This window comes from Lolium perenne, chromosome 7, assembly GCF_019359855.2.
Source record: "Lolium perenne isolate Kyuss_39 chromosome 7, Kyuss_2.0, whole genome shotgun sequence".
In the NCBI taxonomy this organism is placed as follows: Eukaryota; Viridiplantae; Streptophyta; class Magnoliopsida; order Poales; family Poaceae; genus Lolium; species Lolium perenne.
In genome coordinates this window covers 135,080,920-135,153,008 of record NC_067250.2, presented here as the reverse complement: position 1 = coordinate 135,153,008, position 72,089 = coordinate 135,080,920, and the positions used below count along the sequence as shown (strand labels likewise).

The window sequence follows — 72,089 nt, the reverse complement described above, 5'->3', positions numbered from 1 at the left end:
TGGATCATGGCTTTAGTTAGCGGCCCAATGTTCTTCTCTAACAATATGCATGCTCAAACCATTCAACTCATGATAAATCACCCTTACTTCAGACAAGACGAACATGCATAGCAACTCACATGATATTCAACAAAGCGTTGATGGTGTCCCCAGGAACATGGTTATCGCTCAACAAGCAACTTAATAAGAAATAAGATACATAAGTACATATTCAATACCACAATAGTTTTTAAGCTATTTTTCCCATGAGCTATATATTGCAAAGACAAATAATGGAATTTTAAAGGTAGCACTCAAGCAATTTACTTTGTAATGGCAAAGAAATACCATGTAGTAGGTAGGTATGGTGGACACAAATGGCATAGTTTTTGGCTCAAGGATTTTGGATGCATGAGAAGTAATCCCTCTCAATACAAGGCTTAGGCTAGCAAGGTTGTTTGAAGTAAACACAAGTATGAACCGGTACAGCAAAACTCACATAAGAACATATTGCAAGCATTATAAGACTCTACACTGTCCTCCTTGTTGTTCAAACCCTTACCAGAAAATATCTAGACTTTAGAGAGACCAATCATGCAAACCAAATTTTAGCAAGCTCTATGTATTTCTTCACTAATAGGTGCAAAGTATATGATGCAAGAGCTTAAACATGATCTATATGAGCACAATAATTGCCAAGTATCAAATTATTCAAGACATTATACCAATTACCACATGTAGCATTTTCTGTTTCCAACCATATAACAATTAACGAAGCAGTTTCAACCTTCGCCATGAACATTAAGAATAAAGCTAAGAACACATGTGTTCATATGAACAAGTGGAGCGTGTCTCTCTCCCACACAAGCATGAATTTAATCAAACAAAACAAAAATAAAAACAAACAGACGCTCCAAGTAAAGTACATAAGATGTGATGGAATAAAAATATAGTTTCAATAGAAGAAACCTGATAAATTGTTGATGAAGAAGGGGATGCCTTGGGCATCCCCAAGCTTAGACGCTTGAGTCTTCTTGAAATATGCAGGGATGAACCACGGGGGCATCCCCAAGCTTAGACTTTTCACTCTTCTTAATCATATATCATCCTCCTCTCTTGACCCTTGAAAACTTCCTCCACACCAAACTCAAAACAAACTCATTAGAGGGTTAGTGCATAATCAAAAATTCTCATGTTCAGAGGTGATACAATCATTCTTAACACTTCTGGACATTTCCCAAAGTTTCTGAAAGTTAATGGAACAAAGAAATCCATCCAACATAGCAAAAGAGGCAATGCGAAATAAAAGACAGAATCTGTCAAAACAGAACAGTCTGTAAAGACGAATTTTTTAGAGGCACTGGACTTGCTCAGATGAAAATGCTCAAATTGAATGAAAGTTGCGTACATATCTGAGGATCATGCACGTAAATTTGCAGATTTTTCTGAGTTACCTACAGAGAACCCTGCCCAAATTCGTGTCAGACAGAAATCTGTTTCTGCGCAGTAATCCAAATCTAGTATCAACCTTACTATCAAAGACTTTACTTGGCACAACAATGCAATAAAACAAAGATAAGGAGAGGTTTCTACAGTAGTAACAACTTCCAATACTCAAATATAAAACAAAATTACTGTAGTAAAATAAACACATGGGTTATCTCCCAAGAAGTGCTTTCTTTATAGTCATTAAGATGGGCTCAGTAATTTTAATGATGCACTCGCAAGAAATAAGAGTTGAAGCAAAAGAGAGCATCAAGAAGCAAATTAAAAACACATTTAAGTCTAACCCACTTCCTATGAAAAGGAATCTTGTAAATAAACAAATTCATGAAGCATAATGCAACAAGTATAGAAAGGCTAGACAAGCGCAACTTCAAGATTTTAAGCATATAGAGAGGTGTTTTAGTAACATGAAAATTTCTACAACCATATTTTCCTCTCTCATAATAATATCCAGTAGCATCATGAGCAAACTCAACAATATAACTACTCCCTCTGTTCCTTTATATAGTGCCTATAGATTTTCGGCATTTGTTTCATAATATAAGGTTTTAGCTTAGCTTTTTTTCAATTACCCCTCCCCGTTCAGCTCCCAAATCGTTCAGCTCCCAAAAATTGTTATGGTAAGTTATAAAGATATGGATTTACCAAATTTTACGTTGATCTCAAATCGTTCAGCAAGGGGTCTTGTGTAAAAAATACTCTTGCGCTAATTTCCGTGTCAAAAAACAATAGGCACTATAGAATGGAACAGAGGGAGTATCACATAAAGCATTCTTATCATGAGTCTCATGCATAAAATTATTACTCTCCACATAAGAATAATCAATTTTATTAGTAATAGTGGGAGCAAATTCATCAAAGTAGCTATCATTATTATTCTCATCAAGTGTAGGAGGCATAGTATAATCATAACAAAATTTACTCTCCATAGTAGGTGGAACCAAAAGACTACTATCATTATAATCATCATAAATAGGAGGCAAAGTATCATCAAAGAAAATTTTCTCCTCAATGCTTGGAGGACTAAAAATATCAAGCTCATCAAAACCAGCTTCCCCAAACTTAGAATTTTCTATATCATTAGCAGCAATGGTGTTCAAAGCATTCATACTAATATGTTCCATAGGTTTTTTAATTTTCGCATCAAACCATCCGTGTCTTAACTCAGGAAATAGATTAAAAAGCTCCATGTTGCTTTCCATTATGTCTAACTAGTGAAATAAAAACAAGAAACAAAAAGATGCAATTGCAGGATCTAAAGGAAATAGCTTCGAGCACTTACAACGGTACCAGAAAATAACTTAGTTACCTGGGACCGAAGTGTGAATGCCTTTTACCTTTCCTCCCCGGCAACGGCGCCAGAAAATAGCTTGATGTCTACTCACACTTCTTTTCCTGTAGACAGTGTTGGGCCTCCAAGAGCAGAGGTTTGTAGAACAGCAGCAAGTTTCCCTTAAGTGAATCACCCAAGGTTTATCAAACTCAGGGAGGAAGAGGTCAAAGATATCCCTCTCAAGCAACCCTGCAATCACGATACAAGAAGTCTCTTGTGTCCCCAACACACCTAATACACTTGTCAGATGTATAGGTGCACTAGTTCGGCGAAGAGATAGTGAAATAAAAGTAATATGGATGTATATGAGTGGTAATAGCAATCTGAATAAAATATGGCAGCGAGTAAACATGAAACAGAACAGTAAGTAAACGGAGATTCTATGTGTGGAAACAAGGCCTAGGGATCCTACTTTCACTAATGGACACTCTCAACAATGATCACATAATAAAACCACTCTACATTCTCTTGTTGGATGACAAACACCATTAATTGTGTAGGGCTACAAGAGCACCTCAATGCCGGAGTTAACAAGCTCCACAACATTCGATGTTCATATTTAAATAACCTTAGAGTGCATGATAGACCAACGCAATTATACCGAGTACTAACATAGCATGCGCACTGTCACTGTCAGGCTATGAAAGGGGGAATAGATCGCATAAATACTTATCATAGTAATAGTTAACTTCATAATCTACAAGAGATCACAATCATAGCTTATACCAAGTACTACATGATGCACACACTGTCAACAATACATCATGGAGGAGGAATAGACTACTTTAATAACATCACTAGAGTAGCACATAGATGATATTCAACTAGATCACAAAGAGAGAGATGAACCACATAGCTACGGTAGACCCCTCAGCCTCGGGGGAGAATTACTCCCTCCTCATCATGGGAGCAGCGATGGCGGTGAACAAGATGGCAGTGATGACGATGGAGATGACTCCGGGGGCGATTCCCCGTCCCGGAAGGGTGCCAGAACAGAGACTTCTGTCCCCCGAATTGGAGTTTCGCGATGGCGGCGGCTCTGGAAGGTTTTCTGGAGTTTCGTCAATCCATGTCGATGTTTTAGGTCAGGGAGCTTTAAATACGCGATAAGGCGGAGTCGGAGGGGCCACGGCCTCCTCACACTAGGGGGCGCCCCCCTTGGGCCGCACTGCCACCTTGTGTGGGGCCCCCAGGGCTCCCCTCTGGTCCCTCTCTGACTCTCTGGAAGCTTCCGGGAAAAATAAGGTTCTGGGCATTGATTTCGTCCGATTCCGAGAATATTTCCTTTGTAGGATATCTGAAACCAAAAACAACAGAAAACAGCAACTGGCACTTCGGCATCTCGTCAATAGGTTAGTTCCGGAAAACGCATAAAATCATCATAAAGTGTGAACAAAACATGTAGGTATTGTCATAAAACAAGCATGGAACATCAGAAATTATAGATACGTTGGAGACGTATCAGCTACTTAAACAACAGGTGAACTTGTTCCTAAACGATACTTTGATTGATCAGAACTTTATACTACCTAAGTCCCATTACTTATGTATCATCAGGTATGAAGAGGAGACAAGCATCACACGAGGAGGAGAAGAGCAGCTGGACGTGAAGATGGACGTGGAGCTGGACAAGGAGCTGGACATGAAGAAATCTCATGGACGCGCGAGGGAGGAGCGGGAGGCATGCGCGAGAGGAGAAGACGAAGTCCAGGCCGGCCCAGTACCCGGTCAGACCGGCCGCCACGCCGGCGTGCCCGGTCCCTGGCCCGGTCTGACCGGGCGGCAGGCTGTTTCCACCCCGCCGCCGACCGGGCGCCACGCTGATGCCAACCGGAGGGATTACTGTGCCACAATTCCCGAGCCCGGTTGGAACCCGGTCCCTGGCCCGGTTTGAACCGGCCAGCCCGATCCCAGGCCTGGTCGACTGGCCCCCAGACCGGCCGTGTCCGAGTCTGTCTCGACCAGATCTATTCTGGGTCGGTTATTCTTGTATCTTTTCGACCAGAAGTCGTCCCGGACGCCTATATAAGTGCCCAGGACGCCCCTAGCTGATTTAGACCACGTTTAAGATAAACCCTAGTTCTTAGTTGTTTGCTTTATCAAAACTATTGAATCCCTACACCATATTGCTTGATATTGTGTAGATCTGAAAGTCTTGTGTGATCTGCTGTTCCATTGGGAATTAGAAGGTTGCAACTTACCGCTTCGTGGTCGGCGGCTACGTGCGCAAGTGTGTGGCGTTGCGAATATCTTGCAGGGTTGAGAGCTGTTGCATTGGCGACAAGGACCAATCGAGAGATCTTGTTGCGTCATACAAGTTATCATCCACTACATCATCGTGTTCCTCCGCTGCTATCACCCCGTGATCATCATCACCACTGTTGCTTACTGAGAAGATCGGGCCACCCCATATCAGATTATTTTCTTCGGGTCAACGGATTCATCCTCTATGATATCAGCGGATTCATCCTCAATATATGCCTCATATTTAATGGCGTAATCTTCAATGTGGATTCATCTCAAATACTTCATCTTGGATTCATCTTCACTGCTTTATCTCTCATGACGTAATCTTCAATGGCTTAATATTCAAATGGCTTCAGCTTCAATGGGGTCGACAATTTCATTGAATTATATAGTGGAAGTAAAAAAAATGAGTAGACGATGTCGCAACTTCCATCATAAACCAGGCGTATGTGATCATGATTCTCTAGGCGAAACAAAAAAATAGGTCACAAATCCATGGAGCAAAAATTCGGGGGCTCAACAACGACTTCGCCCCGGGTCACAACTGCGACACTGCGTCTAAGCAACAATCATGATGTCACCCCAGCAACGCTTGGGGGCTCGGTCTTCATCAGCAATTTAGTGCCATCTATTTTCGCTATTTGGTGGTTTGTACTTCGGCTTGACTTTTTCGCTACACTCCGAGGCTTCATCGACTTAGTTGCACGACATATCTCCGTTAACTCCGTCGTACCTAATAAGATAAGTATTTCCTTTAATTTACACAAAGTTGATTATCATTTATTTCGCCGCACCCGACACTCGGGGGCTGCGCTGTATAGATACACTCTACATCTCAGGTTGAAGAAGAAGAACCGCGCCTAGGAAAATCAACATCAACAAAGAAATTTTCCTGAAGGAGGAACCCGACGAAATCTTCTTCAGGGAGGACCCGACGAAATTGTCTTCAAGAGAGAACCCGACGAAATATTCTTCAGGGAGGACCCGACGAAATTGTCTTCAAGAGAGAACCCGAAGAAATTTTCTTCAAGGAGGACTAGACGAAATTTTCTTCAAGAAGGACCCGACAAAATTTTCTTAAGGGAGAACCCGACAAAATTTTTTCAAGGAGGAACCAAAAAATGAAAAAATCTTCGAGTCCATATAATCGTCATTTATTCCAATTACATATTCGAGGAAAAACATACTTCAAGGAAGTCGATAAAGAAAGTTGATCCTACACCCAATTGCAAACACTCGGCTATAGCCTCGGGGGCACCCGAAGAAATAAAATTCAATATAGCAAGGCAATATAGAAGGAGCATCAAGATCCTACTCGACAAAAGATAGCAGCCCGAAAAATGCGTCATTACATCAGCCGAACAAGGCGCTAGACAACATATTCTCGGAGCGCGTCCGCCGTGGTAAAAACTCCGAATGCCGTGACTCGTAAAAAGGTCATGAAGGTAAGACCACAGGATCCATCTTGTGTGGCGTTGCATCGCACCTGAATGCGCTCTGCCACCTTTTCCACATCAATAGATGTGAAGAAAAATCCCGGTGGACGCGCTGTGGACCCGATAATTTTGCTCGAATTCAGTTTCGATAAGTCCTAAAGCGGCACGTTCTGAATTACGCCAGTATCCCGAATTCGTGTCCGGGGTTGCGAGTTTGAAGTAGGTTTATATGGATTTGCCACCAGAGCAATTAACTGGTACTTGATCCGTCAGATGAACCAGCCGCATTTACCAATATCCCTGTGCAATATATTTGACGAAGAAAATATAGTGTCTCTTTGGTTTCGAAGAATTTGAAAAGGAGAAAAAGCACGAAAATTTCATTCGAATTTGTAAATATATAAAGGTTTGTAGACTCAACTAGACTATGCGACTCGAGTGGAGCCTACTCCCATCGGGAACGCTGGGTTTCATTAAGTCCTCCAACAGGAGTCGATAAAAAGAGGGCTGCGCCCAGAAATATAGTCAAGTTCTTCATCGAGTAGTACAACTTGAGTCTATGCCCAAGTGCTTGTACTTGCCCATAGACTCGGGAGCTACTCCCATCGGGAGCGCTGGCCGCGCACCCGATAGAAAAATAATTTCGAGAATCATCGACATCATCTACGCTACACATGATCTACGACATGGACCTCGCCTTGTATTTCTTCGACTTCGGAGATGATTATGCTTAGAGTCTCTACACAAGTCTTTGACTTCCCTAGACACTCGGGGGCTACTGACATGGGCATACCCTTTGGGTACCCATTATTAGTATACCTGGCTCGGCTCGGTCGAATATGGAGAAGGCCCAACAAGGCAACCCGAAGAAGTAGTCGACTAGGACTCTTGTAAAACCCTAGGCTGGTTGCATATATAAAGCTAGCCAGGGCACCCATAGAGGAGGAGGACAACAGATAGACCACATAGCTCCGCCTACGGCGGCACCCTGTAAACATACATATGATCATATACTAGATTGCTAGCAGCACGTAGGGATCCTGCACCGAGGGGACCCGAAGCTGGGTATATCGTATGCCTAATCTCGCTCCCGGAATATCTATCGTCGCTCTCTCCCGAAACCCAATTCTGCAATACGTAGGCATTGACGAGGTGATCCTTCGTCACCTGTGGACCCTCTTCGTCTCTCCTCCGGACTTCGTCTTCTTTACGGAAAAATAAGATCTCCGACTTTTGTTTCGTCCAATTCCGAGAATATTTCCTATACAACTTTTCTGAAATACAAAACATCAGAAAACATGAACTATCACTGTGGCTTCTTGTCAATAGGTTAGCGCCAGAAAATGTATAAAAGTGAAATAAAGTGTAAGAAAAACATATAGAAATTGGTGTAAAACAAGCATGAAGCATCAAAAATTATAGATACGTTTGCAATGTATCAACATCCCCAAGCTTAACTCCTGCTCGTCCTCGAGTAGGTAATTGATAACAAAAATGATTTTTGAGGTGACATGAAGTCAACACAATCTTGATCAAGTTATTGTAAAGCATTGTGAGCTGGGATCAAAGTACTCTAAACATATGCATGCTAGATATAATTGAACAATAGAACTTAGCAACTATGTCATAACATGAGAAGTAACTCAAACAAAGGATCATGAATAATTGTGCATTGAAAGCAATTTTTATTTATGAGCATAGAGAAAACATAGCAAAGTGGTACTCAGCTTGTCCTTTATGGAGTGGCAAAAAAACATAAATGCTAGGACACCCCTTCAAAGTTCAAAGGGTGACAAGATACAAGTAATTTGAGAACAAGCAATAGCATAATCATGAATCAATCAATAATAAATTTTGGGACTATGCACATTATACTCAGAATGACAACTATGCTCTCTTAATTGGTGCATAAAACAAGAAGATGAAGACTCAACATAAAAGTAAAAGAAGGGATCCTTCATAGAAGGAAGCAAGATTAACAAGTTCTATAAACCTTCCAAAGAGTATGGTACTCATTAGCTTTGAACTCTCATTACCCCTATCATAAGCATCTTGAATGGTTAAAGTTAATGTGAGGGCAAATATGAGTTATATGCTTGACAAATCACAAGTTGAAAATCTCGTGCCCCTTGAATACGAGTACCTAAACCTCATGCTACTCAACTTAGATCCAAAATAAGTTCTTGTCATTGTAAGCATACATGTATCATTAAGAACGCCAACGGGTACCTCCTGCCCCATGATATAGGAGCATTCCCATACCAAAATGACAGGACAAACAGACAATGAGCATCTCAGCAATCCGTTTATTTACTATGAGCATAGCTTTTTATTAAAGATGCTCCACAGAATGCTCACTATGGTTCGCTGTAAATTTCCACCATGAATGATGCATGGCTTAAGTTGGCCGCCCAGGTATTTCTCTAACACATATCCAAACTTCATGGACTTACAAGTTTCCATTTTATTTCACACCGCTAGGCATCCATAAACAAAAGAACATGGTATCATCTAAATAGGAATAAGTGCAATGTTGAAAGCGTGTCCCATGAAAGCATGGTTGTGCTAACTCCCAACTCGTATTTTGCAAGCATATAATCTTCATAAGATAGTCACAATGATTCAGGTTTATCAAGTGCAAGAAAGTAAATGTGCCATCAAGTTCGTGAGAGCTTTACTAACTAATTTTATCATGACAAGATTTAATTTGGAAGATAGATAAAAACATGATGAATATACTTGAAATAGCAATGATGCTAGTGGGTATATATGGTGGACACTTTTGGAAAATTTTGGTTTTTGGTGGTTGGATGCACAAGTAGAGCTCATACTTAGTACATGCGAATGCTAGCAAAAGACTGGTAGTGACCAATAATGACCATAATCATGCATAGAGACAAAACATTATTAATCAAACAATAAAATGATATTACAAGTAAAAAACTAAATGATCATAGAGTCTTTAGTTGACTGGTTTGTAGTCATAACATGGTATAAGCATGTGCCAAGTCAACCCAATAAAGCATCAAAGAAGAATACCATAACATGGCCGCCCTGTGGCCCCTCTTCGTCTCTCCTCCGGACTTCGTCTTCATTACGGAAAAATAAGACCGTCGACTTTTGTTTCGTCCAATTCCGAGAATAGTTCCTGTACAACTTTTCTGAAATACAAAACAACATAAAACAAGGAATTGATACTGTGGCATCTTGTCAATAGGTTAGTGCCGGAAAATATATAAAAGTGCAACGAAGTGTAAGTGAAACATATAGAAATTGGTGTAAAACAAGCACAGAGCATCAAAAATTATAGATACGTTTGCAATGTATCAGAGGCATGACGTGTGTACGGATACAACTCGATCTGCCTCCGCTCCTAGGCCTAGGACCCCAACGCTGAAGCATGGGAGGAGTGCGGGGGCTAAGGCTCCGCCGATAGCAACATAGAGTAGCATGCCTATGTAAAATGCCGTGTCGAGAACAAACTCATCCGCTTCAAGACGAGTGCAGCTCCCCGCTATCTGGCGCCGCCCCATAGATATAAGATACCAATGTGATGTCTGGTTTGATTTTTGTTGTTGAGAAAGTAGGTAATTATCGCTGAAAATACCTCTATAGTTTGTTTACATAAAAATGTAAATTTGGAATTTTTGAAATTCTTGTTAAAAGAGTGGATCATTTTTGTTGAAATTTGTTGATTATTGCTGTAATATACATTTTTTGTTGTTCTAAAAGTATGGAATTTATGTTCCAAAGAGATTTTCAGATTGGGTTAATGTTGGATTTGTTTCCAATTTTGTTTAAAATTATTGTTTTTAGTGAAAAACAACATTAGACGAAAAACGATGGTAATCGTAAATAAAGGTCATGTCCGAATGACGGCGCAACTGAGCGTCGGAAACTGAGACTGTGAGATGCAATATTGTTTGTTAACCAAGTTCAATTAGGGGAGAAGTCTAGTCCTATTGAGCATACTGAAAGAACATATCTTCGTTATATGTTGTTTTGGTGTTGATGACAATGATTTTATATGAGCATTTCGTTTTATAAGATTTGTAGGTTGTTGCATACCTGAAATGCCCAAAAGTTGAAGAGTGTGCAAGATATCATTTGATGAGTTGTGTGGGGTTGTTTGTTGGAAGAAAGTATGAAAGAGGAAAGAAAGAGAAGAAAAGGAAAAGAAAATGGAGGAAGAAAAGTAAAGAGGAAGAAATAAATGAAAGAAGAAAAAGGGGAAGAGAGAAGAGGCCGGAGGCTTGGGCGGTACCGCCAGCCTGGCCACGGCCGGAGGCTCCGGCCTTGGTACCGCCCAAGGTACCGGAGAAGCGCCCGCGCCTCAGTATAGAAGCCAGGGGGGTTTGGAGCCCCGGCGGTACCACGACCGGTACCCCGGCCGGAGGCTCCGGCCTGCCCCCTTCGGCCCGGCTCCTCCTGGCCACGTGGCCGGTCTGCGCGGCTCGACCAGGGCCGGTAGTACCGGCCCAACCTGGCCGGTACTACCGGTCAGTTCTCCAACGACTCCAACGGGCCGTTTCCAACAGGGTATAAATAGGGCTTCTTCTCCAAAGTCTCCTTCAGCTCTTCTTCCCCAGAAATCTGAGACACCATTGTTGAGCTCCATTTTCTCTAGATCGCTCTACTCCTCCAACCAAACTTCACCATACTTGAGGATTTGGTAGAGGTGACCTAGATCTACTCTTCCACCAAAGGGATTTGTGTTTCATCGACATTCTTAGTGGATCTTTGTGAGGTGACCTCGAAGCTACTCTTCGTGTAAAGCTTCGTGGTTACATCTTGGGAGCCTCCAATTTGGTTGTGGATGTGTGCCCCAAGCTTCGTGTAAAGGTGCCGGTTGCGACCTCAAGGCAACCGCTTAGTGGAGCGTGGGCTAGGCCTTTGTGGCGTTGCTCACAGGAGAATAGGGTGAGCCTTCGTGGCGTTGGTTGGACTTCGTGTCGCCACACCCCTCCGAACGTAGACGTACCTTCTTGCAAAGGAAGGGAACTACGGGAATCATATCACCGTCTCTCCGTGTGCTCCACCTCGGTTACCTCTATCCTCTCACCGCCTTCACTACGTGTATCTTGTATTGTTGCTTGCTATCTTGTCATATAGGTGAATTCACTTAGTTGCATATCTAGAGAATTTACCTTTGTGTCATGCCTAATTTGAAAAAGTATTAAAATTTGAGATTACACCTATTCACCCCCCTCTAGGTGTCATACGATCCTTTCAATTGGTATCAGAGCCTCGGCTCTTGTTTCGGGCTTTACCGCCTAAGAGAGTATGGCCGATGAGGGGGAGCCCGCATCCATGGAAGACATCAAGGAATTGAAATCGTCAATCTCCTCGATGAATGACTCTATAAGTGAATTAAGGGAGATGATGATGAGCTTTATGCAAGCCAATAAACCTCCTATCCCTCCTACCACCACTACCGAGTTTGTCACCCCCGTTGTTGATAAAACATCCCTTGGTGCTTCTACGGAGGCCGAAACCAAGGATGGAGAGGGTAGTAGTGAGACTCTTCCCAAGTTAGATCCTAATGCCACCGGAGTGTACTCGACGGTTCCTCCTCCGCTCGTGTATTCTCCGGATCCTCCCATTCCTCACCCTCGCATTAATCCACGAGGAGATCCACCGTCACTTAATCCTAATGCTTTTTCTTTGTGGCAAACCAAGATGAAATCTTATTTAAATTCCTCATCTATTGAACTATGGAGAATTGTTGTTGAAGGATACAAGCCTCACAATCCTATTGGCTTGTCTCGTAGGGAAGTGGTTGATTGCCAACTCAACGCCACCGCCTTATATATGATACAACAAGCCGTTAGTGAGGATGATAGACCCTACATCGAGAAAGCAACAACCGCCAAGGATGCTTGGGATATTCTCGCCGAAGTATTTCTTGGAAGCTCAAGCATGAGGCAAAACAAGTTCCAAGAGGTTAGCAATAAAGCCGAAGGTTTCTACATGGAAGATGGTGAACATCATCGGGATATGTACCGCCGTCTCAAGGCTCTTGCTATATCCTTTCGAGACCTTGGTGCCACCTATGTTGATGATGATTGGATCAAGAGGAAGTACATCAATGCTCTATTGCCCTTTGAACCGGCCGATCTAAGAATTCTCAAGAACAAGCACTACTTTGAGCAAATGACCTCCAATGATGTCATGCAAGAAATGGATGCTTTCAAAGTTGAGTCAAAGATTGCCGTTGATAGTCGTGCTCGGGCCATTGGGATGAAGAGAAGTGAAAACTTAGCATTGAAGGCACATGTGTGTGTTGAGGATGAAGAAGAATTGAGGGAAACTAAATATGAAGGGCACTCCGAAGAACTCAAACGTGATCTACATGGTCACATTGCTCTTCTCACTAAATCCTTTTGGCGAGACCCGTCCAAGTACAAGTTAAAGTGAAACCAAAGAGGAGATGCTAAGGGCCCAAGAGCTAGAACTTGCTACAATTGTGGCAATCAAGATCACTTCATTGCCGAGTGCCCATATGAGAATAGAGAAGATCATGGTGGAAAACTCATTCTCAAGGACAAATCAAAGGCTCCACGCAAGAAGCCCTTTGTCAAGAAGAGTGGCTATGACATTTGCAAGAAGCCATCGAAGTATGTGTTGATTGCCCGTGAGGAGTATTCTTCCGGAGAAGAAGAAGACGATGACAAAGATGACTCAAGAAGTGAAGTGGCCGCTATTGCTATCACCTCCACACCTTCATCATCTCTCTTTGAATCTCCCAATGAGGACTCCTCCAACAATGCAAGATGCCTCATGGTCAAGACCTCTCATGCTCTCACTTCCGGAGATGAAGAAGATGCTCATGAAGACACATCAAGTGAAAAGGCCTCTAGTGCCTCTACCCCTATGACATATCTCTTCAAATCTCCCAATGAGGACCTCTCATTCAACCTCAACAAGTGCCTCATGGCCAAGACCTCTGAGGTAACTACTTCATCCAAACCCTCCTCCAAGACTATTGTTTCGGAATGTGATCTTGAGAGTCTCAAGATAAAGAGAGAAATTATTGGCTTGGATGAATTTATCTCTAACTTGCAAGGTGAACCCAAAAAGCATGTTCAAGTTATCTTGGATAGGCTTGCACATGCCAATGATCTCCTTGATCTCAAGGAGAGATTTGAGAGGGAAAATGCCGATGAGATTGGTGCGTTATCTCAAGCTCTTGGGGAAGAACAAGAGCTTAGAGAAGCTTTAGAAGAAAAGTTGTCTTCCATTGAGGAAATTCACAATGAAACTTTATCTAACCTCACTAAAGAGCGTGATCATGCTATTGCCTTATCTAATGTGCTTAACAAGGAAAAAGTTGAATTTGGTGTTGGTCATGCTAAACTAACTAAGGAGTTAGAGAAACTTGAAAAGACTCACAAGGCCTTGGAAAGTGAATTCTCTACCCTTACCAAGTCACATGAGCAACTTCAAATTCAATTAACTAAAAATGATATGCCTTGTTCTTCTACTTCTTCTTGTGATCATGTGAATGTTATTAAGGAGAACACTAGGTTGAAGGCCAAGTTTGCTAAGTCCTTTCCTTCCCAAGGTGAGAAAAATTTGGATGATCTTTTGAGCAATCAAAGATCAAACAGTGGGAAGGAGGGGATTGGATATGGGCTAAACACTAACAAGAACAAGAAGGCCAAGCCCGCACAAGCAAAGGAGAAAGATGTTGTGGGTGGTGATGTCACTAGGGACAATACCACTCATAATAATTTTGCGGGAAAATATAACCCTCATTATGTGCTATTCCGTGATTACTATGGAGATGTCTATGCTAAATATGTTGGTCCATATGATGGTTATATTGCATTGTAGAACCCTACCTTTAAATAAAGGCAAGATACCTGTGTATAGTGCTATTCCCGGGATCACTGATAGCACACACATTACAAATTATAGTAATCATTGCAATAGTATCAAATTACTACATCGTTGATCCAGAGGGTACAATAAAACCTTACAAATTGCATAGTCACATGGACTAGCTCAGAATAAATACAGCGGAAAGTAAATCAGCAAGGAGCCTTCATCATCTTCATGTGCCACAGGCAGTCATGTTGGAATGTAGACTCGAGATCCTACCACGTACTTCTCCTCAGAAAATCCTGCACGTTTGAATATGCAGCCCCACGAATGGAGGTTAGTACAATGATGTACTGGCAAATGACACTTATATGGTGGCAGTTTTGGGCATGACTATCTACATGATATTTGGCAAGTGGAGTTTAGGCAAATTTGCATAAAGCCAATTTTATCCTATATTTTATTTAAAACAAATCATTTTGAAAATCTTTGAATGACATTATGAAATCACACCATGGATAAATCCTCCATGGGTTTTAGAATAATCACATGGTTACATCTCCCATGAGTTTTCAAAGGTTGATACAAAATTTTAAATACATTCATAAAAGGTGATGAGATTCCTCCGTACATTCCCTGCCTAGAAGCTCAAATTGTCCATAACCGGGGACACGGCTAAGATCTTAGGTTTAACTCTCGAGAGGTTGTGCACTTTCACCTTACGACCCACCCTTCCCAAGAGAAGAATGAGACAAGATCTTTCAGAAGAAGGTTTCAACCATAACCAGCTAGACCCGTTCCCGTTTGGCCGTCACCACATCATCATGTCTAGCAACAAGTTGGACCTCACAACTTACTTAATCCCGGCAGAGCCCATAATACCATAAGACTGCACTGGAAGCTATCTAAAACATGGACGGCATATTAATCTCTTTAATCCTGGGTGGCCTACCACAAGTGAAACCCACAGGCTTAAAACCATTACAGATAATAAACCCCCGCACGATCCCCTGGTGAAAACCAGAGGTGCAGTCCAGGGCAACCACTATTCAACCGCGCACTCTCAGGCACCCACCCGTCCACTGGTCCATCCCTAGGGATCGGAGCCCTGAGCAGCCGCCCACCACACAATCAATCCACCCAGGTGATTCATTAAGGTTGTTAATTTTAATTCTCAATACTCACAATCCGAAACAATCAAAAATAGCAGTGGCATTTTGTTATTGCTAGGCATACTAAGAGTACTAGCAACGGTTCAAGGGTGGCTACACACTACTAGGATTGATAAGCATAGCATAGTTTTCGAAAACAAAATCCTACCATGCATACTAGTTTATAAAACACTAATGCATAACAAAATAGATAGGTTATTGAGTGTCACTTGCCTTTTTGGTAGTCGAAGTGCGTTCACTTCTCTTAATCAAAATACGTGCCTCTTCGTACCACTATAATATAGAATATAGCACAACATAAACACACCATTCAACAACAACAACAAAAATAAACAAACATTCGATATGAACAATCATAGACATGTATGCATGCATCCTATGCAACAATTTAATTTCACAAAAGAGGTGGTGTGTAAGTGTTGCATTATGTGTTCTCTGATATGAGCAATGTTAATAAAGTATTCTGGACATTTAATTTGATTTAGAAAAACCATTAATCGAGTATTTACTTTACATATACAACCATATTAATTAGCTACAGCAAGCATTATGGGTTGTAAGAATATGAATGTGACCTCCCTGGATAGGTTACAGTAATACAAAAGTAGTGCAATTGGAATTATTCGAAAACGATTTAAAGAATTTGAATTATCTTCGAATTACTGATTCGGATAGATTTTACTAAAAAAAGTTTGTGCATGTATCAAAGTTGTACAATTCTTATTCCATGTTGTAGTACATGATCTGAGGATTCCAGAAAGTACAAAATCATTAGATTTGGCCTAGTAGATTATTTTATAAAAAAATTATAGTGTAATCTGGTCTATTTCTCTATTTGAATTTTGACGCGAAATCTAGCACAGTACATATACTATATTATGGCATAATGGTGTTCTACAGATTGTAAGCTTTCCGAAACTATAAAATTTGTAAAATTTGGCCCAGCGGTTGATTTTATAATGAATTTCTAAGTTGGACACATAATCTGACATATAAGATTTAAATTTAAAACGAGTTTGACCGAGTTTGACTGAGACGCTGACTGTACTGATGACTGTATAGTTGACCGCTGACTGTACTGCTGACCGTTCCGCTAACTGCAGTTTGACTTTGACCAGACTGAGTTGACTATGCTGATGTCATGATGATGTCATAAATGTAGACAGAAAAAGTTGCTCAGATGGAAAAACTTTCTACATCAAAGTTGTATAGAATTAATAGATCTATCTAACGAACAAATTACTTTTCATCTGGATTATACCTTATAAGATCTGAATCTTGTAACACGTTTTTGTCCTTGCTCGGTGAACGAAACAAGGTGAGACTTGCGGCAATGGAAAGATCTTGACGAGAGGAACAACTTCCATGTTGAAGTCATGACGATTCGAGATAGTTTTGAAACTCGATTTGGCTCCGGTTGACTCGAACTAGATCTGTAGATGAGCGATAAATCGGTACTTCAAATAGAAAAACTTCCAACATGAAAGTTGTAGAGGATGATCGGATCTACATACTCACCAAAGGAATTTGGATTTCGTAGAACGAGCACGAACTAATTGAAGATTCCCTTTGTCGGACCTGACGCCTTGCGATACGAAATTATCCGTGTATGGTGGATGAAAAGAGTTGAGATTGGTCGGGATTGAAAGATCTCGACGAGATCTACAACTTTCGTGTAGAGCCCGAAGCGATTTGAAGTGGTTTAGGTGGTTAAAGCAACGAGTTAAGATTTCGTTGATATATGGTTTCGAGAGGAGGAAAGGGAAAACGAAACTGCGGTCTTGTGGTGGCTTTATATAGACCATAGGTCGGTGGAAAAGGTGGGTCTCGAAGTTAGGAACGCGTAGAAACAAACTGATCTGAAATCGGAGTTGCCTAGCTCAAGAAAAATTGATTTGAGTGTAGATAAGTTTTGCAAAACGAAAATCGCTCGTAGTTTATGGTGGACACGACCGACTCGGTCGCCCTTGCCTCGGTCCGGTCGGCCGGGTGGGCTGCTGGCCTGCTGGGCCGGTCGGTCCAGCTGGCCGGCCCGTTTCCTTTTTTTTTCCTTTTCTCTTTACTTATTTCTTTTATAAAATGAGTTTCGTAACTTCGATTTGAGTGAATCAACTTTTTATAAATTTGTAAAATTATTTTGCTCATTTTAGAATAACAAAAACACTTAAACTTTATAAATTATAAATTTTATATTATCTTTATTACAATTTTGCCACTATGGCTATATGAGATGGTTTCAACAAAAGTGTAGCAAACAAGTTTCTAAAAATTTATAAAAATCAAAATAGTGTTTTAGGACAATCAAGAAACCCTTTTAAAATTCATTTTTGAAAATAAAATAATAATCATATACACTTGGCCTATATGGCTATTTGGGCAATATTTTGTAAGAAATTTTTTCCAGGGTTTTGTTTTCTTATAAAGAATTCCATTAAGGATTTGAAAACTTTGAAAGCAAGTCTATGTTTGATTTTAAAAATACTTTAAAATCAAAAGTCTTTAAAAATAATATTTTGGAACTAACTTGTAAATATCTATAAAAAGTTTTATTTCTTTGTGAATTTTCAATCAAGTTCAAACAATCAAGCATTAAATTTATTTTTATTTCACATTCCAAAATTTAGAAAATTTTGGGATGTGACAGACTACCACCCTTAAAAGAAATCTCGTCCTCGAGATTTGTGAAAGGCTAGAAAGTTTTGGGGTTTCAGATGGGCATGGGTGCTACCACCCTTAAAAGAAACTTTTGTAGGTAGTCTTAAGTCTTGGGTTGAGGCTAAGATCATTCGGTATAAGTTGGCTCATCCGAGGATAAGACTTGACAATAGGTCATATTTGGAAAACATCTATGGCTTAGGCTTCTGAGTTAATATCCAATAGGCGAATATCTATTCACATATAGTGAACCACATATCTCTCCAAGGCGATTCGAATAGGTTTCCTTCATAGTAAGGCTTCTAATCCAAATGGTTGGTTGTTGAACTACTTCTGACACTGATGGTCACTCTTTGGGTCAATCAAGAGACCAAGATGTGTAAACTTCATGTCATCTTTCATCTTTTCCTTCTTGGTGTCTTCGACATCCTTCCACCACTCTTCATCTAGTGGCTAGTTCTTCAAACTACACGTAGTCCTACGCTTGGCAGCACTTGCCTACTATAAGGGTATAATATTTATCCACCTTAAGGTTTAGGCTTATGCGCCGACATCTCTTTTTTTTTAGTATGTCCCTCTAGATTTACCATTCCTCATACAAGAGTAAACAATATGAGTAGTCGTCATGGGGGCCAATCCATGTCGCACCCAATCATTTTCTTGTTTTCAGTTTGGTGTATCTCGTATTCTAACTCTTGGTCAACCTCACAAATTTGATAAAAACTTACATGGAGAATTGAATCAATGTTTCAATCCCCATTATTGTATTGTTTTTGAAAATATTTCTATCGATCCCTAACTAGGGTTTTGTGTATCTCCCACTCTACGCTTCACCTTCTTGATAGGAAACATCTAGGTTGGTTTCACTAATGTTGTCTTCATGGCGAGTTGCCGAGAAAACATTCTCTGGGTTGGGTGTAGATGAGAATAGATGGAAGGATTCTAAAGAAGATTCCTACCCAAACACAACAGATCAAGGCAAAACATCTTACAAACAATATCTAACAAGCATCAAGCAATATGTTTCAATCACTAAATAACTAGTATGGTCATACCTCAATTTGGTAAGATCAATACTTTGTTACTATATCGTTGGTTTAATAAGAGAAAATTAATGGTGGTCTGGTCTATTTTTGTATTGGATGCATCAAGTTTCTGTTCTAGTCTTTCGGTGTATCTTCGTATGTTGTGCAGTCTGCATCAAAGTCTTCCTTCAAGTTCTTCTTTGGTCTTCCATGAAACACTTCTTGCGGAGTCGAAGAATATCACATGAAGCAGCAGTCCCTCACTCCGGGCACAAGGTCATCATCGGTCCTTGATGATAGTCTTGATAAGGTGGTCATCTAAAGTGAGAGGAAAACAATTTTGAAGATGGAATAGATGAGAATACAAGAGGTTCACAAAGCAAACATCTTTTTGATTAAAATAGGATTAGACAAATTTTTCATCCTAGGGTGTTCCTATTTCTAATCCAAACCTAGGGTCTCGATCCTACAGGCAACACTATGCTCTGATACCATTCTGTAGAACCCTACCTTTAAATAAAGGCAAGATACCTGTGTATAGTGCTATTCCCGGGATCACTGATAGCACACACATTACAAATTATAGTAATCATTGCAATAGTATCAAATTACTACATCGTTGATCCAGAGGGTACAATAAAACCTTACAAATTGCATAGTCACATGGACTAGCTCAGAATAAATACAGCGGAAAGTAAATCAGCAATGAGCCTTCATCATCTTCATGTGCCACAGGCAGTCATGTTGGAATGTAGACTCGAGATCCTACCACGTACTTCTCCTTAGAAAATCCTGCACGTTTGAATATGCAGCCCCACGAATGGAGGTCAGTACAATGATGTACTGGCAAATGACACTTATATGGTGGCAGTTTTGGGCATGACTATCTACATGATATTTGGCAAGTGGAGTTTAGGCAAATTTGCATAAAGCCAATTTTGTCCTATATTTTATTTAAAACAAAACATTTTGAAAATATTTGAATTACATTATGAAATCACACCATGGATAAATCCTCCATGGGTTTTAGAATAATCACATGGTTACATCTCCCATGAGTTTTCAAAGGTTGATACAAAATTTTAAATACATTCATAAAAGGTGATGAGATTCCTCCGTACATTCCCTGCCTAGAAGCTCAAATTGTCCATAACCGGGGACACGGCTAAGATCTTAGGTTTAACTCTCGAGAGGTTGTGCACTTTCACCTTACGACCCACCCTTCCCAAGAGAAGAATGAGACAAGATCTTTCAGAAGAAGGTTTCAACCATAACCAGCTAGACCCGTTCCCGTTTGGCCGTCACCACATCATCATGTCTAGCAACAAGTTGGACCTCACAACTTACTTAATCCCGGCAGAGCCCATAATACCATAAGGCTGCACTGGAAGCTATCTAAAACATGGACGACATATTAATCTCTTTAATCCTGGGTGGCCTACCACAAGTGAAACCCACAGGTTTAAAACCATTACAGATAATAAACCCCCGCACGATCCCCTGGTGAAAACTAGAGGTGCAGTCCAGGGCAACCACTATTCAACCGCGCACTCTCAGGCACCCACCCGTCCACTGGTCCATCCCCAGGGATCGGAGCCCTGAGCAGCCGCCCACCACACAATCAATCCACCCAGGTGATTCATTAAGGTTGTTAATTTTAATTCTCAATACTCACAATCCGAAACAATCAAAAATAGCAGTGGCATTTTGTTATTGCTAGGCATACTAAGAGTACTAGCAACGGTTCAAGGGTGGCTACACACTACTAGGATTGATAAGCATAGCATAGTTTTCGAAAACAAAATCCACCATGCATACTAGTTTATAAAACACTAATGCATAACAAAATAGATAGGTTATTGAGTGTCACTTGCCTTTTTGGTAGTCGAAGTGCGCTCACTTCTCTTAATCAAAATACGTGCCTCTCCGTACCACTATAATATAGAATATAGCACAACATAAACACACCATTCAACAACAACAACAAAAATAAACAAACATTCGATATGAACAATCATAGACATGTATGCATGCATCCTATGCAACAATTTAATTTCACAAAAGAGGTGGTGTGTAAGTGTTGCATTATGTGTTCTCTGATATGAGCAATGTTAATAAAGTATTCTGGACATTTAATTTGATTTAGAAAAACCATTAATCGAGTATTTACTTTACATATACAACCATATTAATTAGCTACAGCAAGCATTATGGGTTGTAAAAATATGAATGTGACCTCCCTGGATAGGTTACAGTAATACAAAAGTAGTGCAATTGGAATTATTCGAAAACGATTTAAAGAATTTGAATTATCTTCGAATTACTGATTCGGATAGATTTTACTAAAGCAAGTTTGTGCATGTATCAAAGTTGTACAATTCTTATTCCATGTTGCAGTACATGATCTGAGGATTCCAGAAAGTACAAAATCATTTGATTTGGCCCAGTAGATTATTTTATAAAAAAATTATAGTGTAATCTGGTCTATTTCTCTATTTGAATTTTGACGCGAAATCTAGCATAGTACATATACTATATTATGGCATAATGGTGTTCTACAGATTGTAAGCTTTCCGAAACTATAAAATTTGTAAAATTTGGCCCAGCGGTTGATTTTATAATGAATTTCTAAGTTGGACACATAATCTGACATATAAGATTTAAATTTAAAACGAGTTTGACCGAGTTTGACTGAGACGCTGACTGTACTGATGACTGTATAGTTGACCGCTGAATGTACTGCTGACCGTACCGCTGACTGCAGTTTGACTTTGACCAGACTGAGTTGACTATGCTGATGTCATGATGATGTCATAAATGTAGACAGAAAAAGTTGCTCAGATGGAAAAACTTTCTACATCAAAGTTGTATAGAATTAATAGATCTATCTAACGAACAAATTACTTTTCATCTGGATTATACCTTATAAGATCTGAATCTTGTAACACGTCTTTGTCCTTGCTCGGTGAACGAAACAAGGTGAGACTTGCGGCAATGGAAAGATCTTGACGAGAGGAACAACTTCCGTGTTGAAGTCATGACGATTCGAGATAGTTTTGAAACTCGATTTGGCTCCGGTTGACTCGAACTAGATCTGTAGATAAGCGATAAATCGGTACTTCAAATATAAAAACTTCCAACATGAAAGTTGTAGAGGATGATCGGATCTACATACTCACCAAAGGAATTTGGATTCCGTAGAACGAGCACGAACTAATTGAAGATTCCATTTGTCAGACCTGACGCCTTGCGATACGAAATTGTCTGTGTATGGTGGATGAAAAGAGTTGAGATTGGTCGGCATTGAAAGATCTCGACGAGATCTACAACTTTTGTGTAGAGCCCGAAGCGATTTGAAGTGGTTTAGGTGGTCAAAGTAACGAGTTAAGATTTCGTTGATATATGGTTTCGAGAGGAGGAAAGGGAAAACGAAACTGCGGTCTTGTGGCGAAACCCCTCCCTGGCAATCGATCGCTGGAGCGATCACTTTCCTTGGCGCGGCAGCGCTCGCGCCATGCGCGAAATCAATTCCCTTTTTGTCTTGTAGTGTTTAATTACGTTCACATGTAGCTTTGTGTTCACACTAACAACTCATGTTCTCACTTGCATGTTGCATACAACCAAGAGCGTTCACACTGCATGCATGCATAAAATATCTCATGGGTTTGCATTTAATGAGCCAACTTTTCAGCATGAGACTAGCTCTAACAAGTTTCTGCATGCATGCACAGAGCATCTTGCTCTTTTTTTCAGCACGACGCATACTTTCAATTCTCTTTATTTGCAATTCCCTTTTGACAATTCTCTTTTTTTGCAATTCCCTTTATGTTGTTATTTCGTACGGTAATTCATGTTTTTCTGGATTAATTTTTATAATTCCCTTTTTCGGGCCAGTGGTTTTTAAGGGGGAAAATAACGGGTGGGGAAATCCACTTGCAACTCAAATGAACTACCACTTGCTACTCAAATTAAGTACTTTTTAAAGTTGTAAGCTAACAAAAGTTGCTAAAATATTCTAAATGAAATTTACTTTTTAGGGTTGCTAGGTATTTATATTTACCGTTGATAAATAACGGGCACTGGGTTGATAACTTGTAAACAAAAAAAGAGTCGCTACATATTTTAAATTTAAAATATTTTTTTACGGTTGACATTTATTTATATTTACCATTGATAAATTGCGGGCCACCGGGTTGATAGCTTGTAAACTAAAAGAGAGTCGCTAAAATATTCTAAATGAAATATTTTTAGGGTTATTATTTATTTTATATTTACAGTTGATAAATAACGAGGCACCAAGTTGATAGCTTGTAAAATAAAAAAATGTTCGCTAAAATATTCTAAATGAAATACTTTTTATGGTTGGTAGTTTTTTATAATTACCATTGATAAATAACGGAGCACCGGGTTGATAACTTGTAAACTAAAAAGAGTCGCCAAAATATTCGAAATGAAGCTAGATTTTTAGTATTGGTAGTTATTTATATTTACTATTGATAAATAACAACACACCGGGTTGATAGCTTTCTAAACTAAAAAAATATTCGCTAAAATGTTTAAAATAAAATTAACTTTGGGGTCGATAATTTTATACATTTACCGTTGATCACTCAAGTACGGAGGGGTTGATTATTCAAAACAGAGAGGCTTGATAACTTTTAGCCCAAATTTTTTTTTCTCGAAACATATCAACATGGGTGCTAGTTTTGAAGATCTCGTCGAGACAGATTTATTGGTGAAAGCGAATCTTAATTTGGAATTGTTGTTTGAAAGTTAAAATGTTTTAAATTTTGAAATTTGGAAAAGATTTCGCTGACATAAGCAGATTCGTCTATTTGTGCATGCATGCAGAACTTTTCCTCAATACCCTGCACCAGGTTGATAATTTTATACATTTACCGTTGATCACTCAAGTACGGAGGGGTTGATTATTCAAATAGAGAGGCTTGATAACTTTTAGCCCGAAAAAAAGTTTCACGAAACATATCAACATGGGTGCTAGTTTTGAAGATCTCGTCGAGACGGATTTATTGGTGAAAGTGGATCTTAATTTGGAGTTGTCGTTTGAAAGTTAAAACATTTTGAATTTACAAATTTGGAAAAGATTCCGCTGACATCAGCAAATTCGTCTATTTTGTGCATGCATGCAGAACTTTTTCTCAATAGTCTGCACCAGGTTGATAATTTTATACATTTACCGTTGATCACTCAAGTACGGAGGGGTTGATTATTCAAAACAGTGAGGCTTGATAACTTTTAGGCAGAAAAAAAAGTTTATCGAAACATATTAACATGAGTGCTAGTTTTGAAGATCTCGTCGAGACGAATTTATTGGTGAAAGCGGATCTTAATTTGGAGTTGTCGTTTGAAAGTTAAAACGTTTTGAATTCTCAAATTTGGAAAAGATTTCGCTGACATCAGCAAATTCGTCTATTTTGTGCATGCATGTAGAACTTTTTCTAAATAGCCTGCATCAGGTTGATAATTTTATACATTTACCGTTGATCAGTCAAGAACGGAGGGGTTGATTATTCAGATAGAGAGAGTTGATAACTTTTAGCCAAAAAAAAAAATGTTTCTCGAAACATATCAACATGGGTGCTAGTTTTAAAGATCTCATCGAGACGGATTTATTGGTGAAAGCGAATCTTAATTTGGAGTTGTCGTTTGAAAGTTAAAACGTTTTGAATTTACAAATTTGGAAAAGATTCCGCTCACATCAGCAGATTCGTCTATTTGTGCATGAATGCAGAACTTTCCCTCAATAGCCTGCATCAGGTTGATAATTGTATACATTTACCGTTGATCACTCAAGTACGGAGGGTTTGATTATTCAGATACAGAGGGTTGATAACTTTTAGCCCGAAAAAAAGTTTGTCGAAACATACCAACATGGGTGCTAGTTTTGAAGATCTCGTCGAGACGGATTTATTGGTGAAAACAGATCTTAAATCGGAGTTGTCGTTTGTGAGATAAAACATTTTGAATTTTCGAATTTGGAAAGATACTCGTTCACGTCATCAGATTTGTTCATTTTTACATGCATGCAGACGTAACCTGCGCGTGGTCCACAACATGCTAATGATTTCCCGCACGTAGCTTACCAGGAAAGGGAAAATGCGTTTTTCCAAAATCAGGTTGTCAGAAACAGATCGCTCCCTAAGTCCCTGGCGGTCGAGCGCCAGCTAGGGCCGCCCGTCTTGTGGTGGCTTTATATAGGCCATAGATCGGTGGAAAAGGTGGGTCTCGAAGTTAGGAACGCGTAGAAACAAACGGATCTGAAATCGGAGTTGCGTAGCTCAAGAAAAGTTGATTTGAGTGTAGATAAGTTTTGCAAAACGAAAATCGCTCTTAGTTTACGGTGGACACGACCGACTCGGTCGCCCTTGCCTCGGTCCGGTCGGCCGGGTGGGCTGCTGGCCTGCTGGGCCGGTCGGTCCAGCTGGCCGGCCCGTTTCTTTTTTTTTCTTGTTTTCCCTTTTCTCTTTACTTATTTCTTTTATAAAATGAGTTTCGTAACTTCGATTTGAGTGAATCAAATTTCTATAAATTTGTAAAATTATTTTGCTCATTTTAGAATAACACAAACACTTAAACTTTATAAATTATAAATTTTATATTATCTTTATTACAATTTTGCCACTATGGCTATATGAGATGGTTTCAAAAAAAGTGTAGCAAACAAGTTTCTAAAAATTTATAAAAATCAAAATAGTGTTTTAGGACAATCAAGAAACCCTTTTAAAATTCATTTGTGAAAATAAAATAATAATCATATACACTTGGCCTATATGGCTATTTGGGCAATATTTTGTAAGAAATTTTTTCCAGGGTTTTGTTTTCTTATAAAGAATTCCATTAAGGATTTGAAAACTTTGAAAGCAAGGCTATGTTTGATTTTGAAAATACTTTAAAATCAAAAGTCTTTAAAAATACTATTTTGGAACTAACTTGTAAATATCTATAAAAAGTTTTATTTCTTTGTGAATTTTCAATCAAGTTCAAACAATCAAGCATTAAATTTATTTTTATTTCACATTCCAAAATTTAGAAAATTTCGGGATGTGACATGCATGGTCTATTTGGGTTCCTAAGACCCTTGTTTCTAACAAAAGAGGACCCATTGCAAAATGGGGACCTAAAACGAAGACTTGATCTTATGTAGGACTATGCCGCCGGAGGATCAAAATGGGTGCTTGATAGTGGTTGCACAAGTCATATGACCGGCGGCAAGGACCTCGTTACGGAGTTGAGGCCTAACGTGGATTTGTGGACCGTTACATTCGGCGACAACTCCAAATCTGAGGTATTGGGTCTTGGCGAGGTTGTGGTTGCACACAACATTACTCTTGTGGACGTCATGCTTGTCAAGACTCTTGGTTACAATTTATTATCCGTTTATGCCCTAGGCAAGATGGGTTTCGCCGTCTTCATTGATATTGATATTGTGGTTCTCTTGTGGAGCAAGACTCTAAAAGTCGCTTTCGTTGGGTACGTCGAAAACAACTTGTATGTGGTTGAATTTTCGGGGAAAACCACTACGAATGTGATGTGCTTATTCGGAAAGGAGGACGTGGGTTGGTTGTGGCATCGCCGCTTGGCCCATGTCAACATGAGGACTTTGCAAAGTCTCCACAAGGGAAACCATATTGTGGGACTAAAGGACAATGTTTGTTTTGCCAAAGATCATGTTTTTAGGGCTTGTGTTGAAGGTAAAATGCATGATTCTCCGCATCCAAGCAAGACCATCATCTCTTCCAAGAGAATATTGGAGCTCCTTCATGTGGACCTTTTTGGTCCCACTACTCATGCAAGTCTTGGTGCGAAGAAACATTGTTTGGTTATTGTTGATGATTATTCAAAATATACTTGGGTTTTCTTTCTCAAGAAGAAGGATGAGACTCAACAAATCTTCATCGACTTTGTCACCGAAGTGCAACGTCAACACAACCTCACTATATTGGCAATTAGAAGTGACAACGGCTCCGAGTTCAAGAACTACACACTCAATGACTTCCTTAGTGATGAGGGGATAAGACATCAATATTCCGCTGCATACACCCCTCAACAAAATGGTGTTGCGGAGAGGAAGAACCGGACTCTCATGGATATGGCAAGGTCTATGTTGTCGGAGTATAAATCCCGATATGACTTTTGGGCCGAAGCCATCTCCACCGCATGTCATTCCGCTAACCGGCTTTATCTCCGCAAGGGATTGAACAAGACTCCTTATGAAATCCTCACCGGAAACAAGCCCAATATCTCCTACTTCCGAGTATTTGGTTGTAAGTGTTTCTATAAAATCAAAGGAGTTCGTTTGTCTAAATTTGCACCTAAAGCTTTGGAGGGTATTTTTGTTGGTTATGGTGCCGAATCTCACACTTATAGAATCTTTGACAAAGTCTCGGCTATTGTCATTGAATCTTGTAGTGTAAAATTCGAAGAAAATGATGGCTCCCAAGTGGGGCAAGTTGATGTTTGTGCAGATGATGAAATACCTCAAGACGCTATAGTAAGAATGGGGACGGGATTTCACCTCCCCATTGAGGGACACGGTGTGGCGCCTCGGGAAGGACTATGCTCTACTCAAGTGGAGCCCTCATCCTCACAAGCTCAACAAGCTTCGGATCTTGTGGACAATGTTACACCAACCGAAGAACAAGCTCAAGACCCTCCCTCTCATGAGCAAGATCAAGGACAAGATCAACCTAATGAGTTTGATGGAGAAGCACCAAGTGTTGATCAAGAACAACCCAATGATAATGGTGCAAACCCAAGTGATGTCCAAGATCAACCTCATGATGAAGAGCAAACTCAAGCAATTGAGCAAGCTCACATTGATGGTCAAGGCGGGGATCAAAATAGTCAAGAAGACCAAGTGATGTCTCAAAGCTCTTTTGAAGACATTGAAGCCCGTCGTAAAATAAGAGTTGCAAGAACTTTGGAACTTCGAGGTCACACTATTGACAAAGTTATTGGTGACTTAAGGAAGCAAATGACCACCCGAAGACAACTAGCCAACTTTAGTGATCACCAAGCTTACATCTCCATGGTGGAACCAAAGAAAGTCTTTGATGCACTTGAAGATCCGGATTGGTTGGATGCTATGCATGAAGAACTCAATAACTTCAAGCGCAACAAAGTATGGAGATTAGTAGAGAAGCCCAAAGATTGTCGCAATGTTATTGGCACAAAGTGGATATTCAAGGACAAGCAAGATGAACATGGCATTGTCATTCGGAACAAGGCAAGATTGGTGGCTCAAGGTTTCTCTCAAGTGGAAGGCATTGACTTCGGTGAAACCTATGCTCCCGTGGCTCACCTTGAGTCCATCCGTATCCTTCTTGCATATGCTTCTCACCATAACTTTAAATTGCAACAAATGGATGTTAAAAGTGCCTTTCTAAATGGACCTCTAAAAGATTTGGTTTTTGTTAAGCAACCTCCCGGGTTCGAGGATCCCGAGTTCCCTAACCATGTGTATCAACTCGACAAGGCACTCTATGGCCTTAAACAAGCCCCACGTGCGTGGTATGAGCACCTTAAAGAGTTGTTACTAGACCGTGGATTTCAACTCGGGCTAATCGACCCCACTCTTTTTACTAAGAGGGTTGATGGGGAGCTTTTCATTTGCCAAATATATGTTGATGATATTATCTTTGGGTCTACTAACAAAGCTTTTAATGAAGAATTTTCAAAGCTTATGACCAACAAGTTTGAGATGTCCATGATGGGTGAATTGAGGTTCTTTCTTGGATTCGAGATCAAGCAATTGAGAGAAGGAACATTCATTTGCCAAGCCAAGTACATTCAAGACATGCTCAAGAGATTCAATATGAAGGACCTAAATGGTGCAAAGACCCCAATGGCTACCAATTGCCATCTTGCACTTGATCCCGGTGGTAAGGACGTGGATCCAAAGGTATATCGCTCCATGATAGGCTCCTTGCTTTACCTTTGCGCATCTAGACCGGATATTGTGTTGAGTGTAGGTGTATGTGCAAGGTATCAAGCCGCTCCTAAAGAAAGCCACTTAGTGGCGGTCAAAAGAATCTTTAGATATTTGGTTCATTCCCCAAGATTTGGATTATGGTACCCAAAGGGTTATGGATTCTCACTTGTTGGCTATACGGACTCGGATTGGGCGGGAGATAAGGATGATAGGAAATCAACCTCCGGGGCATGCCAATTTCTTGGTAGGTCCTTGGTGTGTTGGTCTTCTAAGAAGCAAAATTGTATAGCTCTCTCTACCGCCGAATCCGAGTACGTGGCGGCCGCTAGTGGATGCACACAACTCTTATGGATGAGGCAAACTTTAAAGGATTACAGTGTCACTTGTGACAAAGTGCCTCTTTTATGTGACAACCAAAGTGCCATCAAGATTGCATACAACCCCGTACAACACACAAGAACGAAGCATATTGAGATTCGGAATCACTTCATTCGAGATCATGTCTCCTGGGGTGATATTGAGTTGTCATTCATTGGTACCCATGACCAACTTGCGGATATATTCACGAAGCCTCTTGATGAAGCAAGATTTTGTTACTTGAGGAATGAGCTAAATATCATAGATTCAAGTAGCTTGGCTTGAACACTTTGCATACATACCTATTCTTCAACTTCTATTTGGTTTAGGTGTGGGCATGGAAATAGGGGGAGTGCAGTTTAAATTATTGAGCTATCCCTCCCCCCATAATGCCAACATTAAGAAAAATCATTCCCTTTATATCAATTAATGATATGTGAGCTTCAATGATGAGTATTGGTTTTGGGCCCAAGATATATCTTCGCGGTGCCATACCTTATCACTCATATATGGTGGCCTAGGCCACCGACCTTCTTGTGAAGAGTTGATCTTAATTGGATCTTCATGAATTTTGTTGTGGAATTTCATGTTCTTATGGGAATTGGCTCAATGTTTGGATTTCTCTTGATTTGATCCTTGCAAACTTGAGTTCATAGTACCATACCTCTCTTAGTGTCCATCCTAAGCCTTTCTCACATCTATAACACATTCTATATCTTGCACAAGCTCGTTTGAAAACATGCATATCTTTGATCATATTGGCAAACTCATATTTATCTTTGATCAAATTGTGTTAATATTCACAAGGGTGTTGTTTAAAAAAAGGGGGGGGGGGGTTTAAAAAAAAAACAAAGCTCCAGTGTTCAATCAAAAAAAAAATGGGGGCTGCCGACCCAGGCCTCGCCAGGCCGGTAGTACCGCCGGGGCCTGGCTGGTACTACCGCCGGCCTCGGGCCGGTACCTCCACCCAGGAGGGTCGCTCCCCACGCACGCACACACACCACGCACAGCGCCTCCCCCACCCTTCGCTCCTAGCACACACGCACACGCTCAGCCGCCGCACCGCCGCCGCACCGCCGCCGGCTCGCCGGCCGTCCTCCGGCCACCTCCGGCCGGATCGGCTCCGTGGGAGCCCTCCCCTACCTCCCCTCCTCCATGTCCCCCGGTATTGGCTCCCCTCCCCGCGTATTTTGGACGTATTTTAGGCTCATACTTGTGTTGCTTTTTGGTCCTACATGCTTAGATTTTTGGCTAAATCTTACACTATGAGGTGATATCTATTGTTGATCTATGTCATCTAGTATGTAGCACCATTAACATCTAGTATGTAGCATTTTTTTTACCTATTGTGTGGCCATTTTTTTTCATCATGCATGTGTATTTTGGGTCAAAATTTTGTTTAATTGAGATGAGCTTGTGCCCTTATCCCATATTTCCCTCGGCTCTGTTCGTCTATTTCACAGGTGCTAGTCGGAAGAGGCGAGGGGATCCGACCCTTGAGGATGAGTTTGTTCAACAAGATGAAGTGTTACCCCGTGCCACTACTGCGCGTGGTACTTCTTTGGCGAATAAAAAGAAAGGGAAACAGGCTATTGCGTCCTATGGCAGCGTCCGCCTTCATGCATACATGGCTATTCGCACCGCTAACCCCTATTTGGGGCCTCGGTCTTCTCGCACCCGCAACCGCCACTTCTACACCGAGGTTCAAGAGCGCATATTCCATGAAGTCTATCCTCCCAAGGTGAAGGTTGTTGATCAACGGTATATCAACATTGACCATTTGAAGAAAGATGCCTCCAGGATCTGAAGAGAATATCCTTCCGAAGCCTCAGTGGATTTCTGCTCATAGCCAGTGGTCTGATGGCGAGGATGGACCCTCCTATGATGTCGACTCCGATATTGCCGGGGACTTCCTTGATGGCTAGGGACGATAGCATCGCTCTTCAACCTTTTTGGCATCTTGATGTCAAAGGGGGAGAAGAGTTCTATTAGGTTCGGGATTTGCATGGGAAGTCACAAGCTTGCGTTTTCTTTGACTCTTTATGCTTGTGACTTATGGTTATCTATTGTTGAGAACTACTTATTATGCTTTATGAACCTTATCTATGTGTGTGAGACATAGGGGCTATCTATTTATGTATGAGACATTATCTATCTAGCTATCTATGGTAAAGACTAAGTGGACTACATTTGGTATGATCTCTAAACTCAACACTTGTCTTTACTCACATATGCCTGTCTCTTCTCAAGTGCAAGTGATGAACTTGTTTGCTACTCTTTATCTTTGCACTTGTTGGTTAATCTTATTTGCTTGAGTATATTGATCCTAGAGTATGTGCTTCTTATTCAAATGCTAATTCTATTGGATGCACATGTCTAGGGGGAGCTTATTATATCGTCTTATAATTTCTTTGCTCAAATAATCAATTCTTATGCAAATCTTATGTTGTCATCAAGAAACCAAAAAGGGGGAGATTGAAAGAACATATCTTCGTTATATGTTGTTTTGGTGTTGATGACAATGATTTTATATGAGCATTTCGTTTTATAAGATTTGTAGGTTGTTGCATACCTGAAATGCCCAAAAGTTGAAGAGTGTGCAAGATATCATTTGATGAGTTGTGTGTGGTTGTTTGTTGGAAGAAAGTATGAAAGAGGAAAGAAAGAGAAGAAAAGGAAAAGAAAATGGAGGAAGAAAAGTAAAGAGGGAGAAATAAATGAAAGAAGAAAAAGGGGAAGAGAGAAGAGGCCGGAGGCTTGGGCGGTACCGCCGGCCTGGCCACGGCCGGAGGCTCCGGCCTTGGTACCGCCCAAGGTACCGGAGAAGCGCCCGCGCCTCAGTATAGAAGCCAGGGGGTTTGGAGCCCCGGCGGTACCACGACCGGTACCCCGGCCGGAGGCTCCGGCCTCCCCCCTTCGGCCCGGCTCCTCCTGGCCACGTGGCTGGTCTGCGCGGCTCGACTAGGGCCGGTAGTACCGGCCCAACCTGGCCGGTACTACCGGTCAGTTCTCCAACGACTCCAACGGGCCGTTTCCGACAGGGTATAAATTGGGCTTCTTCTCCAAAGTCTCCTTCAGCTCTTCTTCCCCAAAAATCTGAGACACCATTGTTGAGCTCCATTTTCTCTAGATCTCTCTACTCCTCCAACCAAACTTCACCATACTTGAGGATTTGGTAGAGGTGACCTAGATCTACTCTTCCACCAAAGGGATTTGTGTTTCATCGACATTCTTAGTGGATCTTTGTGAGGTGACCTCGAAGCTACTCTTCGTGTAAAGCTTCGTGGTTACATCTTGGGAGCCTCCAATTTGGTTGTGGATGTGTGCCCCAAGCTTCGTGTAAAGGTGCCGGTTGCGACCTCAAGGCAACCGCTTAGTGGAGCGTGGGCTAGGCCTTTGTGGCGTTGCTCACAGGAGAATAGGGTGAGCCTTCGTGGCGTTGGTTGGACTTCGTGTCGCCACACCCCTCCGAACGTAGACGTACCTTCTTGCAAAGGAAGGGAACTACGGGAATCATATCACCGTCTCTCCGTGTGCTCCACCTCGGTTACCTCTATCCTCTCACCGCCTTCACTACGTGTATCTTGTATTGTTGCTTTCTATCTTGTCATATAGGTGAATTCACTTAGTTGCATATCTAGAGAATTTACCTTTGTGTCAAGCCTAATTTGAAAAAGTATTAAAATTTGAGATTACACCTATTCACCCCCCCTCTAGGTGTCATACGATCCTTTCACATACCTCGGATGTTCTAAAAGAACAACCCTGTGCGTATTACTCTTTCGTTGTGATCACTTGGAGGACTGGAAGCTAGATGGATTCCATCCAAGGAATAGATCTCAGACTTAAAGTTCGAAAGGATCAACTCAAGAAATAGGCCTCCTTCAATTGAGAAGGGGAGTTCTTGCTTCATATGAGAAACTAGACCATTAAAAGCGCGCTTTGCCGCGCCCATCCATATGTAATTTATATAATTAGTGTGGCATAATTGCCAACATTTAGGACTGATTCTGCTGATCCCATAAATTGTTTCCACATTTTCTCTGTATATCATACTCATAAGAAGAGATGGTTGAGAAATATGCATAACAAATATTTACAACATTGTATTTTAGAGGCCAGCTATGTCTTCTCCTATAAATAATGGAACTCTCCAGGGGGAGCTCTTCGGTAGAATATCGTTCTGAAATTACTTCCATAAAATTGGCTATCTAAGTAAAAAAAACAAAGTCATGATGCAGCAGTGTTCCAGGCTTCCATGGGAATTTTTTTGCTTCACGAAAAAAAATGAGATATTTGTCGAGCCTTTTTTGCATCTCCATCTAGCAAATAGCTATCAGAATCCCTCATTCACCAACATCATCCTCAGATAGTCTATAACCAAAGAAACTTTGCAACATAATAAACCAAGTGACAAGCACAAAAGAGCAGCTGAGTGTCAACATAATATAAAATCTAAGAGTCAGAGTTGAAATATTTCTGTTTAGCAAATTCAAGATTTGTTTCCAACAATAAGAAAGAAACAGGTAGCCTCTTACATAAATTACATGGTCGGGAAAAGAACTTGTACTCTCATATGGGACTCGAATATTCATCCACACTAGTTGAATGCCCGTGCGTTGCTACGGGTTGTAGTTTTTCCCATCACACGTGTAAATATATTAGCAGATACCCATGCCTTGGTATGAAAATATTAAACAATTCAAGCAAATTTTGATCATTTTCGGAGCAGTTCACTGAAATATCTTAGTTTCTGTCTTTACCGCCCGTATCTATGACGTCTCATTCCCACCCCTCCTCGCTTGCATCGCATTCTGTTTCCTCCTCTCTCGTCGATCGGAAAGGGCAGCGGTGTCTTTGCGTTGGTCATGTGACGACATGTCGTGGAGGACAGCATCGTCCCCAACAAGATTGTCCTGCCCCTTGAATGATAGGGTCCCCGCGTTGGTCGCGCTTTGCAGAGTGGCTATGTAGGCAGGGCACGCCTTGGACGTACGACGTCATGTACACAATATCTTCCCTCAAAATATCAGTAGGATCCTTGCATATATGGTTACAACTTGGCAAATGAGGATTTAAAACCCTCATCCCTCCTGCACATGTAATGTTTCTAAAGATCGAATCGACAACTCCTCTTAAATGATTTGTGTAAAGTCAGTATTGAGCATAAGTAGATAAATCAACTGGATTCAACTACATGGTGAAATGTTTAAAGGAAACACATGTTTCCAGTCAATCCCTTGCATATCTTTGCATAAGCATATCCCTTTTCATGGCAGGTTTCTTTCTCCTATTCAATCACCTTACAACCTCATCTGATAACATGTAGCATTCATACTTAATTTTGCATTTTCTATGACTTGTTTTTACTGGTTCTTGATGAGCAAGGTTGTGGTTACTACATGGATGGTATTCATACTGCTAACATATGTGCCTACTGGATAGTGATAAATTAGAGCAGAACTTATTGGCACCAAGTTCAATAATTCATTGATGATCTTATTTAGTATTTTTAATAGATTATTTGACATGAAATCTGGAGATATTTATACAAAATGTTAAAAGATAATTGCACCTAAGTGAAGATGGAGCAAATCCCCACTGCTGAAGCCATCCATGGGGTCAGCCACTGTATCCTATTGAGCCATTACATCAAGATGGTCTACTAACTTGCACATTCAGAAAGTAATGTTAAAAGCCAATAGCAAAATGGGAAACGTCTAGCCATCTAGAGCACTGACTATGAATCAAATGCTAAAGAGATGTGTGGTCCTTACTTCATAAAAAATTCAAATAATTGCCTCCAAAATCATATCTCTCCATGGGAGTTCAGCCATGTCAAATCAGAAGGTCAGCTTGGCCCTTGAATGAGTACTGAGCAACCATCCACAGAAAGAAGTCAAAGAACTGTATATTTCGTAATTGGCAAATATAATAGATTGGATTACTCAACTTATGCACATGATATAGAGCCGCATAGATGTTTACACATAAATTAATATGTGAAACTCAAGTCAGTCAATCTCTCATCACCAGCTATGTAATATACAGACATGTTGGAGACCAAAATTCGGCGTCAGGGATGCCCTACCAACATGCATGCCACCGAATCACAGGGAGCAAGCGTCGATGTACATGGCTAATCCGTCCAACACCGCCACAATGGCAAAACTGGCCACTCATTTTCTCCACTGCATGCACATTATTGTTTTCCTTCCAACCTACATGATGTAAAAAGGGCAGCTATCACACATTATGAATGGAATACCCATTTATCCACAAAATATGACATATTTTGCAAGTATAGAAGATTCATGCAAGACCACTTTATCAATGCCAGCCCATCTTTTCTCAGGTACCCCTCTTGAAATCTGCAAGACCACTTGTAAAGGAATATTGGGCATAATTGCATGACAGAATTTGTATCTACTTAGTTTGGCAACTCTTCAGCACAGCATATCTTAATGCAACACATCACTTGAATAAGCATCACCTGAATAACTCATCAACACAATTTTGACCTATCTATGACAACTTTTCACGTTTGACTTGTGTACCTTTGAGAGCATCCCTTCATTTTGTACCGGCTTTGTCGTGATGCATGCTCTCGGCGATCTTCTTAGATGCGGCAACCCTTGTTGTACCTTATGTAGTTCCTGCCATCAGTGCTTGACACAAGACCACACAGAGCACGATTTAGATCATAAAGAGATTGAAAGGGTTAAAAAAATGCCGCTGAAAATAAATGAAGTCATAGATGCTAAAATTGCATCTTCCTTTCCACCAAGGCGGTGGGCACGGCTACATCTGATGCCGCGTTCAGTCAAAATTCATGTAATCAGTGGCTTCTTTCAGAGTGAACTGAACTCGACAACATTAGACTTGCACTATTATTTGGAAAGATCAGCAGGCTTTGCAATTGTCACGTGTATGCTTCAACTTAGCAATCTTGACCTTTTGCTGCAGCCTCTTCTTGTTACCGGCATGCCTCCCATCCCTTCTACTTATTGGTATCCACAATTCCCTTCCCGTGCTTCTCTCCCTACCAGCATACTACCACAAGACTATACATCAGATTACTTAACCATTTAAATTGTATCATAAGTGCCTAGGACATAATGTTCCCAGAAGCTCATGCAACTATAGAGTACAGAGCACGCACTAAATGCTTGACAACCTCTCATTTTCTCCATCAACATTTGCAACAATTTGGTTATATCATAAATTCTGAGCAATCGGGATACCTTCAGATTTCCGAGTCGAACAGCTTGCCCCCTTGGAGGAGCAGTACGCTCGCGCCAGACTGAATGTACATGACAGTGCCAACCTCGGTACGGGCAGGGTGGTGAAGTGGAGATAGCATGGCGACATGGAGGACAGTAGTGTCCTCGCTATTGGCAGGGTGGTGACGTGGGGGGAAGCGCAGCAGCGGGCACGCTTTTGATGGGTGGCGGCGGCGCTGGGGATGGTTTGTTGTCGCTGGAGATCTTGCCGCAACGTTGGGGTTGGGCGGCGGTGCTGGGGCGTTCGCTTTTGGAAGAAAATGGGATTGGGGGGAAACTTTTATTTGTGATTGGCGTTGTCCATTCCGCGGTGTTTTAGGGCTAATGATCCTTTGCTGCAAATAAAATTGTGAGTGATTTGGAAAGATTTGTGATTGTTTCCTTAAAGCTAGACTTGATTGATGCTAGACGTTAATTTTTGGTACCAGGACTTGCCTATTTCCTTGATTGTGGCGATTGGGCTGATACACAATAAATGCATTTCAATTTTTTTTCCTGAATGGTGCGGGAGATGTTTAACTCCCCCTATGTTGTCTCAACATAGCCGGTCCCAAGCCCGGGTAAAGGAGGAGGGTTGTGTTAGGCGAGGCAAGCCAACGTAAAAAACCCAGCCACTCTTATGGAGATGAAACCCAAAGGAACCTCGTTGGGGCGTAACCCTCTTAGCGACGCGCCACATCGGAACCCGGGTGTGGTGTCAAATGGGCAAGGGCCGGGCCGTCACCCCCTTGGTGGCGCGCCGTATCTTGATCTGGATACGGTGATAAGTGAGCAAGGGTCGGGTCGCCGCATCCTTAGTGGCGCGCTGCACCGACGCCCCGGTGTAGTGAAAAATGAGCAAGGGTCTCCGCATTTGACTCGACGAGTGCGGAGGGTAAGGAAGTTAGCCGAGCCTAGGAGGATACGCTTAGGTAGCTGGAACGTAGGGTCCCTGACGGGTAAGTTACGGGAGCTAGTTGATACAGCGGCGAGGAGGCGTGTTGATGTCGTATGTGTCCAAGAGACCAAATGGAAGGGACAGAAGACAAAGGAGGTGGAGGATACCGGTTTCAAGTTGTGGTACACGGGGACAACTTCAAACAAAAATGGAGTAGGCATCTTGGTCAATAAGAGCCTCAGGGATGGAGTTGTGGACGTCAAGAGGCAAGGGGACCGGATGATCCTTGTCAAGCTGGTTGTTGGGGACTTAGTCCTCAATGTTATCAGCGCGTATGCCCCACAAGTAGGCCACAATGAGAGCACCAAGAGGGAGTTCTGGGAAGGCCAGGAGGACTTTGTTAGGAGGGTACCTATTGGTGAGAAGCTCTTCATAGGAGGAGACCTCAATGGCCATGTGGGTACATCTAACACAGGTTTTGAAAGGGTGCATGGGGGCTTTGGCTATGGCATCAGGAACCAAGAAGGAGAAGATGTCCTGAGCTTCGCTCTAGGCTATGACATGGTCGTAGCTAACACCCTCTTTAGGAAGAGAGAATCCCATCTAGTGATGTTCAGTAGTGGTCTACACTCTAGCCAGATTGATTTTGTCCTCTCTAGAAGAGAAGACAGACGCGCCTGCATTGATTGTAAGGTGATACCTGGAGAGAGTGTTGTCCCTCAACATAAGCTGGTGGTTGCTGACTTTCGCTTTAGGATCCGTGTCCAGCGGGGTAAGTGCGCCAAAGTCGCTAGAATAAAGTGGTGGAAGCTCAAGGGTGAGGCATCCTAGGCTTTCAGGGAGAGAGTTATTAAGGAGGGCCCTTGGGAGGAAGGAGGCGATGCAAACATGATGTGGACGAGTATGGCGACCTACTTGCGAAAGGTCGCTGTAGAGGAGTTTGGGGTGACTAAGGGAAGTAGAAGGGAAGCTAAGGATACCTGGTGGTGGAACGATGAGGTCCAGAAGGTTATTAGGGAGAAAAAGGAATGTTTCAGATGCCTATATCTGGACAGGAGTGCAGCTAACATGGAGAAGTACAAGGTGGCGAAGAAGGCTGCAAAGCGGGCGGTGAGTGAAGCAAGGGGTCGGGCGTATGAGGACCTCTACCAACGTTTAAACACGAAGGAAGGCGAAAGGGACATCTATAAGATGGCCAAGTTTAGGGAGAGGAACACGAGGGATGTCAACGAAGTCAAATGCATCAAGGACGGAGATGATCAGCTTCTTGTGAAGGATGAGGCGATCAAGCGTAGATGGCGGGAGTACTTTGACAACCTTTACAATGGAGAGGCTGAGAGCTCTACCATTGAGCTAGACGACTCCTTTGATGATACCAGCATGTGCTTTGTGCGACGTATCCAGGAGTCTGAGGTTAAGGAGGCGTTAAGGAGGATGAAAGGCGGCAAGGCGATGGGTCCTGATGGTATACCCATCGAGGCGTGGAGAGGCCTTGGAGACGTAGCGATAGTATGGCTAACTAAGCTTTTCAACCTCATTTTTCGGTCAAACAAGATGCCCGAAGAATGGAGGCGGAGTATTTTAGTACCAATCTTCAAGAACAAGGGGGATGTTCAAAGTTGTACTAATTACCGTGGAATCAAGCTGATGAGCCATACTATGAAGCTATGGGAGAGAGTCATTGAGCACCGCTTAAGAAGGTTGACAAGCGTGACCAAAAACCAATTTGGTTTCATGCCTGGGAGGTCTACCATGGAAGCCATCTTCTTGGTACGACGGTGATGGAGAGATACAGGAGCAAAAGAAGGACCTTCATATGGTGTTCATTGATTTGGAGAAGGCCTATGATAAGATACCTCGGAATGTCATGTGGTGGGCCTTGGAGAAACACAAAGTCCCAATAAAGTACATTACCCTCATCAAGGATATGTATGATAATGTTGTGACAAGTGTTCGAACAAGCGATGGCGACACTGATGACTTTCCAATTAGAATAGGGCTACACCAAGGCTCAGCTTTGAGCCCTTATCTTTTTGATTTGGTGATGGATGAGGTCACAAGGGATATACAAGGAGACATCCCATGGTGTATGCTCTTTGCGGATGATGTGGTGCTAGTTGATGATAGCCGAACGGGGGTTAATAGAAAGTTAGAGTTGTGGAGGCGAACTCTCGAATCGAAAGGTTTTAGGCTTAGTAGAACTAAAACTGAATACATGAGGTGCAGTTTCAGTTCTACTAGGCACGAGGAGGGAGAGGTTAGCCTTGATGGGTAGGTGGTACCGGAGAGAGACACTTTTCGATATTTGGGGTCCATGTTGCAGAAGGATGGCGATATCGATGAAGATGTGGGCCACCGAATCAAGGCTGGTTGGATGAAGTGGCGCCAAGCTTCTGGCGTACTCTGTGACAAGAGAGTGCCACAAAAGCTAAAAGGCAGGTTTTATAGGACAGCTATCCGACCTGCGATGTTGTATGGCGCTGAGTGTTGGCCAACGAAGAGACGACATATCCAACAGTTAAGTGTAGCAGAGATGCGCATGTTGAGATGGATATGTGGCCACACAAGAAAGGATCGGGTACGGAACGACGATATACGGGAGAGAGTTGGGGTAGCACCGATTGAAAAGAAGCTGGTCCAACATCATCTCAGATGGTTTGGACACATCCAACGGAGGCCTCCGGAAGCGCCAGTGCATAGCGGACGGATAAAGCGTGATGAGAATGTTAAGAGGGGTCGTGGTAGACCAAACTTGACATGGGAGGAGTCCGTTAAGAGAGACCTGAAGGTTTGGAATATCGACAAAGATTTAGCCATGGATAGGGGTGCGTGGAAGTTAGCTATCCACGTTCCGGAACCATGACTTGGCTTCGAGATCTTATGGGTTTCAACTCTAGCCTACCCCAACTTGTTTGGGATTGAAAGGCTTGGTTGTTGGTTGTTGGTTGGTTGCGGGAGATGTTTGATGATGCTCTTGAGCGTGAACAACGGCTAAGATTTTCCCAATGTTTGATGTCAAAGTGCACACCATCCCCAACTTCAATATAATAGTAAAGATTACAAAAGCCACACCCTCACCTAAACTCTTAAATTGCATAACATATTTTCATTATTCAAATTAAGGAAGTGAAAACAAGTTATGCATCACTTTGGGAACATGGTATTATCTGCAGTTTAAATAGGTTCCTTAATAGTTTCTCGATGGTATGATTATGTCATATGGACGCAAAGTTGTAGGGAAAACAATGACGGGAATAAGAAATCCTCGAACTTTGACTCACATACTACCACGGTTCTGTATCCTGAGAGAATAAAGTGCAGATTTAATATATGTGTGGCACGGTATGCTTTAAGATTTGTACCTGTTCACAACAAGAAACAAGAAATTATCGTTATTCAAGTTCAAACAGGGGTAAAAACAAATTATGTTTCACTGAAGAAAAGGTATTCTCTGCATACTACCACGGTTATCCTGAGAGAATAAAGTGCATAGCCAATATATGTGTGCCACAGTATGCTTAAGATTTGTACCTGTTCAGAACAAGAAAAAAGAAATTATCGTTATTCAAGTTCAAACAGGGGTAAAAACAAATTATGTTTCACTGTCTGAAGAAAAGATATTCTCTGCAGTTTAAAGAGGTACCTTAATAGTTTCTTGATGGTATGATTATGTGATATGGAATAAAAGTGATAGAGCAAATACAATGATCGGAATAAGAATTCCTACAACTTTGTCTCACATACCGAACTTCTTAGCTTGTGAAAGAAAGTGTGCAGAGTGCAGAGTCGAATACTTCTGTGCTTCTGTGCTTTGTATGGCAAACAATGACGGCAATAAGAAATCCTAAAATTTTGATTCGCATACCGCAGTTCTGTGCTTGAGAGAATAAAGTGGAGAGTCAATATATGTGTGGCAATGTGTGCTTACGGTTTGCACCTGTTCCGAACAAAGAAAAGGAAATTCTCGTTATTTAAATTCAGAAAGAGATATAACAAATTAGCGGAAAAGGTATTCTTAGCAATTTAAAGAGGTATGAATAAGTCATATGGAATATTCTCAGCAGTTTCTGGTTGATATGATTATGTCATATGGAATAAAAGTGATGGAGCAAATAGTGACATGAGTAATAATGCAACAACTTTGAATCTCATACCCAACTTTATAGCTGCAGAGTGCAGAGTCAATATGCGTGTATGCTTGAGATGTGTACCTTCTCAGAACCAGAAAGCAAAGGAAATATTTTTGCCTAGTTCTTACTGTATTATTAGATGAATATATATTTTCACCGGCTGCTCTTAGGCACCTGCTAGGAGAACACTTTTCGTAAAAGGTGACAAGATATAAGAATGGTTGAAATAGAATTTGCATTGAGTAATTGTATTAGCCCTCCAGAAAATAATATCGTCACCAAATTCCATCTAAAGCATTAAGCATGCCCCAATTGTAAATAATATAGCTCACGGATGATAGTTGTATAACTTCTCACTGCAATAAACTCAACTAAGTTGATCAGTGTAGCTAAATTTCATCAAAATTATTTTCACATGTTTTGCAAAATTTCAAATGTTATTTAGATTTTATTGTATATTGGTGTAACTTCAGAATAAATACATAGCTACCATAAAATCCTTTTCAATGCAGTTAGTTGTCACAATTATTTTAAATCTTATCCCTTGAATATGTTCTTCATTCACCAACTCTGACTGATTCAATAAATAGGTGGACAAAGAAAATAGCCAACGTAAACAAAGAAACATCATTTAGAGAGAAAAATATATTGTAATTGAGATAGATATATTACTCTCCAAAGTAGTCAAATTGTCAGATCTAATGCCATGAAAGCATCCATCACTTAGTGAAGAAATAAACATCTACCGGATAGTACTGGCATGATAGTTTCTTCTTTTTGTGCATGCAAAAGCATCGTTAGAAAATTGTAATTCACAAGTTTGACCACAATATTACAGGAACGATTTGCTCCGTGATATCAGCTTTCACATGCAGGTCACTATAGATGATCCATAAAATGACTGTACATGTCAAACAACGGTCACTTTCATTCAAGCAGCAGTCAACGACATGTGATTTTCATGAATAAGTAAATCATGGAAGCATCAGAAATTCAAATGTTCAAGTGAGAGAAACTAAATCATGTTAGAAGGCGAATGATAATTGGTACAATAGCTGCAAGATGTTGCGAGCATATAATTAAAGACTGCAATATCTTTTGTTTTCTACTCTATGAAACTTGATGTAGGTTGGACGAAGAGCAGACCATGCCATCTTCGTCCTTGCATCATCGCCTTGACCCTCCTACCAGGCGCTCAGGGCTCAGGCGCTGAATAAGATGAACACGAGAGCGCCAAATTACAGGGAGCCCCACTGCTTAATATAAAGGGAGGCAAATAGGTAGGGTTCGGATTTACCTGATCGATGTTGAACATCACTGGTACGCCATCGAGGATGCTAGCCCAGAAATCATCCCTGCCTCCTGTTTCTCTTGCACCATCGAGACGCGGCCATGTCCCCATGCGCAAGCGAGCCGGCGCCGCCTGCGGCGACTACGTCTCATCCTCGCCTGCGTCTTTGAGCGGTTACTGCTTCCGCCTCCTCTCATCCTCAAGTCCTCGTCACTTAACGCTGCAGTTATTAGGGAAGTTGTGGGAGGAAGTCGATTGACCTTCAGCAGCGTCATTACGGCGCTGTCACGGGGCTCACGAATCGCATCGGACGCAAGAAGTGAGGCCAGGTAAGAACTATCTCTGCAATGATAGCTGGGCCGCAGTCCAAACTCAGCCCAATTCACGAGAAAGCGTGTAACTGCATTTGCAGAGTAGCAGTCCGGTAATGTTCTGCTGGCCCATTTGGCGCGAATGAAGCTTTCTCAAAAAAAAAAAAAAAAATTGGCGCGAATGAATGATCCGAACTGGGACAAGTGACATCTTGGCTACTTGGGAGGATCTGGACCATCGACGAACATGATCAGACGGTGCAGAGTGCCAAATCGCTGTGGAGAGGTCCTACTAGTTCCATTATACTGTTAACTAATGTATGACAATAGACCTCTAGTGACAAGGGATTAACTTATCAATGCCTACAGATTGTAGACTAGGGTTTTAGTCGGAAGTAGAGGGCAAGTAGATCTCGAAGGTTTCAGCCGAAAAGTGCTCAACGATATGAAAACTAGGGTTTCGTGAGACAATGAATCGATACTTTCTTTGTTCCTCGACTCCCCCTTATATAGGAGGCGGAGCCGAGGATTCGTAATACACAAGTTACAGAGTCCGGGAGGGTTTCCAACCCATCCCGCAAGATTACAAGTAGTATTTTATAATACAACTCTAACTTTCCTTAATAGTAACTTGGGCTTCCGATTCTTCTTATCCTTCGAGTCGTGGGTCTTCAGTAAACCCCGGGTACCATCTTCGGCAGGCCCATTGGGGATGCCTATGTCAGTAGCCCCCGAGATTTTACTTGAATCGCAGAATCAGGGAAAATCTCCAACTTTATATTCATTCAATAGCTCTGCCGAACTTTACCACATATCTTTGGATACGTAATTATATATTGTAACAGGGATAATGGTAGTTGGGGCTAGTTCATCTGACGGATCAGGTACTAGTTAACTGCTCTAGTGGCAATCCGCAAAAACCTACTTCAAGATCAAGTCCCTGGACATGATCTCGGGATACTGGTGTAAACTTCGACCGGTGCCGCTTAAGGTCTTACCATTCTGTCGAGTCCCAGTCATATTTTATCGGGTACCTAACGCGTCCGTTAGGATTTTTCTTCGTATCTGTTGATACGGAAAAAAGTAGCAAACCGACGTCAGAGACGGCGCCACGCCACTCAGAACGGATCTGGGGTCTTACCTTCGCAAAGTTTTGCGGCATTCAGAGATTGTTCGCAACTTTGGCGCTCTGAGAATATATTGTCGAGTGCTTTTTTGGCTGTTGGAATAGCACATTTTATTGAGTCAACGGATGACTTATATTGCCTTCCCGATGGGAGTATATGTAGAGTTATTTATATAACTTGAAATATGCTCACTTTTTCTTCTTCCTTCTCTCTTTTTTATAATTTCATCGGGCACGCGAACAGCGTTCCCGATGGGAGTAGCCCCCGAGGCTACAGCCAAGGACTTGTGCTTGGGTGTAGGCTCAACGCCTTATGTTGCTATATTTTCCTTTTTTCTCGAAGTTTTCATATCTATCGGGTGCGCGACCAGCGCTCCCGATGGGAGTAGCCCCCGAGGCTATGAGCAAATACTTGTATTTGATCATAGGCTCTCGCCATTTCTATTTTGTCATTCTCGAGTTTTTCATTGTTTCAAAGTAGCCCCCGAGCATTTGATCAAAAACTTGTTTTTGACCAAAGGCTCTCGGAATAATCAATAATCTTCTGCTGTCGCCATTCTTATGAAGCTTCGTAGCCGAGATTTTCTCTTGCCAGGGTGACATCATTGCTGACGATAGCCACGATCACTGTATCGGGAAAACGCGAGAACTGCGCTCTCTCTGCCTTGCGGGCCCAAATTTCTCATCAAGTTGACACGTCGTGCAAGTGGGGGACACACGTCCTCTGCTTTTCCTGGCGCACGCACTGTAGCGCATGTTCCTTCCCTTCTCAGTGAATTTGCGTTTTTACCCCTTGTCCACGTGTACACCATCTATCTCACAATTTCTCCATCCAACGGTGCGTCGATTCACCGCACCTCTACTTAAGGTCGTTGTCTTCCTCCTTCCACACTTTCGCTCGCGCCGCTTGATACGTCTCCGACGTATCGATAATTTCTTATGTTCCATGCCACATTATTGATGATATCTACATGTTTTATGCACACTTTATATCGTTTTTATGCGTTTTCCGAAACTAACCTATTGGCGAGATGCCGAAGGGCCAGTTGCTGTTTTCTGCTGTTTTTTGTTTCAAAAATCCTAGTAAGGAAATATTCTCGGAATTGGACGAAATCAACGCCCATCATCTTAGGATCCCACGAAGCTTCCAGAACACCCGAGAGGAGCCAGAGGGGGGCCACAGGCCCACCAGACACTACCCTGGCGCGGCCAAGGGGGGGCCCGCGCCCCCCTGTTGTGTCGTCGCCTCGTTGACCTTCTGACGCCGCCTCTTCGCCTATATAAAGGTCCCTGGCCTAAATCTTCGATACGAAAAGCCACGGTACGAGAAACCATCCAGAGCCGCCGCCATCGCGAAGCCAAGATCTGGGGGACAGGAGTCTCTGTTCTGGCACGCCGCCGGGACGGGGAAGTGCCCCCGGAAGGCTTCTCCATCGACACCGCTGCCATCTCCACCACCATCTTCATCACCGCTGCTGTCTCCCATGAGGAGGGAGTAGTTCTCCGTCGAGGCTAAGGGCTGTACCGGTAGCTATGTGGTTCATCTCTCTTCCTATGTACTTCAATACAATAATCTCATGAGCTGACTTACATGATTGAGATTCATATGATGATGCTTGTAATCTAGATGTCATTATGCTAGTCAAGTGAATTTTACTTATGTGATCTCCGGAGACTCCTTGTCCCACGTGTGTAAAGGTGACAGTGTGTGCACCGTGTGGGTCTCTTAGGCTATATTTCACAGAATACTTATTCACTGTTATGAATGGCATAGTGAAGTGCTTATTTATATCTCTTTATGATTGCAATGTGTTTTGTATCACAATTTATCTGTGTGCTACTCTAGTGATGTTATTAAAGTAGTCTATTCCTCCTGCACGGTGTAAAGGTGACAGTGTGTGCATCGTGTAGTACTTGGCGTAGGCTATGATTGTGATCTCTTGTAGATTATGAAGTTAACTATAGTATTGATGTGATCTATTCCTCCTTTCGTAGCGTGAAGGTGACAGTGTGCATGCTATGTTAGTACTTGGTTTAGTTGTGTTGATCTGTCGTGCACTCTAAGGTTATTTAAATATGAACATCGAATATTGTGGAGCTTGTTAACTCCGGCATTGAGGGTTCGTGCAATCCTACACAGTTAGTGGTGTTCATCATCCAACAAGAGAGTGTAGAGTCTAGCATCTATTTATTTATTCTGTTATGTGATCAATGTTGAGAGTGTCCACTAGTGAAAGTATGATCCCTAGGCCTTGTTCCTAAATACTGCTATCGCTGCTTGTTTACTGTTCTACTGCATCTGTACTGTCCGCAATATTACCACCATCAACCACACGCCAGTCCTGGATAGCAAAGCACTTTTCTGGTGCCGTTGCTACTGCTCATATATATTCATACCACCTGTATTTCACTATCTCTTCGCCGAACTAGTGCACCTATTAGGTGTGTTGGGGACACAAGAGACTTCTTGCTTTCTGGTTGCAGGGTTGCTCGAGAGGGATATCTTTGACCTCTTCCTCCCTGAGTTCGATAAACCTTGGGTGATCCACTTAAGGGAAACTTGCTGCTGTTCTACAAACCTCTGCTCTTGGAGGCCCAATACTGTCTACAAGAATAGAAGCACCCGTAGACATCAAGCACTTTTCTGGCGCCGTTGCCGGGGAGGAAAGGTAAAAGGTACTCACACTCCGGATCTCGGCTACTAAGCTATTTTCCGGCGCCGTTCTAAGTACTCGAAGCTATTTCCTTTAGATCCTGCAATTGCATCTTTTTGTTTCTTGTTTTACACTAGTTAGGCATAATGGAAAACAACAAAAATGTGAGAGATCTTTATGAACTTTATCTTGAATTAGGACATGATGTGTTTGAAGAGAGAATTTAAAAACCCATGGAACTTTATATGCATGCTAATGGGAATGTTATTAATATGAATGCTTTGAACACTATTGTTGCTAATGCTATGAAAAATTCTAAGCTTGGGGAGGTCGGTTTTGATGAAAATGATCTCTTTAGCCCTCCGGGCATTGAGGAGAAAGTTTATGTTGATTATGATATACCTCCTATTTATGATGATTATAATGATAGTAGTCTTTTGGTGCCACCTACTATGGAGAGTACATTTTATGATGATTACACTATGCCTCCTACACTTGATGAGAGTAATAATGATAGCTACTTTGTTGAATTTGCTCCCACTACAACTAATAAAATTGATTATGCTTATGTGGAGAGTAATAATTTTATGCATGAGACTCATGATAAGAATGTTTCATTTGATAGTTATATTGTTGAGTTTGCTCATGATGCTACTGGATATTATTATGAGAGAGGAAAATATGGTTGTAGAAATTTTCATGTTACTAAAACACCTCTCTATATGCTGAAAATCTTGAAGCTGCACTTGTTTTATCTTTCTATGCTTGTTGCATTATGCTTCATGAACTTGTTTATTTACAAGATTCCTTTTCATAGGAAGCATGTTAGACTTAAATGTGTTTTGAATTTGCTTTTTGATGCTCTCTTTTGCTTCAACTACTATTTCTTGCGAGTGCATCATTAAAACTGCTGAGCCCATCTTAATGGCTATAAAGAAAGAACTTCTTGGGAGATAACCCATGTGTTTATTTTGCTACAGTAATTTTGTTTTATATTTGTGTCTTGGAAGTTGTTACTACTGTATCAACCTCTCCTTATCTTATTTTATTGCATTGTTGTGCCAAGTAAAGTCTTTGATAGTAAGGTTCATACTAGATTTGGATTACTGCGCAGAAACAGATTTCTTTGCTGTCACGAATCTGGGACTAATTCTCTGTAAGTAACTTAGAAAATTATGCCAATTTACGTGAGTGATCCCCAGATATGTACGCAACTTTCATTCAATTTGAGCATTTGCATTTGAGCAAGTCTGGTGCCTCAATAAAATTCGTCTTTACGGACTGTTCTGTTTTGACAGATTCTGCCTTTTATTTCGCATTGCCTCTTTCGCTATGTGGGATGGATTTCTTTGTTCCATTGACTTCCAATAGCTTTGAGAAATGTCCAGAAGTGTTAAGAATGATTGTGCCACCTCTGAACATGTGAATTTTTGATTATGCACTAACCCTCTAATGAGTTTGTTTCGAGTTTGGTGTGGAGGAAGTTTTCAAGGGTCAAGAGAGGAGGATGATACAATATGATCAAGAAGAGTGAAAGCTCTAAGCTTGGGGATGCCCCGGTGGTTCACCCCTGCATATTTCAAGAAGACTCAAGCGTCTAAGCTTGGGGATGCCCAAGGCATCCCCTTCTTCATCGACAACATTATCAGGTTCCTCTAGTGAAACTATATTTTTATTCCATCACATCTTATGTACTTTACTTGGAGCGTCTGTGTGCTTTTATTTTTGTTTTTGTTATTTTCATCCTCTGAATAAATTCATGTTTGTGTGGGAGAGAGACACGCTCCGCTGGTTCATAGGAACACATGTGTTCTTAGCTTTTAATTTTCATGGCGAAGGTTGAAACTGCTTCGCTAATTGTTATATGGTTGGAAACGGGAAATGCTACATGTAGTAATTGGTATGATGTCTTGAATAATTTGATACTTGGCAATTGTTGTGCTCATGATTAAGCTCTTGCATCATATACTTTGCACCTATTAATGAAGAAATACATAGAGCTTGCTAAAATTTGGTTTGCATAATTGGTCTCTCTAAGGTCTAGATAATTTCTAGTAAGAGTTTGAACAACAAGGAAGACGGTATAGAGTCTTATAATGTTTACAATATGTCTTTTATGTGAGTTTTGCTGCACCGGTTCATCCTTGTGTTTGTTTCAAATAGCCTTGCTAGCCTAAGCCTTGTATCGAGAGGGAATACTTCTCATGCATCCAAAATCCTTGAGCCAACCACTATGCCATTTGTGTCCACCATACCTACCTAGTACATGGTATTTCTCCGCCATTCCAAAGTAAATTGCTTGAGTGCTACCTTTAAATAATTCAAAATTTATCACCTCTGATTTGTGTCAATGTTTTATAGCTCATGAGGAAGTATGTGGTGTTTATCTTTCAATCTTGTTGGGCAACTTTCACCAATGGACTAGTGGCTTCATCCGCTTATCCAATAATTTTGCAAAAAGAGCTGGCAATGGGATTCCCAGTCCCAAACTAATTAACAAAAATAGACACTCCTCCATGGTATGTGATTGTTGGACGGCACCCGAAGGATTCGGTTAGCCATGGCTTGAGAAAGCAAAGGTGGGGAGGAGTGTCATCATAATAAAACTAAAATAAAAAGGCACTCCTTCATGGTATGAGATTGTTGGCAGGCACCCGAAGATTCGGTTAGCCATGGTTTGTGAAAGAAAGGTTGGAAGGAGTGCCACACAAAAATAAAAATAATTCATGGGAGCCGCTCTTTGAAGGTTTGTCTGGCAAGGGGGTTAGAGTGCCCACTACCATTCGTTGACAACAACAAACACCTCTCAAAATTTTACTTTTATGCTCTCTATATGTTTTCAAAACCAAAGCTCTAGCACAAATATAGCAATCAATGCTTCCCTCTGCGAAGGGCCTTTCTTTTACTTTTATGTTGAGTCAGTTCACCTATCTCTCTTCACCTCAAGAAGCAAACACTTGTGTGAACTGTGCATTGATTCCTACATACTTGCATATTGCACTTGTTATATTACTTTACATTGACAACTATCCATGAGATATATATGTTATAAGTTGAAAGCAACCGCTGAAACTTAATCTTCCTTTGTGTTGCTTCAATACCCTTACTTTGAATTATTGCTTTATGAGTTAACTCTTATGCAAGACTTATTGATGCTTGTCTTGAAAGTACTATTCATGAAAAGTCTTTGCTTTATGATTCAGTTGTTTACTCATGTCATTTACCATTGTTTTGATCGCTGCATTCATTACATATGCTTACAATAGTATGATCAAGGTTATGATGGCATGTCACTCCAGAAATTATCTTTGTTATCGTTTACCTGCTCGGGACGAGCAGAAACTAAGCTTGGGGATGCTGATACGTCTCCGACGTATCGATAATTTCTTATGTTCCATGCCACATTATTGATGATATCAACATGTTTTATGCACACTTTATATCGTTTTTATGCGTTTTCCGGAACTAACCTATTGACGAGATGCCGAAGGGCTAGTTTCTGTTTTCTGCTGTTTTTGGTTTCAGAAATCCTAGTAAGGAAATATTCTCGAAATTGGACGAAATCAACGCCCAGCATCTTAGGATCCCACGAAGCTTCCAGAACACCCGAGAGGAGCCAGAGGGGGGCCACAGGCCCACCAGACACTACCCTGGCTCGGCCAAGGGGGGCCCGCGCCCCCCTGTTGTGTCGTCGCGTCGTTGACCTTCTGACGCCGCCTCTTCGCCTATATAAAGGTCCCTGACCTAAATCTTCGATACGAAAAGCCACGGTACGAGAAATCATCCAGAGCCGCCGCCATCGCGAAGCCAAGATCTGGGGGACAGGAGTCTCTGTTCCGGCACGCCGCCGGGACGGGGAAGTGCCCCCGGAAGGCTTCTCCATCGACACCGCTGCCATCTCCACCACCATCTTCATCACCGCTGCTGTCTCCCATGAGGAGGGAGTAGTTCTCCATCGAGGCTAAGGGCTGTACCGGTAGCTATGTGGTTCATCTCTCTTCCTATGTACTTCAATACAATAATCTCATGAGCTGACTTACATGATTGAGATTCATATGATGATGCTTGTAATCTAGATATCATTATGCTAGTCAAGTGAATTTTACTTCTGTGATCTCCGGAGACTCCTTGTCCCACGTGTGTAAAGGTGACAGTGTGTGCACCGTGTGGGTCTCTTAGGCTATATTTCACAGAATACTTATTCACTGTTACGAATGGCATAGTGAAGTGCTTATTTATATCTCTTTATGATTGCAATGTGTTTTGTATCACAATTTATCTGTGTGCTACTCTAGTGATGTTATTAAAGTAGTCTATTCCTCCTGCACGGTGTAAAGGTGACAGTGTGTGCATCGTGTAGTACTTGGCATAGGCTATGATTGTGATCTCTTGTAGATTATGAAGTTAACTATTGCTATGATAGTATTGATGTGATCTATTCCTCCTTTCGTAGCGTGAAGGTGACAGTGTGCATGCTATGTTAGTACTTGGTTTAGTTGTGTTGATCTGTCGTGCACTCTAAGGTTAATTAAATATGAACATCGAATATTGTGGATCTTGTTAACTCCGGCATTGAGGGTTCGTGCAATCCTACACAGTTAGTGGTGTTCATCATCCAACAAGAGAGTGTAGAGTCTAGCATCTATTTATTTATTCTGTTATGTGATCAATGTTGAGAGTGTCCACTAGTGAAAGTATGATCCCTAGGCCTTGTTCCTAAATACTGCTATCGCTGCTTGTTTACTGTTCTACTGCATCTGTACTGTCCGCAATATTACCACCATCAACCACACGCCAGTCCTGGATAGCAAATCACTTTTCTGGTGCCGTTGCTACTGCTCATATATATTCATACCACCTGTATTTCACTATCTCTTCGCCGAACTAGTGCACCTATTAGGTGTGTTGGAGACACAAGAGACTTCTTGCTTTGTGGTTGCAGGGTTGCTCGAGAGGGATATCTTTGACCTCTTCCTCCCTGAGTTCGATAAACCTTGGGTGATCCACTTAAGGGAAACTTGCTGCTGTTCTACAAACCTCTGCTCTTGGAGGCCCAACACTGTCTACAAGAATAGAAGCACCCGTAGACATCACCGCTCCTCTGCTCTCCTCTGCAAAATCCTCCATTGCGCCCCACAACTCTTGAGCTCAACCACGCTCGCGCTTTTCTCCTCCGCTCTCGTTGATGCCACCACGTGCGCGGCTCACCAGGCACAGCACGCTCGAGTCCAAGATGGCCGCTGAAGATCTGGAGTGGGAGAGATCCAAAATCTCCAACCAGGATATGAACCTGCTGAAGAAGCTCGGGTTCACAAAGAAGGAGAACGCCCTGCGCTTCCCCAAGGAAGAAAGCTATCCATCGCCTCCAATCGAATACCGGGTCAGTTTTGTTGACCACCTCATCCGCGGTCTTTCTCCCCCTATCCACGAGTTTCTTCGTGATCTCCTCTTTGTCTATGGGCTTCAGCTGCATCAGCTGACGCCCAACTCCATCCTTCACGTGTCGATTTTTATCACACTTTGTGAATGCTTCCTCGGAGTCCAACCTAATTGGGCTCTGTGGAAGCGCATCTTCTGCCTCCGCCGCAATGGCTCTCACAATGTCGCCTATAACATCGCCGGCGTTGTCATTTGAGTGCGCTCTGATGTCGAGTACTTCGACGTCAAATTCCCCAACTCCGTCCAAGGGTGGCGCAAGAGATGGCTCTATGTGCACGAAGAAAGCTCCGACTCAGTGGAGTACAATATTGCTCCTTTCGACGGAGGAGCAAAGATTCTTCGCCGCCGTTCCTGGGACGCTGAAGCTACCGAAGAAGAGAAGTTGGCAACAGAGGCGCTGATGACTCGCATCCATGAGCTCCAGAACACCCGTGGCAAGGAACTATCGGGTATCCAGATTACGGCCTACTTCCTTAGGATTAGAGTGCAGCCTCTCCAGGCTCGCGAAAAATCCCATTTGGGTGTACGCTGGTGAAGAAGACGTCGACAGGCTCTCCAAAGACCTTCCCGTGAAGGATTTGGAGAAACTGATCCGAAGAATCTCGTCGCTTAGCAAGAAGGATACTATTCCATCCTCTTGCCGCATTAAGCCACATAGTGGCACCAATCCCCTTCCCGAGGTAATTTTTCCTCTTTACTACTATCTTGTCTTTTCGGTTTTTTAGCAAATGTCGCGACTACTATCTTGCCAGCGTTTTTTGCATAACTTTTTGTCGACACTCCTTGTTTTTCGGAGAACCACCCTGTTCTAGCTTCTCTTCCTCATCTTCCTGAAGGTGGAGAAGTCGAAGAACGTACTGTTGTCACTGATGACAACCAGGGTACTTCTCGCCCTGAGAGTGAAGTCGCGGGTTCTCAAAAATCCGCGGCTTCTTCTGAAAAAGAAGCCGAGTCTGAGGCTACTGCCTCGACACACTCTCTTCCTTCCGCTGTTTCTCCAAGGGACAAGAGGAAAAGGGACGAAGTCGCCGATTCCGGCGCCTCCAAAGCCGAAGAAGTTGGTCCTTCCGAAAGGAAGACAACTTTCAACCCCTACGAGGATGCCCTTGTCAGCTTGTAAGTTCTCTATTTCTCTTTGTTGTTTGCTCTCGATGTTTTTGTCTATGTTGATTCTTATAATGTCGCCTTTTATTGTAGCGGTGACGAGGATGAAGATCAACCTATTGACGCGACTGCTCGAACGAGTACGTCGCGCACTTTAGTTGTCTCTGAAGCTCAGCCTGATGGAGATGAAACCTCGCCTCCTCAGCAAAACATGGAGCATCCTACTCCACCTGCAAGCCCCCGTGCCCCTTCACCCAAGAGGGCGAGGGTCAAACTAACCAAGGAGCCTACCTTACTACTTGGTAGCTCCACGACTCCTCCTCTGGATGACGTAATTTGCTCCCTTCTTTTCTTCTGTGCCGAATATTTTTGATGTTGTCGACTCTTTTTTGTTTTTCGCTTCTCTTTTACTTTTTGCTGTCGAACTTTTTACCTTATTGATGCTTCCTTCTCTTTTTCTTTTCTCAGCCTTTGATGAAAGAATTCATCTGTCTCGGTACCCAATTCGTCGGGTACCGTGACCATGCTAAAAAAGCCGAAGGTACTATTTTTCTACTTCTTCTGGTTAATGACCTCTCCATCATTTCTTATCATGATTTTGATTGATGTCGACTATTTTGTCAGAAAAACTCGTAGAGGCCAACAAGCGTGCTGATTCTCTTGCTCGTAAACTGGAGCAAAAGGAAAAGGCTCTCAAGAAGGCTGAATCTGATGCTGCTGTTATCGAAGATCTGCGACAAAGACTTCATGAAGCAGAAACTGCTTTGAGCGACAACATGGCCGAGCAAGCTGCTCGTGAAAAAGAAATCCTCGGTCGTGTGCAGTCGCAGAGTCGACGTTTTATTAGTAAGTACCCAAACCTCTGCTATTTCTTCGGGTTGTCAATTTTATCCTTGCGCAATTTTTGACGAACTTTCTGTTGCTCCTTTGTAGGGAAAACGCATCAGGATTTTGACTTGGAATGTCCTAAAGGTGATCAGCTTCTTCACGAGCTTTCTCTTCTTGAATTTCATGGAGAGGAAGCACGCGAAGGCCTTGCTGAAGCCAGAGCAGATCTGTCGCGTCTTTTTCCTTATTTCTTCCCGAAGAAAGAAGAGCCCAAGGTTTTCACAACTCTCGCCAAGTGCTTCAACTCTCAAGAAGATCTTGGGCTCAAACTACGCCAAGAAGGCCTGAAGATTGGCATCGAGGGCACCATTGCTCTGGTTGCTGACAGCCAGCAGGACGTCGACTGGGCCAAAGTTGGCGATATAAAGGAGATGGAGATGAAAAAATGGCAATCTTTGATAGGCTAAAGTCTTGTACAAATGACCACCAATACCCTTGGTATGGAGGGAAAGTAAGGGAAAGTTAGTCAATTCTATTAAAAATTCTAAAAGAACTCCGAGTTGGGGGGGCGGGGGGGGGGGGGAGCAAGGGCTATTTGGTCTTCTACAACCCATGCCTCCAGTCAATTATAGAGGAATACTAATGGGCTTTAGTGTGCTGCCCTTTCCTCTCTTGATTTTTTTTCTTTTGTACTTGACTTTTTTCTATATATGTGGATGATTCCTTCATGTGCGCCTTCATGTTTTTGGGGTTTTGACGGTTGTGGTGTCACAAGAAAACTTTCCTGGAGGTGATCCGATTTTATATCATACAACAAAAATTGTCGTAATTGTTGTTGTAATTCACTTTATAATGTGCCGCAACAAGATTTTTCAGATGGGATTAATGCTAGGTTTTTACCATTTTTTGTTGAAAACAAGCTTCATTTGTTATAATCATGAACAACAAAAAAAAGATCAAATGGAAAACGAAGAGACACAAGGACTTAACATGGAAAACCACTCAAGCTAGAAGGGTAAAAAATTACGGGCGCTAGCCAGCAAAACTTTCTAATATTGGGAGAGTACATAACATTGGAATTTCACATATTCAACCTATCCCACGCAGCGACTTAGAAGAGGTATTTATATAGTAGTGGTGACATAGATCGATGACGATCCCTAATGCCCGGGGGGGGGGGGGGGGGGGCTTTGTGTAATGTCCCGAAAAATATTTCGAAATGTGGTAAGCCATTTCCCTCATTTTATTAATTCAACTAACACAAAAATATTTCCGATCCATTCTAAAACAAAAAATTCTCATTTTGTTAAAAATAAAACTAGGTGAAAACTCATCTAATGTTTTGGTCCAAAACTAGCCGAAGTCTACCTACCCTTTTGGGCATATTTAAGGGCAACCCCTCTCCTTCTTCCTCCCAAACACTATCCCGGAAATCAGTACAAACCATAGTTCTACCGCGGCTCAAGGCTCCGACGACGGGTCTCACTTCGCTCGTTAGAGGTTAGTCTTTATATGAATTTTGATTGAAGACAATGGAGAGCATGGTGGCCTCGACTGTCCGGACTCATGAGCTTGGCAAGAATGAACTCCCGTACTGCATCCTTGAGCCTAATCTCTACACGGTCTATCTTCTTGGCGGCAATCGATCTCAATCCCATATGGAGGGGTGAGGATTGGTTTTCGGGGATGCCATTTTAAAAGTGGTTGAATTCTACAATGTTTCTGATTTCATTCTTAATTCAAACATATCCAAACAACCGAATTCGTCTGACCTAATGCCAATTCACAATTCCTTGCTTCAAGATACACAACATCCAAATTTGGGTTAATATAAACTGAATTTAGACATCTGATCTCAGTTTCCAATGTGCGCATTAGCGACCGCTAGTGAAGGTGTTCGTGTACAAAGGTGAGGTAGCATTTTTAGAAAGATCAGAACTTCCATTGAGAAAAAACGTTGGTCTAGCAGCAGCTGGTAGAGAAGTGGTAGCATCACTGTTAAGCATCACCATGATCTCTGACATCGTAGGTCGATCTGCAGGGTTCTGTTGAAGGCACAGGAAGCCGATATGGACACACTTGAGCACCTCGGCTACAGGGTAGTTTCTTTCCAAGGAGGAATCTACCATCTCTGCAATCGCTCCTTCAGCCCAGTGATTCCATACCTAGCATTATAAATGCATGTGTTCAGCACTAAGAACATACAATAAGAAATTTTCTGCAGGTATTTACAGTGTACTCACGATGCTTATAAGATCTTCGTTTTCCTCGGGAAGGTAGGACCCATTGTTTCTACGGCCCGTTACGATCTCTATCACTAGAATGCCAAAACTGTACACATCTGATTTTGTAGAGTATTGTCCACGCATCACATACTCAGGAGACATGTAGCCGCTGCAATAAGAAGAACATGCAAGCAAGGATTAAGATGGTGATATTGCCTGCGTCATAATTGATTCGTTGTTCGAAGTTCATGACTAATTACTCACAATGTCCCGACGATGCGCCCGGTGACCTCGCGAGTCTGATCTTGCGCAAAGAGCCTGGCCAGGCCGAAGTCTCCGATCTTGGGGCTCAACTCTGCATCTAACAAAACATTGCTTGCTTTCAGGTCGCGGTGGACGATCTTCTTTTGAGAATCCTCGTGTAGATACTGGAGACCTCGAGCAACTCCTTCTATTATCATGTATCGTGTCGCCCACTCCAATCGTTGTTTTTCCTCAGGATCTAACACCAGATTTCATGGTCAGATTTCATGGTCAGTGTAATGCATATAAAATATTATTATTACTATACTACTAAGAGTATTTAGGATTGTGGGGAGGAGGGTTGCCGTACCGAAAAGAATGGTATCAAGGCTTTTATTTGACATGTACTCGTAGACCAGCAATCTCTCTCCCGCTTCTAAAGAAAATCCCACAAGCCGGACAAGGTTCTTATGGTGGAGCTTGGCCACCAGAACTAGCTCATTTTTCAGTTGCTCCATCCCCTGATTTGAGCCCTTCGATAGCCTCTTTACAGCAACTTCTAGTCCGGAAAGGACTCCCTAAATAAATCAATTATCTTCCATGAAGAATAATTATCAACTTCATACAGTCCATCTAGCTCTTTCTACAATATTAATTCATATACTATGAAGTTTATCAATACTTATGCCGTGCGAGCTACCCATGATGTACACAAATTCAGAGTTTACACTTTATAATAAACACAATAACATCCAATCATAGTACATCCTCGGATTCAAGGTTATCAACAAATATACCTTGTAAACTGTACCGAATCCCCCCTCGCCAAGTTTATTGCTTTCGTCGAAGTTATCTGTTGCCTCTTGTAGCGATGACAAAGATAACAAGTTTGACTTGACACTCTCCAGGTCGTCAACTGTATGAGCTGGTAATGTATAGCGGCCGTTTAGTAGGGAACGTATCACGTTTAATTAGTATGTGCGTAAAATTAAGAAGCGGAAAGTGTAGAGGACTTACATTGGGTGGAAAGCGCTGGCCTTCGAGATCTTCTCTTCCTATGAATAGTTCTCCACATACAAAGAGAAATTACTGCTACTACAGCGACAGCCAGTATCGGAAGTATAATTCCAAGAGGTCTGCTACCTGAAGTTTTTTTACCTGTAATTTGGCAAACAAATAAAATGTTAGAAATAGTCCGGCTCCCCAGGGTTCCTCATTTCTTTCGAACAACCTTTAGTTAAGATAGGGAACTCCCCCCTTTAACCACTTCTTTTAATTTACACTGTCTCAGGATGCAAATGGCAGTTCTTTTGCATGGATACAACAGTATAGAGGCGCGGCAAACCAGCATGTTTTTTTAGTTCTTTTGATGTCAAGCTAAAAGAAATTAAATTCTGCAAGTATGAAAACTCTTAACTCTGAAAGAATGTAGTTTACGCTGCCAAACATTTAGGATGAACAAGGATGCCTATGATATGCCCATAGTAAAATCCAACAACGGTACCCCTCAAAATAGAGTTTATGATAGACTTTCGAAGGTTGTGTGGCTTGGGCTTTGGGTTCACTTCGTTGGGTTCATATGAGTTTAGTACGTGATTGAAGAATCAAAATCAGTCTACATGTACCTCAAAAAAAAAAATCAGTCTACATGAATAGAGGTGTTCAATTGCAACAGACAAATAGAGACAATCAAGTAAATGATTGTATTACTCCTTTTTCGCGAAAACGCAAAAGACTTGCGTTTCGATGCATTGATAGATAGGAAAAAGGTTATATGTACAAGTCCACGAAGGGACCAACACCCCACACTACAACTCGACCCAAGAAAGAAGACCTAGTCTAGGGGATGATCTGGCGGACACCCCGGGCCCCCGCGCTCACCCACTGTTGCGCCTCGGTCTTGATGTCGTTGAGCAGGGAAGGCACCGAGGGTTGTGCGTTATCAAAGATCGCAGCATTCCGGTGCTTCCAGATCCACCACGTCGTGAGCATGATGACCGACGATGTACCTTTGCGCAACTGGCGGGGAGCGGTCCGCACCGCCTGCGACCACCACTCCACGAAGTCCCCCTCCTAGTCCGGAGGCCCCGAGGTAGATCGGATCCACGAGAGGACCTCGAACCAGATCGTCCTGGAGAATGAGCATCCGGTGAGTAGATGCGCCATAGTCTCCTCGGATTGGTCACACAGCGGGCATCTGGGCGCATGTGGTAGACCACGACGCGCCAGCCTCTCACCCGTCCAACACCTGTCCAGACAGGCCAGCCATAAGAAGAATTTCACCCTAGGAGGCGCCCAGGATCTCCAGTTCAGCTCCCATGATGCTGATGTGATACCCCCTGGAAGAGGGCCTCATAGCAAGAATGGGAGGTGTACTGGCCGTCCGTCGTCCACAACCAGGACATCGCGTCTTGCTCCTCCGAAAGCTGGACATCCCTCAGTCTGACCCATAGTTGCACATATTGCCATAGTGCTAGGGGACTCGGTGCTCCAGCTATGTCGGGGATCCAAGTGCGGTCTACCAGTGCCTGACGCACCGTACGCACCTTCCTGCGCCGTTTAGGAACTAGCGCGAACACCTCTGGCGCCATCTCCTTGATGGACTTGCCATCCAGCCACCGGTCCTCCCAGAAGAGCGCGGACTCCCCATTACCCACCGTCATCGAGGTGGAAGCCGCGAAGATGTCCAGCTCCGCCTTCGAGAACTGCATGTCCAGCCCGCGCCATGGCCGTTGGGGATCCGTGCGCATCCTCCACAGCCAACGCACCCTAAGGCTTATGACCATCCGTGCAAGGTCGGGGATCCCCAACCCTCCTAGGTTAAGCGGCCGGCACACCCTTGCCCAGTTCACATGGCAGTGACCTCCATTGGCCTCTGCCCGGCCCACCCAGAGGAACCCTCGCAGGATCTTGTTGATCTGTTTGAGGGTCTTTTTGTTCAGGGCCAGTACCATTAGTAGGTGCAGCGGGATTGCCGCGAGCACCGCTCGGATCAGCGTCAAACGTCCAACTTGCGGCATCATGGATGCCCGCCATGTCGGCAATCTGTCAGCTAACCTGTCCAAAAGCGGCTGGAAAGTCTCGGCCGACAACCGCCTAATAGACAGGGGAATGCCCAGGTACTTCACCGGAAAAGGCGCTAGCTGGCACTCCATGTGTCCCGCCGCAGCCACAGCCACCTCATCCGAGCAAGCAACAGGAGACACCGAGCACTTAGCGAAGTTGGTGCGTAGGCCGGAAGCTTGCCCAAAAAGCTCCAGGATCCCACGGACCGCACCCAACTCTGCCTCATCCGGGTGACAGAAGATCACCACATCATCCGCATATAGCGACACCGAGGTCACCAGGTCCCGTCGCGCCAACCGTCGCAGCATACCCAGCTCAGCTGCCTTGGCGAGCACCTTGTTGAGCGAGTTCATCACCAGTACAAACAACGATGGCGACAGGGGGTCCCCCTGTCTCAGTCCCCTCCGATGCCAGATCGGGGGGCCTGGCTCGCCATTGAGCATCACCCGGGTACTGGCCGTGGCCAGTAGCAGAGAGACAATCTCTCGGAACCTCGGCCCAAACCCTAACTTCTGGAGAACCTCCATGAGGAAGCCCCAGGATACTGAGTCGAAAGCCCGAGCAATGTCCAGCTTCAGCATCACCCTCGGCTCCTTCCCTCTATGTAGGAAACGAGCTGTCTGCTGTACCAACATGAAGTTGTCATGGATGCACCTTTTGCGAATGAAGGCGCATTGGTTGCGATCCACCAGCGACTCCATCCGGGGTGCCAGCCTAGTAGCCAAAGTTTTCGCCACCAGCTTGGCAAATATATGAATCAGACTTATCGGCCTGTAGTCGCCTAGCGCCATGGCGTCCGGGCGCTTGGGCAGCAGGACCAGCAGGGCCTGGTTAAGGCCTTGGAGTCCGCGCCCACACATCGTATAAAGCTTGTCGAAAGCCGCCATGAAGTCAGCCTTGACCACCCCCCAACATTTCTGGAGGAACTCAGCCGTGAACCCGTCGGGGCCGGGCGCCTTGCCTGGTGGCAGGTGTCTGATTACTTCCCACACCTCCTCCTCCGTGAACGCTACCTCGAGCTCGGATAGGTCCTCTGGTGTGGTGCCCAAGAAGTCCAAATCCAGCGAGTGCGCCCTCGCCACCGAAGTGCCCAGCAGGCCCTCAAAGTGCGCGAAGGTAGCTTCAGCCATGGCCGCGTGGTCGGAGAGAACGGCGTCATCCACCCTCAAGCTATGAATCACGTTCTTCTGGCGCCTATAGGCTGCATGCTGGTGGAAGAAGGCCGTGTTGGCGTCCCCCTCCCTTAGCCATGCTATCTTTGCCCGCTGGCGAGCCATCGTCCGCTCGAGTGAGGCCAACCCGGTTCTACAAGAGTCCATCTCTCACTCCATCCTCTCTTATACTCCTACATAATATCATTTACTAGCTAAGTAGACGGGATCAAAATGTAAGCTGGCCGCTAGCATCTTGCAGAGTTACTTTTGAAAAACTGTAAATTTCTTGGTTTTAAATTACATCACCGTGTGTCAAGGAGTTCCTCTTAAAATGTATTATGTGCAGGAAAAACTTCGTGTATATAAACATGCAATGTTGATATATAAGACCATGAAATTGGTTATTATGTTCTTGCTCCCTTCTAAATAGGATATAATACATTGTCCCATTTTACAATTGTTGTATTACTCCTAAAAGTAGTATTGTGAGTTTGTGGCACTACTTACCCAATTAGAAGAAAAAATCATATTTAGTTTGACCGCTAAATTCATATTTGTACAACAGTTGCCAATTTTACCCCTATATATCTTCACATTTGTGAAAGTGCATGACAAGGGTAAAATGGGACAAAACTGGCATAAATAGTGTCACAACAATTGTAAAATGGGACAATCTATTATATCCTATTTAGAAGGGAGCAAGAACATAATAACCAATTTCATGGTCTTATATATCAACATTGCATGTTTATATACACGAAGTTTTTCCTGCACATAATACATTTTAAGAGGAACTCCTTGACACACGGTGATGTAATTTAAAACCAAGAAATTTACAGTTTTTCAAAAGTAACTCTGCAAGATGCTAGCGGCCAGCTTACATTTTGATCCCGTCTACTTAGCTAGTAAATGATATTATGTAGGAGTATAAGAGAGGATGGAGTGAGAGATGGACTCTTGTAGAACCGGCTCTATTACCTCAAAATGATACTACAGACGGCGGGGGGTCAGACCAACCGTGACAGATATTAAGGACGCGATTGGTATCTCTCTTGGAGGCTAGCAATGCGAAAACAGGTCGATTGGATGGCTGAACTCTCCCTGTGTGCTGGCTGGCACGCTGCGAAAAGCAGCTTCGGGCCAGGCCCGCTGGATACGCTCGAATCGGCAGTTTCCCTATGGCCAGACTCGCTAGCTGCAATCCTCTACTCACTTCTAGTAAACACAACAATAGTTCAAATCAAAATAAGTTGTACATGAAAAAATATGTGTGTCAACGACGTGAGTCCATTCTGTATTGGTTTCGAGTTTTGTTTGTTGTAAATATCCAATTTTGTGTTCTTGTTTGAAGCGTTTTGACTGAATTACATCAAATTTACCTCACACGGTTCGCCGTTTCAAAATTCCTTTGACGAGTAGCTTCACCTCGCCGTTTCGCGCACTTTTCATGTTGTAAATTCTTCATTTCTCCTTGGCCACCATTGCGGTGATAGCGGCACGGTGGTCTTTCCGCGGGCCGGCCTGATGTTGGTTGTGGTAGTGAGGGGTGTCTTGCAGGTAGTTAGAGTGCCATGCACCGGAGCTGCAGAAGGTGGTGACGATGCTCGGGGCTATGTCCATAATTTGCACTCGTTGGGCTTCCAGTCGTGGCCGGTGGTCAACATGCTCCCTTCCATCCGCATTACATGCTCACCGTCGACATGCGTACTCAGTATGTTTCTATTCTTAATAGGTGATCCCATTTCTCTTCACATGCAGCATATCCACCTCATCAAACATCCTTGACCAATTCTAACTTACCAAGTCATGCAAGCCTGCCACGTCATCTTCTTCTTTTCAAGATTTATATCTCTGTCTATTTTGCACAAAAGGCACACATCACAACTTTCCATCAGTTCCGCATCAACCACAATTAATTCTATCAGTTATTTGTGGTCATTATCATCATTTATTTGGGCAGGTATTAACCCGTATGATAGCACCAGAATCTTCTCTTCCTTTCCCTCAGTTTTACTACCTTTCCTCTCCACTTTATCTTCTCCATTAATTCTTTGTCACGCTAAATGCAGAGGTGAACGAACGATTCGCTTCTCCTTCTCCATTAATTCCGTATTCGTCTTCCCCGATATGTTGTTCACGCACACCATATATAGCTTACGGGTCCTGACCTTTTTCTTCACCCTCCTCCCACAGTCACACTCTCCTTGCAACAGTGGAATGCCCCCTGATATGTATAGATGACACCAAGGTCAGCCACCCGTTAATACAACCCATAGCGAAGATACCAGCAAGCCCGCTGCGACATCCCCCAAACAGATCATAGCGAAGAGACCAGCGAGCCTGCCGCATCATCCCCCAAGGAGATCATGAAGAACATAATAAGAGTGTCAGTCGCTATAGCCTTGCAGTCTAGGAAAACCCGTCTACAACATCATTCAACATGCTCCAATCTGAACAATTTGAACCTGAAGTACAACGTATCTTATGCAAGTTCATCCCAAATTTGCAGGTGGAGTATCATAGTAATAATTAGCTGATGCATACAATTCCGAATTATGTTTTTTGCTCCTGTTGGTCCCTTCTCCTTTGTCCAAACTGGACCAGGATATTTTTCCTTCTATCTCACTTCACAAAGGTAAAAGAGGAGCATGTACATGCAAATTGCTTTTGTTGTAAATTGCTTGGTCTGTACCAGATTGTTCGAGGAGATAAAGTGTTGCCTTTACCTATTTGACGATGTAATTGATGATCCATTTAATATACACGTTTAATATATATTGTGATGAGGACATCACAGCCTCCAACTACGTGTACTTCTTTTGAGGCCAACACCCAGAACAAGATCGCCTATTTGGAATCCCACCATTATCAATCAACCTTTCATCTCTATTCGCAATATTCTGATTGCATCTTTAGTTCTTACTTGTTCTCGATTTCAGGTAGGAATTAAAATCTTCTGGTCAGGCTGATCGTGCTCCCACAAGATCAGTAACTCCCGGAGATTGTCCTAGCGATTGCATTGGTGCACGAGCTTTGCACGTGTAGTCGGATCGTCAAGCACGAACTCCACCAACAAATCGATCTATCTTCATCTCATTGAAAGATCGGACACCTTTGTCTTATCAAGTGGTATCAGAGCCCTAAATGAGTTACATGCTAAGAGAGATTTTGGGTTCGGTGTACCAATTGATCACTTTAATCTGTCTTGGAATATGAGTGCACCCACTGAAATTATCATTGATATGACTAGCAATCTTTTGGTTGACTCTAGTTATGAGAGACCTACAGATTCGTGTGTACCATGTGCTGTTTTTCGTTCCTCTATTGATATGAGTGTACAAACGGAGACTTTTGTTTCCAAGGATGACCATGTGTTAGGAACTTGTGTAAATGATATACCAACTATGTTGAGTACACGTACTGTACAAGTTAAATTTTCCATATCTATGAGTGTACAAACTGAAATTCTTGCTCCTGATAATGCACCTTGTGATTTGAAAGATGACACTAGTATGGATCATATAAAACTGGTTATGAACAATGAAGTGTTGGCTAAGATTTCTCATGCTAATTCTTTGTTTTATGTTGTGATGGACCCACCTATATATTTGTAAAATGCTAGAAATAAAATTGATGAACTTCCTTGTTTAAAGAGTGTCTACGCCCCCGATGTTACTTTTAATTTGATTGGGGAGTATGTCAGAACCAATGTTTTTATGGTACATAGGATTTGCATCATGTGTGATGATTCTTATAGTTCCAATAAAACTGATTTTGTGTATATGCTTTTTCATTTTGATATGACCTCCAATGTTGGTATTCATTCTATGCCAAATAACTTGCTGCAAAATTGTTTAAATCCACATGGCGTAGCTAGTAAATTTGAGACCTTACATTTTGGTTTACCAACTTTGGGATGGTTTAATGATGAGCATTACAATTTGAAAGGAGTTAATATGTGCTTCACTTATATCTGCAAACTGAGTTGTGATGAATGTTTAATGGGGACTAATGATCTTCTAAGCTACTACAAGACTGCAATATGTACACAATTAAATGAGCGACATGACAGATCTGTTAAAACAGATGACATATACATATACCATGCATATACATTGTCTCTTTTGTTAGCATGTTTATAGAATAAACATCGCCGAGGACAGCTTTTCTTTCAAGAAAGGGAGGATGATGAGGACATCACAACCTCCGATTTGAAGGCATATCTTGGTGAAAAAGATGAGACAACGTCGATGACGATTTCAATTCAAGAAGGGGAGGATGAGGAGGACATCTCTATGATAGATACAACCAATACTCCTACAACCACATCTCAGGTACATTCGTTACTAGGAATCCTTCCTAATATATATATGAGAATATGATGCTGCCTAAATCAAATGTATTTATATTATTTAGGAATGGATCTAGCATGGACGCCAAGCATTGGATTAGGAACGTGCATGGAGATTGAAGCAGACCTGCAAGGATTCGGGATGGCGTTGCAAGCGAGGATTTCAGAACATTGAAGCCACCATAGTGAATCAACGATGCTTGGATGAATTGTACAAGTTACTCCATCATAAAATTCGTCCAAAAAGTTATTTTTGGTGCTGCGTCACCTTATTTAATGGGCCAAGCCCATATATTTTCGGATTAGGTATTTTAGGGGATTTTAAGAGGCCATATAAGTGGAGGAAGACCCATTTAGGGGTGTTTTTGGCCAACCCTAGCTGGTTGGACGAAAATCCATTCACTTCCCCCATATATATCCCTGTGTAGCCGTCATTAGAATTTGGATTTTGATTAGATTAAAAGTTAGTCAATTGCTGCAACTACGTGTACTTCTTTTGAGGCCAACGCCCAGAACAAGACCGCCTATTCGGAATCCCACCATTATCAATCAAGCTTTCATCTCTATTCGTAATATTTTGATTGCATCTTTCGTTCTTACTTGTTCTCGATTTCAGGTAGGAATTAAGACCTTCTGGTCAGGCTGATCGTACTCCCGCAAGATCAGTAACTCCCGGAGATTGTCCTAGCGATTGCATTGGCGCACGAGCTTTGCACGTGTAGTCGGATCGTCAAGCACGAACTCCACCAACAAATCGATATATCTTCATCTCATCGAAAGATCAGACACCTTTATCTTATCATATTGCCATCTGGACAGGTGATATGGAGGATTACGGACTAAAAGTGACAATTATTATACAAGCTATCACAACATCAAGTGTATCTTTAACACTAGAGGGTCACATATGTTTGGACGGATGCATATTTGTTTTCTGCTGGAAAACTATCTTAAATCTAATCTCATAATTATTTAATACCACGATATTAGCTACTCTTATACACATATTAAGAATATTGAATTTACACTATTTCTGGAACATTTAAATTAATCAATTTAATTAATGAAAAAGAAATTTCATTTGTTAGTGTTACTCTTGCCATTTTACCATTCACCGATATACAAATTTATGATATAATTTATCCTAACATATATAACTTATTGTTAATATTTTTCTACAATTTTCCGCAGCAAAACGCGGGGTGTCATCTAGTTTTCATAATAACGCTGTTCATGTATGGCCCAGTCGGTTTTGGTTGGTGAGATATAGGTGACGGCAGTGCCCATGTGCTCCTATGTGCATTCATAATATTGATCCATGAGCTACTAAAATTGTGAATGCAGGGTCTAATGACGTTTTTATGAAAGGATAAACCTCCATTTCTTGTATGTGGGACCTAAAAGTACACACAACTTCAGGTATTGCCAAAAGGTAAAAGCTTGAAAAATAATTCATTGAGTTGAGTTTAATTCTCTTCCTTGGAAGTTTCTCGAAAGGGGGTTTGTAAAGGTTATAAGTGGCTGGAAAATTCAATTTGTTTTTTGGTTAAGTGCCCTATTCAGAAGTCAGAACCGAAGTAAGTCATGACGATGTGTTCGTGGGAGTGCGACTTAATTCGGGATGCAATCTCGAAGGACATGGCAACGTACTGACCTTCCGGAGTGCCCGGCCCAACTGTCGTCGCTGGTCCCGGTGCGGCAGCCGTGGCCGGGAGCTGGAGCATCGCGGTGCCGGTGTAGAACGGGACATGCCCCAGTTCGGACCTCAAGCTGCACCGGGTGCCGGCGATCCTGGCTCCCCCCTCGTTCCGCGGGAGCGCGGCCCACCACTGGTCCAAGAGGTCTTGTAGGCAGCTCCGGCACTGCGCCGGCGATAGGTCCGGCGAGCACTGCGCCGCCGAGAAGATAGGACTGAACCCCGGGTCGGGCCCAACCAACCTCCCCGTGGCGAACAGCCTGCTGGAGTTGTCGACCGCGTACTGCAGCGTGGCGTTGAGGAGGGTGTTGACAGCTCGGTTGTAGCCCGCGACGTCGCTGCTGGTGATGTTGGCGCCGCTCCTGAGACGTACCTCGCCAGAGTTGTTGGTGGAGGCGAGGAAGTTGACGTCGGACAGGCGGACGTAGCACTGGTTGTTGCACAGCGCGACGTCCCTGATGAGGCGGCCGCAGGCCGTCCCCGCGTTCTGTAGGGCGGAGGTGCCGCAGTCGGCGCAGTCGCTGGCGCTGACGTCGCCGCGGCAGATCATCAGGCCGTAGACGGTGTCTGGGGCGGTGCCTCGGGTGCTCGAAGCGAATAGGGACGGCGAGGAGGAGGCGTTCTGGCGGAGGGTGACGATGAGGTTTAGGAGGTTGGTTTCGTATGTGCTGCCTGCCGAGTAGTTGCCGCTGCTGCTGTCGCACAGCGGCCACGGCTGTGCTGCGGCGAGCGGCACCGCGACGGCCAGAAGGAGCAGAACAGCGTGAGTCCTTGCGCGGCCATTCATGGCGTGAACAGAGGAGGAAGAAACTTCTTTCCTTTCCTTTCCTTTCCTTTTCTTCTTCTGGGTGGGTTAGACATTATAAGAAAGAAGGGTGCCATTCATGGCGCGCCCACGGAAAGAAACGAGAGTGGTATGTGCATTCTGCAGCTGAGATTATTGCCTCCTCCACTTGTGTTGACTGTGCAGCGGATTAAACGCGTGCTGGTTTTCGAAGAGGGATGTTGAACAAGTTGCCAGTACGTACTCCTGCTAGTTGGCCAGTCAACAATGGCGACGGGAGTATCTCAGTCGTGCCTGCTCAAAAGGGAAAACTTCATTGCCCATTCAGAACGCTCGATTTACTAATGCATATCCATCTATCGGTGTCTGTACACATGTGCAGAGTATCCACATCTTTGGCCCAAGTCGCCATGCAAGTTGCATGGACAGCGACGCTGCGCACTGATGTCTCCGTCTCTCTCTCTTCAATCAGTCGGCTTCGACTCTTTCGAAAAGGTAATCCAAAGTGCAACTATTTGCCAATTTCTTTTTCCAAATCGCGAGAGCTTCTTTATGGCATGAGTAATGGATGCAGCTGTCCAACTCGCCTTGAATAATTTTTTTGATATACATGCATGTCATGTTATGGTTCCATTAATATGTCTTTCTCTCAAAAGCTGATTTAGTTTTTCTCTTTCTCTCTCATATTTTCACTCAGTATTCATTTTATAGCTGAAGAGGCTTCCTCCTTATCCGAACCTAATTTGGACCACCCAATCTATCTATCTATCTATTATATACTAAAAGCAAAATACGGATGTCTAATAGAGCCACCATGTTAATCCACATCATTAGAATTATTTAAGCTGTTAGATCTACGATTTAATGGTCAATATTTAAAGATTTTACGTAACATCTAGGAGTGCATATTTTGTGAACATACACAATATGTCATGTTCGACACGTACGTGGAATCTAGAAAAAAATAGAAAGCGTGCTGATTTGACGTCAAAACGTGTATGCATAGGACTCTATTTGTGCCCGCTACAAGAAAAAAAAAAGTCCTACACGAGCTAGATAAAAGATGCCTAGCTGGTGTCCTGATGGTATACGTATATATTTAGGCAAGTTCTATTTTTAATCTTTAATCAAATACAATACCGAGTTAAACTGCTAGGCCGCTCAAAGCCATGTACGTATGTGCGAAAATGAGAAGCATGTACTCCTTGCGTTCTGTAAAATACGTCACAACTTTGTCTAAATTTAAACGTATCCACATAATATTTACTATTTAGATACATCTAATCTTAGAGAAATCTAAGATATTTTCAGAGCGAGCATGTTTAAAGCACTAGATAAAACATATTTAAGTAACATTTTTTTGCTGAAAATTACTGTGGGGCAGCGCGTAAATTTTATGTTAATTCCTTGATCCAATACAACATTTGAGTGACATATCAGCTGGATTGATTTTAGTCTGTATAAAAATTTACTTTGCAAACTTAAGTCGGTGAAAAGAAAAAGTCTGAAGCTGACCGGTCATATATTTAGCACATGTGCGTGTATATATCCCATACTACATAGGACATGGTGCCAAATAGTAGTATAAAAAAACCACATGGTGGCAGAAAAATATGATAGGTTCTAAAATTAAACTAACTTATATGTTTGTATGAATATTAACGAGTATGTAAAATAAATAAAAATATAACATGTAAAAGCTGAATTAACCCCAAGTAAATAAATATTATACGAGGCGTTCAATTCGAATAGTAGGACCCTGAAATCGATAGATATACCCGTTGCGCAACTAGCGACATGCTGCTCTCAAGGTATATTGCTAGATTGTCAAATTACGAAACTAGCGAGAAAAAAATACTAGCCATAGGAACCACCGATAACTCTGTAGATTACTACACGATAAACACTGATCCATACTAGAACATTGAGACAAAAAAAAAGGATAATACAATATATAAAGGACCTTACGAACCAGATAACAAACATAATATTTTGTCAATTTGTTTCTAGATTTTTTTCAAACATCTCTAACCATGTTCATCGATATATAAGTAAATTACTAAAACAGGAGAATATATACTGAAAGCAAGACATGGTTTAGTCGACCTAAAAGTCTTTTAGAGCAGACAAATTAGTGTTTACATTATTATAAAAAGCTTGTGCTATTGCACCATACTGGTCTAAAGATCATACGGTTATTCTGATTGTTAACCTGACCCACCAATCTAACATCACATAAAAATTACTAACTATCTCACAGTCTGATTTATTTATTGTATGTGGCAATTTCTTATAGTGTAAAAATAACACATATGGTCAATCTTATGTATATGGAAAGATCATAATAGTTTTTCACCAAAAACACTAGGGAACACTTTTGTACTTACACACATGGTCGTGGGTATTTCCATCATCGTTCATTTTGGTTTAAAATTCGGATAAAGGAGGAGAGAGAGCTACTTTTCCATCTACCACAGCGAGCGGGAATCTCGAGGAATAAATCGCCAGTGACGAAAATACTAAATCTCGAGGAATAAATCGTCAGTGATGAAAATACTCATACAGATGCTTATGTGGACAAAATCCATTCTAAAAAACTATTAAATAACTTTTTACATATGTGATATTAATTTAACAAAATTGAAGCTATAAATACATTTGGGAGTTAAATTTTCACACACCAAAAACTGTACACATCTCCATAGAAAAATAGCGACGATGCCCTCGCATTTGCGAGGGCCACCATGCTAGTTCAAGATAAAGCTGCAAGGCAACACCCCTGAGGCTATGCATTGGCAATGCCCTTAGTACCACCTCGCCCAGCCATACGCGTGAGAGGGGCGTCTCAGCTTATAAAAGAGGGATGACCATCTCCTGGGAATGGTACTGTCACTACTAGGAAAAAGCCTATAGGTGGAGGCAAGTGGTGCCGGCGCACCACCTAGGACGTGCGCCGGTGGAAACAGTTGCCGGCGCACCACTTTGCAGCCGCGCCGGCGATGCAGCACTACTGCCGGCGCAGCACCGGAAAAGACGCGCCGGGGAAAAATCCTGGCATGGCCGCGGCCGATTCGGGCCAGGCCCAAGAATCATTGCCGGCGCACCAGCCCAGGGGTGCGCCGGCGGAAAATGCGCCATTGCCGGCGCACCCCTGGGCTGGTGCGCCGGCAATGATTCTTGGGCCTGGCCCGGGGGTGATATAGCCGAAAGGGCTATGTGCTGCCGGCGCACCCATGCCCTGGTGCGTCGGCAGTAACCTGGGCAGTTATTTCTGCTCAACAACCACTCCCCCCACTACTACCACTCCACTCCTCCACACAAACCCGAGCCTTCTCCCAACCCAGTTCATTTTTGCCCATTTCTATCCCCAATTTCACCAATTTCACCAAAGAAAATCATATTTTTTGAGCAAATCTTCCCTTCCTACATGCATCTCCCACATCCCCCTATGTAGATGTAGATCTACTATCCCGCATTGACCGCTCAATCTAGATCTAGATCTAGAAAGTCGGTTTCCATACGCCGTGGTAGCGGCGCGACGTCTCGATCTCGTTGACGAATATATCAAACAAATAGGTGATTAATGAACAAATTGAGGAATGAAATCGACGTATGTTGGACATTTGAAGCAAAGATCTCGTGTGTGGCATATATATATGTTGTGCTTGTGCTTTCTGGCGCTCCTATGTCCTACCGTGTAGGAAGGTCATGCCGAAATTTTTCGTGAAAACTACCGACGGATGCATGGTTCTAATCAATTATGTAATCTTACCATGTAGGCGATAATGGTTATCGTGATGAGTGAAAGCATCGTGATGAGATATCTGAAACACGCGATCATCGACATGTATGAAAATAACCGCACGGAGGTATTGTGTCCGTGCCGGAGATGCAAACGAGGGAAATGGTTTGACCCGTATTCAGGAAAATTGCAGGGCACCTGCTCACTAATGGTTTTATGCATGGACACACTCAATGGATGAGTGATGATGGCGCGGAGGTCAATCGGGCAACGGCAGCAGGTGGTAATAATGGCCGGCA

General features: G+C 42.5%; 2 protein-coding genes and 3 long non-coding RNA genes across 10 annotated transcripts; 1 reads left to right on the top strand and 4 right to left on the bottom strand.

Annotated features, from left to right (window-relative positions):
* Positions 1-14,415: 14,415 nt before the first annotated feature.
* LOC127301698 (uncharacterized) lies at positions 14,416-17,268 on the bottom strand. Its single transcript, XR_007852336.2, has 4 exons — positions 17,016-17,268; positions 16,759-16,930; positions 15,711-15,770; positions 14,416-14,627 (listed from the first exon to the last, which is right to left on the bottom strand). It is a non-coding gene; the product is annotated as an uncharacterized lncRNA (long non-coding RNA).
* Positions 17,269-21,036: 3,768 nt separating this feature from the next.
* LOC127301699 (uncharacterized) lies at positions 21,037-22,569 on the bottom strand. The gene is made up of 3 exons (XR_007852337.2): positions 22,357-22,569; positions 22,100-22,271; positions 21,037-21,111 (listed from the first exon to the last, which is right to left on the bottom strand). It is a non-coding gene; the product is annotated as an uncharacterized lncRNA (long non-coding RNA).
* Positions 22,570-29,012: 6,443 nt separating this feature from the next.
* On the top strand, positions 29,013-29,825 carry LOC139834181 (secreted RxLR effector protein 161-like). Its single transcript, XM_071824599.1, has one exon. The coding sequence runs from the start codon at positions 29,013-29,015 to the stop codon at positions 29,769-29,771; it is 759 nt and encodes a 252-aa protein (XP_071680700.1). The 3' UTR covers positions 29,772-29,825.
* A 9,615-nt stretch (positions 29,826-39,440) lies between these two features.
* Positions 39,441-43,365, bottom strand: LOC139833158 (uncharacterized). 6 transcript variants are annotated; one of them, XR_011748351.1, is made up of 5 exons: positions 43,074-43,365; positions 41,801-42,985; positions 41,290-41,583; positions 41,109-41,177; positions 39,441-41,008 (listed from the first exon to the last, which is right to left on the bottom strand). It is a non-coding gene; the product is annotated as an uncharacterized lncRNA (long non-coding RNA). The 6 variants fall into 6 exon arrangements; XR_011748349.1 differs by having other exon boundaries at positions 41,112-41,177; XR_011748352.1 differs by having other exon boundaries at positions 41,391-41,583.
* Positions 43,366-56,322: 12,957 nt separating this feature from the next.
* On the bottom strand, positions 56,323-68,183 carry LOC127301697 (cysteine-rich receptor-like protein kinase 10). Its single transcript, XM_051331966.2, has 7 exons — positions 67,223-68,183; positions 58,015-58,155; positions 57,795-57,922; positions 57,368-57,575; positions 57,019-57,256; positions 56,773-56,923; positions 56,323-56,694 (listed from the first exon to the last, which is right to left on the bottom strand). Exons 1-7 carry the CDS (start codon positions 68,049-68,051, stop codon positions 56,404-56,406), a joined length of 1,986 nt encoding a protein of 661 aa, XP_051187926.1. The 5' UTR covers positions 68,052-68,183; the 3' UTR covers positions 56,323-56,403.
* Between the last annotated feature and the right edge of the window lie 3,906 nt (positions 68,184-72,089).

Coding starts and splice junctions, on each gene's coding strand:
- LOC139834181 (XM_071824599.1), top strand. CDS start 29,013: ATGAAGGACCTAAATGGTGCAAAGACCCCAATGGCTACCAATTGCCAT.
- LOC127301697 (XM_051331966.2), bottom strand. CDS start 68,051: ATGAATGGCCGCGCAAGGACTCACGCTGTTCTGCTCCTTCTGGCCGTC. Junction 56,924..57,018: donor GGGCGCATCGTCGGGACATT/GTGAGTAATTAG, acceptor TTCTTATTGCAG/CGGCTACATGTCTCCTGAGT. Junction 56,695..56,772: donor ACGAAGATCTTATAAGCATC/GTGAGTACACTG, acceptor TTATAATGCTAG/GTATGGAATCACTGGGCTGA.